The sequence below is a fragment of the Hyalella azteca genome, unplaced genomic scaffold (genome assembly GCF_000764305.2).
Source record: "Hyalella azteca isolate HAZT.00-mixed unplaced genomic scaffold, Hazt_2.0.2 contig12323, whole genome shotgun sequence".
NCBI classification, from domain to species: Eukaryota; Metazoa; Arthropoda; class Malacostraca; order Amphipoda; family Hyalellidae; genus Hyalella; species Hyalella azteca.
The window spans coordinates 17610-79053 of record NW_025942283.1 but is presented as its reverse complement, the minus strand read 5'-3'; the positions used below and the strand labels follow the sequence as shown (position 1 = coordinate 79053).

Sequence of the window (61444 nt, the reverse complement as noted above, 5' to 3'; positions counted from 1 at the left end):
AAACCGATTTCTCCCCACATCATGTACCACAATTGGTGCACAGTTTCTGTGTCCACATATGGCGCATTACGTACAGAATGATGACAGTCAATCTTTTCCACATCAGTCCCGCCGTTTTTACTGAATAAGTTTGATCTTACCTAAATGAAACGACACACAACATCTATTAGTTGGGTAACTGCTAACTTGCCACAGGTTTGAAAAATGTGCAGGCGGGGTAAACGGGCTAATCTCAGAGATGCTGTCAAAGTGTTAAAAACATTAAAAGCCACAAGTCAGACGCGTACATTATAGCTTATGACATTCACAGCCCGTTGTTGGATCAGTTTTTATTTGACAGGAATATGTCAATGATGTATATTTTTCGCACGTATTACGTTCAGCTATGTTTGAAGCCTCGTTCATACTGTATAATGCATTCCTCTCTGATTATCCTCGAGTTTCATCTTCCCCTGCTGCATAGGATATGGCGCCTAATACTTGTATTAGGGTCGAAAAACCTGAACGACGTAAGCACCCGGAATCATTGCAAAAATCGTGTCGCTCCTCGTTTATCATACAAAATGTGACCATTAACTCTGGATAGTAACAAAATAAGTTGATCAATGTTCTCACATGATCATTCGTACGTAACAACGCTTAAAATCTGCACAAGTGTTAAAAATAAATTTAACTGAATAGGGCCTTGTTCAGTAGTAACATCTACTGAGAAAAACGAGTTATCTACCACCTGATGTGTCGCTCGTCATGATCATCGCATTATATGAGCTTCTGAATTGTTTGATCTAAACAAATTTTTAAATAACACTCGAGCGTGACGAAGGCGTCGTTAAACCAAATAAAATTCAGCATTCGGTAATGAAATATTAGGTTCACGACTTACTAGAGCCTTAAGACGATAAATTCTGGAAACACATTTAAAAACGATGTGTAATTAGTTGAATCCTCCTCCAAATCGAAAAATGATACCAATGTGGTGCTGCAAAGTTTAATTCAACTGATACACAGCATAACATTTTCGTACAGGAGCTATGTTTTTCAAAATTACTCCATCCAATCGGAACCAGAACTCTATGAGATTCTACGGCAATTCTGCTTCTCAATTAATTCTTCGCTGATAAGAATATAAGACCATATTTTAAAGGAGGAAAAAAATCGATTGAATCAGAATTGTTTCAAAATGACTCAAAGATAACATTGCACACGCTAAATACTGCCGGGAATACCACTGGTTAAGATGGAACTCTGGGTCCAGGATAGAATTATCGTATTGTTTTACAATGTGAAATCATTTACTATATAATGAACATAATAAAACAAGGTTATTAGTAGCATAACTAAGTTCGAAGAATAATCTAACTAAAATCAAGAACTTAAAAATAGAACGCATGGATAATCAAGTTATTTTCACACTGACGCTTCAGTCAGCATGAGAATTTCCTCGATCTTCCCTTACCTTTCATAAGAAAAAAATTATACCGAAAATTCCCCAGGATAGTGTCTATCATATATCAAGTTTAGAATTCATTATAGTAAATAAAATTGTGTTTGGACACGGCAACAGTTCTTTCTTGTTTCAATTAAAATTGATCCTGCTTTTCATTTGGAATGATGAAACACCATTAAAATTTGCTTTCCACAAAGTTCTAGAAAAAGCATTGTGGAAGACTTCAAGGTCGTCTCTGGTTAAATAGTAGGTACAAGATTATGACCAGATAAAAAAAATAAATTCCTACTGACAAAATTATCGAAGATCTTCACCGATCGAACGCAGTGACAAGCTACAAAACAAGTCGACCAAAAGAAACTACAGTCATTAAGTTCCGTTTGGTCCACACGAGAGCAGATTGACCTGCCCTGATCTCATGTATGGCATCTATTCACTCCTTTAGACAATCCGATTTCACTTTCTTTGACGAGAGAAGAAGTTCATGATGGCATTCTTGCAGTCTTCTGACTGCCAGCGCTCGCAGAGACGTTCACACTCCGCACGATTTGTCTAGGAAAAGAACAATACAACAAGATTTAGACATAATAATAGGTAATTTTTAAGGAAATAGTGACAAACATAACGAATTAATGTCATGTGTCAGTCAGTACACTCGTCACTTTGAGCCTAGTCGTTCAAATAAAAGATTGAAGAATTTTCCTCATCCACTTATATGGAGAAGCACAACGTGTTTTGTAACCAACGAACTACTCGGACTACTTGGTGACTCGGACTACTCTAATCATGAGTTTAAATCAATCACTTAGCATGACATGACATTCACCGTAAAGAAGAATAAGAATATAACTCACTTTTTTGAGGATTTCCTTATCAGCAGCGCGAGTGAGCTCCTTGCTGTAGATGAGGCAGCGCGCGGGCAACTTCGCTAAGGCCTGGAGACGCGGCCACACCTCCTGCTGCAGTCGGTCGTGAGGGAAGACTTCTGTCACCAACCTGTAGCGCTGTGCCTCATGTGCTGACAGCTGTAACGATCACCTCATGCTTCATGTTGTGCTGTACATAATATAATAATAAATATATTAATAACTAAATAATATACCGCAAACTCTTGCCCGACTTCTTTTACTTTTGTAAGATGTACCGATTAGTCTTCAACAGTCAAGAATGCTAATGTTTTTGGTTAAACGTCCTTCCTCGATCATCACGCAGAAGAGAACCGAGAGCAAACGTCAGTCCATCTCCAGCTAGCGGCTCAGCAACGACTTACACAAATAGGAATTTAAACCTACGAAGAATCACGCCACATTTCGTAGACCTACCGCCTACGAAGAAAGCCATATTTGTTCGATAAGGAAGTGACTCCTCCTCATTCCGATTTGGCTTCGTAAGTTAAGGAGGTTTTGTTCTTTGCTGATGTCAAAGATCGTGACGTCTGCTCAAACACACGATCATAGATCGCATCGAAATTTCTGAACGCGATTGCAGCTACTTTTATCCGGATGATCACAAACACTTTGTCATGTTTTGATAAGCCGATCCCACCAGAACAAACTAATATACAAATATGATACAGCATCATCTACTTAGACTTCAGTGATTATCAATTTCCCAAGTTATAGTTACTTTAAATATGTTGTGGATTAACTTTAAATGTACAGAGGAGTGCGTTTAGCAATCAAAGTGCTTAACTGAAGTCCAAGTTCACCAAGTTTATAAGATAGAAAAAATGTATTTAGATCGAAATAAAAGTTTCCAGTACAAAAATGTTTCTTTAGAATGAACCACAAGTTTACAGTTATGTCGATAGTCGAATGAAATCATTTATAATTTGAATGTAAGTAAGCAAAAAGCAAAAGCAATAAAAAAAATAAAAAAAAAAAAAACAATAATTCCAGGTGCACTCCACTAAACAACAGACAAAATTTTGTACGTCTTCTTGATGCAAAGTTTATTCGTCGTGTAGGGAAATCCCACACGCAGAGTTGATTTATAAGCGCAAATGCTGAGTTGCGAATTGTGCCTAAGATAAACAGTACTACACAGACCTTCTTGTTGAACATAAGCATCTCTGATGCGATGCCTGGGCCCATCAAGCGAGGGAACACGTAAGATGAACATCCTTCAGCGGTTTGGCCGAGCTGTGAAAAGGGCGTCTGGAACCAAGCCTGCACACAAATTGCTTGTATTTCAGGGCAATCAAGGCTGCAGCAGCAGGTGCTCGAGATTGCTTTAGAGGAGCATGATTTGCATTTCATACGAGTTTGACAAACAAACGATAATGCCATTAGAGTTCGAAGTGAGGGGAACAACCATAGTTATTATCACCAATAAAATGTCAGAGCCGTGACACGCTATAGACGTCCTTGTGTTAGTTACATTTCTAGTTGAGCGGAATTCATTTGTTTCACGGACACCTCAATTTTAATTCAGAATTCATGGCACAGAAACAATATTGATACAGGATATCCCGCCTATAGCTTTTAGTGACCACACGAAAGAGAGATGAACATTTGAGATTCAAATTTAAAATCGTGACTCAGGGAAAAAATTAAGCTGGTTCTAGATAGATTCTCTTATTCCAGTGAGGAAAATATTTTTCTAATTTCATCGACTGGAAATAAGCAAATGAGTAAATACAAGCAGACATACCTGATCAGAAGAATACACGGCGTCATAGAGGCCTAGGGTGGTCACCGACACCCCGACTGCGGGACCATTCACCACGCCAATCAAAGGTTTAGGGAACTCAATGAAGGCATCAATGAACCTGCACGAGAAACAGTTGCATTTCTTTTGAACACATTTCACCAGTCTGAGGATTCATTCAGCTGCTAAAAAATAAATGCCTACCTATGGTCCATTCTTTATTACAGTATGAACTTTAGCATTTTGTTGACAACGTCCTGAACTCACTGGTAAAGAAACTCTTTAGTGCGGTTGGCGAGCTCAGCTTCACCACCCGGAGGTATGTTCATGAAATTCCCGAGGTCGTTGCCAGAGCAGAAGAAGTCACCCGCGCCCGTGATGGCAGTCAAAACAGTCTTGTCGTCCTTTGCTGCCTCGTGCATCAATTCAGTCCAACGGAAATACATCTAGAAAAACAAAATGTCAGCCAAGATTGCAAAAAAATAGTTATTATTTACGAAAAACGCCCAGATTGCTTCTGATTCAGACATCAAAAACATTCTTTATACTTGGAATTTGCAAGCAAAATTGGTCAATTTCCACGTCGTCTTCTCTGAAGATAAAACCTGATTTGTGAATGTCGATTAAGGTGATTTTCCAGACTGCACCGAGTCTCTCTGAATGAAAATTTGATTGACAATAAGAAATAATAAACCTAGAAACATTCACTGGAACATTTAACTAGCCAATTCTGGCATCCAATTGGAAGCCTTTCTAACACATTGAAAGTTTAATTTACTTTCATTCTGAAATTTAGGAGCATAACTTTTTACAGAACTGACACTTTACTTATATTTTAATTAGTGATGGACATATAATTTGGAATTTGACATCCCTATGAGGCTTTGACAATGGGTATCCAATCTGAAACTTGCGCGGAAACACACCTCAGGGTTGAGTGCATTCTTCTTCTTTGGTCTGTTAAGTTTGATGATCCTAAGACCATCTTCCACTGTCACTAGGATACTTGGTTCTTCGGTTGAAGTTGCTCCCTAATTGGAGAAGTGAAATGTGACTACAGAAAACATGAATAACAAGTAATAAGTAATTAATTAAATATTCATAATAATATAAAATATCTCGGTAATCAATAAATCAGCAAGCATAATGTCTACCCAGTTGGAATCAAGTTCATGACTGTTCATCAAATCAAAAAACAATAATGATAAACCTTCAAAATTTTTAATCGAAATTAAAGGGACTGAAATGATTTGTGATCATATGATTAGCATTACAAGTCATCAGTTTTGAAAGTTTTTATCAAATTCATACTAATAGATTAATCCATTAAATAGCATTGGTTCTAACCTGAGCAGCAGAAAGCTCATCAACTATAGCAAGATATGCCTTAAGAGCTTCCTCCTTAGACATGTCGGCAAGACTGTTCCATGCATCCCACTTGGCTCGAGCAACGAAGTCCATAACACCTGGTCTCTTGCCGGTTGCTTTCCCTTCCATGCCTTGCTTGTACAGTGCATACATCTTCAATTTGACTTCATTACCTGCACAGAAAATGAGATATCGTCCATGAACAAGAAAAATTACAAAAGAATATCGAAATTGCAATGCATTCGTTAGCAGCAGGAAAATATATAAATTAAGGGTTTTCTTTATACAGGAACATTAATGATGTGACCAAGAGAGATGGTAAATGATAATTTAGGTGATGGTTACGTTAATATGTTAATTGGTTAATTAATAGGGGATGGTTAATTTAATATGATGATTTATGACTGAGTTTTGAAAATTTTATAACTCGCATCATATTTTGTTCTGTATTTATTCGACGCTTACCAGACATAAGCAAGAACCCTAATTTTGTTAGTTGCATTGACTGTTGTGGATTGAAGAGCTTTCAAGTGTGCTGTATAAGTAACCAAAAAATTATCACTATACAACGCAGTACTGCATCCCTAGAAGTAAATTGGTGTATTCCTAAGAACCCAACAGTACACACGCTTCATCAATACCGAAGTGTTTTCTTAATGAAAGTTAATGAATAACTAAATTTTGTTAAGTTATTGTGTCATAATCGTCAGTACACTTCAAGTGGGAAACCGAGATTATAGGTATACTCATATTTTCCAATAATAATAAATCACCAACTAGAACTTTAGGAATCAGGTTATGGCAAGAACACTTAGCACTGTCTCCTTGTGTAATGCATTAAAATTTTAGGTTACACACAACAAATTGAGCAAACCTCAGCTTATGTACACTGTCATTTAATAATTCAATCAAAAAGGTTCTAGGTGTATATAAATGCTAAATAAAAATTTCCAGGGGTTCATTGGTATTGGAGAAAATATCAGCAGTCCTTTGCAGAAGATAATAAAATCTATTCGGAGATGGTCATAGAATAAACAATTTCAGCTGTCCAACACAAACCAGGGTCTTCCTTTAGGGATGCCAGTCGATGTTTCACTTCTTCAAACTGCTGTGCAATAGAAGATGACATGTATCTTGGTGCGCCTCCAATGAAAGATGGACCCAAATTCCTGCATGCTTGAACATTGACAACATGATTGGCAGTTGAGTTGAAGAAGCACCGCCTGCAAGATCATTCATCAAAAGTTGAACAGACCAAAAACATTTTACGTCAATATTGTCACGTTGGCAAAAATATTATTTATTGTCTGTTGAGTATAAAAGATGTTTCTACAAGACAGGATTTACAATGTTAAAGGTATTCCTGTGATCAACACACAAGTGGCCATCTTCCTCAAGTTGCAATCTCTCTCTCTCAAAAAAAAAAAAAAAAAATTTCAAATTACAATTAATTAACAACATTTTTGTACAGATTTCAAAAGCTTGTGAGCATGAAGATTTTTCTGGCATTCAAAATTGTTTTGCTAATCAGTAATTACATTTTTGTTATTTAATTTATAAATTAGATGCAGTAGCAACTTGATGGTCATTGACAGTAGGAGTTTATAACAGAACTGAATAAATAGTTGTATACAACATCAATTCATAGCCAATAATACAGTAACATTGGATTGTTACCTTCCATATTAACCTTGATTTTTTGGTCATTGATTACATCATTATAATACAATCAAAAATCACAGCAGCTAATATGATTATGTATACCTACTTCTTAATTATCCGCTGCAAAAATTTAAAACTTTTAATTAATAGCCTTCAAATGGTTCATCTGAAGCAGAAAAATCTGAAGAACATCTTTGACTGAACCTCTGTGAATAATTGGTTCAGGGAACTAATTAATATAAATGTTAACTCACCTAAATGGTATTGATGCTGCAAGGAAAGATTTGGCAACCATTTTAGATACTAGAATAGCAATCGAACTGAAATGACCCTTCAACAAATAGTTTTCATTAACCTTCTAACTTCTTTTGTTAGTTTTTTAAGGTTTTGGTTGTATCAACCAAGCACCTTACAGCTTCACAGGGTTCATCGGGCAGCTAATAAATCTGAGAAATAAATATAAAGCATTAATACACATATTACAAGACAATTCAATGAATTTAAAATGTAAGAACTTTGTATGAGGGGTTAATACAAGTAACATGTATCTCTTATTCAGCTCAAGCAAGGTCAGCCGTCAGTTCGAACCAAGAACTGAAGCCATAATTGATGCAGCCTGGAGCATTCAAAGTTCCATGAGCATGAAAGCCTTGAAAATTTTATGAAAGCACACCATAAATGCCCCGTTAAGGCACAGTCACTTATACAGAGATTGTATTAGTTGCAAGTTTTCACACTTCAAATATTGTGTTGATTTATTCCTCAAATGCAATTGCGTCTGAAGCAGTACAGGTTGTTGTGTTAATATGCCATGAAATGACAACAGTTTGGCTACAGCAGTCGTAATGAAGGCTTCTAGGGCAAGTGCTTCTAATGTTATGAACTATATCTTGTCCCAACGATGATGGTTCTAATAACGTTAATAGGCGTTCAGATGATATTGAACTGTTCTTATAGATATTCCATGAGTACGATCTACTGTGGAATGTACGTCACGATGAATTTTCAAAAAAAAAAAATTGAGAAAGTATAGTGTTTTGAAACTTAAACAAGAGCTTATTAGGTCTCTCACCGACACTCAACAACGATTTAAAAAAGTTTTTCAACTCGGAAAAAGTTTTCCAACTCGGAAAAAGTTTTCATCCTTGACAAAGTATTTCACCTCGTTTTTCACACCTGACCAAGTTCCCATTTCTAGAGTTGTACCAAAACCACCAACTGCTTTATCAAAAGCGTCCTCAAATTTGACATTACATGCACGTTCTATATCCCGCCGTCGCACCGTGACCTCACTCGATGGTTTCTAACGACGCTCTGGCACATGCAGATGTGAAAATACCATTAAACAAATACCTTCCTTGTGAATAAACTTTCAGCCGGCAAACCCAACAGCGTGAAATACTTCCAGCGAAAACTCTCGCCGCTGCTATCCTCGTGTTTACAGGGGTTAGACAAAATAAGGGAAACGCCAAAGAAATCCACAAAAATATTTTAGTATGGTGTACGTCTACTTTTTGCCGCAATTACAGCCTCAATTCTCCGAGGTATTGATTCATAAAAATTGTGAATTGTTACTAAAGAAATTTTAACAAATTATTCAGTTAAAACTCCCTCAGGCTCTTTTAAAGACGGTGGCTGCGGGAATCGACTTCTGACTTGCATCTCTAAAAACCACCATAATATTCGATAACATTCAGGCCTGGTGATTGTTGTGGCCAAATAAGATGCTCATCTTCATGAGAAAGTGCCATTTTTTGACAATTCCAGCTGTATGGATCGAGGCATTATCATCTAGAAAAGTGGGGTTCACCTCCGGAAACGGTGCTTGAACCATTGAATGAACTTGGTCCTCCAAAATTCCTAAATAGTCATGGCTGTGAATTCTTAAATGAAGAGAAATCATTGGTCCGCCGGATTTAAGAGAAATCATTGGTCAGTCGGACTTAAAAAGAAATAGCACCTCAGGTCATCAGAGATCCCCCGCCATGTTTTACGGGTGGCAGTGCAGTCGGGATTAAACGACTCTTAGTTGTCTCCTAACGTAAACTCGGCCAGAGGTTGGAAATAAGGTAAACGACGATTCTTCATTGAAAATCACATTTTGACACTGCTCGAGGGACCAATTCTGGAGGTTTTACACCAAAAACGTTTAGAAAACGCTCAAAACGATTTGATGTATTTGTATTTGAAGTCAGGTTTTCAAATTGCAGCTCTTTCATAGAATCGACATCTGTGCAGCTCTCGGCAGACAGACTTCATGGCCACTGCGTTCTGCAGGTATCCATTGAGGTCTGCAGTAATTTGAACAGCCGTGATCTTTCGATTGTCCCTCACAATTCGATTTAGGTACCGACAGTCTCTCGCAGAAAACTTCGACTTTTGGCTAGACCTGTGCTTTGCTGAGGACGTTTTTCCATCTCTTTCAAAAGCAGTCATTACATTTGAGACGGTACCTCTAGAAACGTCAATCACTCGGGAAGTTTCTGTCGCACTAGCACCTGCCATACGAGCACCAACAATTTTGCCTCTATAAAAGTCAAAGATACTTGCAATCTATTGCTTATAGGTTAATTTATAGACACAAAAATCAACTAAATGTATCTGCGCAATGATAAAATATCAATTAGCATCAACAATAAGCAATAAAACATAAAAATATGTAACTTTATATTGGTTATAACATGTACGAAAATTACGATATCAAAATGTCAGGTATTTCCCTTATCGTCTAACCCCTTAAGCACCTTTAGCTACCCTACCTCTACATGGTCCAGGAATTGAGGTAAATGATAAAATTCTTGATAAACAACTTGCATTAAGATCAGGGAGACCACCCACAACTGCTCTCCCTAGCCAGTGATTTCCCCTCACATGACCGTATAGGACATCTGCAGGAGATAGGAGGTTAGTAAGTAGCAAGAAAATACACATGGGAAATTTGGAAGAGCTGCCAAGTTACTAGTCAGTGCTATGCCCTTTCGCGCATTATATTCGAAGCATTCAAATTACATCCTAGGACATGTGAATAATCTACTCCAGCTCTATACATTTAAATGGTGCAAGTTTTGTTAGACCATAAATTAATGCTGATGGTAACAAGAGGGTAGAATTCGAGGGATAGTGGTGCATATATCCAACATGTAGCCATGCTTGATAATTTTTCTCAATTCCCACATATACTGTGCTTTTGTTGTTTTTGCACAATATGATATGGGTAACCGCTTGTATAAATACATGTTATTCCCCCGAATTCCTCCTGAATTCTACCTATTACTAATTTAAGTTGGTGGAACCGAGTATTGTGAATCATAGGGAAGGGCAAGTATTCAATGAATAGTTACAGCATCTGGGCATAGGGTCGGAAATTTTGACGGTTTGACTCAAAGACTACAGGAGGATTAAGGAAACCAAACCATGGCCATGCTGAGTGAAAACCCATCTATTTATAGCGACCAAGTGTAACCCACAAGCAGCAACAAGAAATGAACTGAACTTCCCAAGGCTCAAACCTATGGCTGCCTTCTCTCATTTCATCTCAGTGTCGCTTTAATTAACTGCGCTACAGTGACAAATGCCAGGCACAAATTGCAGCGTACAAAATTTTATAGAAAGAGGCGCATGATTTTATTTGTGTCTGTGTCTAGAAATCCACTAGGGAGCCAAAGGGGGCGCCAGCTTGAAAAAGTTTGGGAACCACTGGTTTACCAAGACAGGACAGCAGCGTGATGGGGCAATAAGAAGTTGATAAGCTTGGATCTTACCCAAGTTTCAGGATAGGCAATATAATACTTTCCTTCCAGGAAGTTGGAAGGATGCCTAGCTGAAAGCTTTGATTGTATAAAGTCAAAAGTGAGTTGCAGTGTTCATCGGAGAGGGCTTTTACAAAACTATTATGTCTTTCATCCTTGCCTGATGTACTTAGTCAGCCGCATGTGCCTCATAGCTTGGGACAGCTAATCCCCACTGAAACAACAGTTATAGTCCCCAGTTCCAGCCCAGCTTCCAATAATAACCCTACCTATGTAGAGCTGCAGGGGCTTACAAGTCACCACTTCCTCCAACAGCCTGAAAGTTTTGGCAGAATAAATTTGCCTTGGCAGGGTATTGCTCAGCAGTTGCCCATTGTCAACCATAGGGTAGATAGGCACTGCAGAACGTGATTGCAGCAGTCAAATTTTTTGCCATGCAACATCAATAGGCATTGTGCAAGTTATTGATGACAAAAAATTCCTTTTATATTTAACTTTACTTCGGAATATACAATTCCTGGCAAAGGCCTGGCAGCGCTTATTTTCAATGAGCTGGCCCAAATGGGATGCCTCTCCAGCGCTTGACGAGCACGATGCCTGCTCGTGCACGATGCCTGCCTCGCCAGAAGCTACCTTGCACCAGGGAAAATTTCGCCAATTTAGATGCTTGCCACTTGTCCGTGGAATACAAACAGATGCAGTATCAATAATACCTGAGGTCATCTCCGCAATCACTTCCTCAACTGATGCTGGTTGTACAAAGCTATGGAGGGTTAGGTGCCCAGGCATTTTATGCAGAGTTCCAGAGGTGGGATTCCATTTTAGTACAAGCAAGGATGCCAAGACATGAAGAGGAATACTTGAAGAGGCTAGAATGGGATAGTGATCACTTCCCACATCTCTTAGCCTTTCCAGATGTAAGCATGGTAAGACATCTGATGTAACTAAAATCAGGTCCTATCTGATACATCTGCCCGTTCTGCGATCAATATAGGTATAGAAATCAGTTGCATTGAGTAAATTTAGCAAGGTGGACAGAAGGACTGCCCAGGTGCTCAAGGGACTGCCCAGGTGAATCTGCATGAGAGCAGGCAGTAGAGAGAAGAGGAGAATGCGCATGGAAGTCCCCAGTTAACATAAAAAGTAAACTGGGTCAAGTTGTTCAGTGTAGTGAAGAAGCTCTGGAAAAGTTACTGCAGTATTGGGGTTGTAGAGATTAAGAAGAGAGAAGAAGCTATGAGAACCCAAGTGCACAGTGGTGATCTGCACCACCAAGACGCCCCCCTGTAATGCATTCAGCTTGATCTCTTTGAAGCACCAGGATTTTGATCCAGGATTGGATCAAAATGCAAACACCAACTCCACCATGCGTTACTCTATTATACCACAAGCAGTGATATCCATAAAATGTTGGCAAATGAGCATCCTTCACCCAAGTCTCAGAAAGGCACTTGAGAATTGGCTTCAAGCTATAGAATAGTAACTTGACTTCAGTTAACTGGGCATAAAGACTGTTGCAATTCAAGGAAACCAGAGAAAGGGACATCAAATCACATCAGCTCCTGGATAAGCTATTTCTTTCTGAAATTGCGTGACTTAGATTGACCAGTTTTCCAAGTTGTAGATCCTGCACTGGAACATACCTTATCATTGACCCTATGACCATACTGACCAGTGCCCAAAACTGGACTGGGTTTAGTGGAGGTTGGGGCCTGACCACTATGCCATCCAGGGATAACAGAAACCCGCTCTTTACTAGATGCAACATCTTCACCTGACATATCCAAATGTGAGACCAGTCAAAATTTTTTCAACATCGAAGCCAGACCCAACTTCATCATCAGCTGAATAGACATCCTCTGGAGTTGAAGAGTTTACAGAACTTGCATTGCCAGCACAATCAGCAGAAGCCACAGCAGCAAGGTCAGCAGAAGCAGCAACAGCACAATATGCAGGAGAAACAACAGCACAATTTACAGAAGAAACAACATATCCAAAAAGGATAATCAGCGGAAGCAACAACAGCACAATCAGCAAAAGCAACAACATCTGGAGATTCTGCCAAGTTTGACACAGCCAAAGTGAGCCCAAAATGTTTTTGAATAGTAGCACAGCACAAATCAACAAGCAGGATTTCAGAGGAGATTCTTTATGCAATGAAATAGAAAACAAATCAACAAGACAGTCAAGTGAACCATAAAATTAGCCGGTAGAGCTGTAACACCAGACATTAACAACAATGGAGCAGGAGCATTCACTGACATCATCAACCCTCAATCTATCAGAAACAACCTGACTATATGACAGTGAACCAATCCTGCTAATACCACCCTGACTGTTCAACCTGTGATGTACTTTGGCAAGCTGGCAGACATCTGCATGCCATGCCTGACCTGAGATGGGTGGTACCCCAGCAAACCTCTCCCAGTCCCATGGACACCAGCAGCTCTTACTTTGGGCTTAGAGGGGTCACGACTAACTGGTACAGCACACTTTGGAGTGCACTCACAAGCAGGTGAGTTGGCTTTGCGGGCCCACTGCCATTGGTACACCCCAGGCTCTGATTGAGAACCATGAGCCTTTGAACAGACTCTTCTCTTCCCAATAAATTTCTTTACAAACTAGGCTGGAGTTTATGTAAATTTTCCCATGCTTACCCAGGTATTTATTTACAAATGGCCCTGGGTCAACAGTTGCAAAAAATATGCAAACCTTGTATTAAAGGAGTTATGATGAAGGCAATTCTAAGAAACTTGGAATAATAATGTTTACCAAGTCTGCAAATTTTACACTTTTTTGAGATGTTAATGGGTTATAATTTTTATTGTCCACTGAATGGTATACTCGGCATTTCTTGATCGGCCTATTTTTTTTAGATATTACCAACCAAAAACTAGTTATGAACAAGCATGCTCATACATGAAGTGACTAGGCATTGTGGAATGTTTGAAGTGAAACAGACATCATAAATCTTGCCTGTCAGACTCAGTTGATGACTGGTGGTACAGAGAAGGGGAACTCAATGAGAGCCTGAGAGGTGAGGAATAATACATGGCCAGTGGTTGGCTGAGCCGCTGAGGCCAATTAATTCTAGCTAAACCGCTGGCCATTACTTGGCCACCTGAAAGCTGCCCATTGCCGCAGAAATGGTGCAGTCTCAGATTATTTAGACAGATATCATATTAAGAACAGTACAAGCTCACGAGTAGAAACTGGCAAAGCCAAGAGCAGAAAAAAATTGCACACTGCTGTTGTGTCACAAATACCTCACTCTCAGACTTTGCCAAGCAGCCAGTCTGACTACCAGCCTCAAGAACATTGCTTTTGCACTGGCTGAAGGCTGAAGCAAGACCAGACATCTTATCTTGCTTGCGCAAGATAAGAGCAGACCTGAGACCAGAAATCTTATCTTGCTTGTGCATCCATTAGCAGAGTGTCCAAATTGCAGGCATTGATAGGTAATTTAAAAACTTGAATTGAGTAAGAGATGTAGCCAAAAGCGTGTAGCCAATTTTCATTCTTGTAATCTTGTTACTAGGTTATGGCTCTCAAAGACTACTTGCCTACTGGCTACTTCAGCTTCAGCACAGTCAGACTGAGAATACCTACTTTCTTCAGTCATTTGTCTCTTATGAGAGTTATGACTTATCATCCAATTCCAGGGCTGCAGGGCACCACTTTGTTATGTCTCTCCTAGTCTTAGACTCTTAGTCCTAGACTCTCCAATCTCCATCTTCACAAATTTGCGTGTTCCACCTTCCACAGGTGTTGAATCTTCGTTCAAGGGCACTAATGAGTAATGACTAAGCCACTAACAACAGATTGTAGCTTGTAGGTACGTTTACCTATGTCAGTTATTCAATAAGGTAGGGGGCATGGGCAATAACTCTATAACTTATAAGCATATTTCCCCCAAAGGCCCCAATCCCAAATCCAACTAGGTTATGTGCACCTGCTGGTTGCAGCCTTGCAGGTGAGACGTGGGTGGTGACTGCCGACTGGCCATGATGTGGCCAAAGAGCCTAAAGAGCCAAGAGGTACGGTACCTAAGAAGTTCACTGAGAGGTGAATCAGGAGATGGATCATGTCTTATCTTGACCACAGTTCACGCAAGACCCTCAGTCTCAAGTAGGTAATACTAGACACAACTCGCACAAGAACACTCTGAACAAGAGTTGCGGATTTTTCTCCCATTCAAATCGCGAATTGAATACGTAGAGTATTGCACATGGCAACGTAATTATGAAAGAGTAATTCAAAATGCATTACTTTGTAGTTTTGAAGGATTTCAAACAAGGATAAGGCAGCAATTTCTAGTAAAATTATCGAATGCCAAAAGATCTTTTCAGGGTGTTCGCGTTGGGTGCCGGCACTGCCGGGTGGACTGAATTCACGAAAGCCACATTAAAGCCAAAAGATGACCTCTGAATGATCAATTCAGGTAGGCTCAGCCTTATCACAAGACCGGTACGATAGACCTGTACGTACCTCACGGGTACGGCGGATACAATAGAATGCTGAATTCTTCAAATGGAGAGATTTCAGCGCAGACTGATAAATGTTTAACATATGAAACTTTTATATTCATTTCATGAAAGATTCACGTAACAAACGCTAAATTATACTCCAACACCTGATGGCTATAATCGTACATTTATACATTATAGGTCTCATTTTTTGGCAAGCAGAATTTCATCGTTATTGCCAAGTCCTAAGTAACATCGCCCAATTCCAAATCGCATTTTCTTCTGCGTTATACAGTTGCACGGTTAAGTTTACTCAAGCTCCAACGCCTATCATATGCAATTCTACAGGGAATTCGCTCACATTATATACACAATGTCTTATCAACAAAGGCGAGTGGTCAAGACTATAATCAAACTGCTCTTATAAGCTCCTCTCGATTTATACAATTACACGGCCCTGTTTTCCTATTGAACATGTCATCTCAATATTGTCATGTTAAACGTTCGGTTGCGGTTAGCGGTTTGCGATAACTCGACTCTCCAGTGAATAACAATCGCCCTAAATCGCTCCTCGATCTCGAATCACACTCGAACTATAGAGCCATAATTCATCATGAGTAAAAACCCTGAAAAGCAAAATACGCACTCGTGCGAGGTCACACCCAGTTAAAATTTCTAAATTTAACCACGTTGATTAATGTAAGTTGGTGCGCAGTAAGTAAACGGGATGCGCACTCTAACTAGTCCTACATTTTATGATCGTAAGCTCTAAATTATGAAAACAAAGAAAGATTTACAAATAAATAATTTATTTTCAAATGTTAGGTTGTTTGACTGTTTGAGGTCAGATTCTGGAAATTTAGCAAATATATGGGACCAATTCAAACGAGTTCCACAATTCATGCCTATTCAGAAGGGATATTTTACCTGGGTATATAAGTATAAATGTATAAATTATAATCAAGTTATTGTGGTGGAATTGTGAGACATTGCAAAACGGGTAGGTTTGATTTAGATTAAAAATGAGGTATTTGAAATTTCCTTTGCGTAATATGAAAAATACAATTGTTAATGTACTAAAACGTCAAAGGGAGTCCTATGTTGAATGAATATATATATGAACAGTTTTTTTCTCATTCTCCAACTAATGCATGAGTATTTATTACCTGCCATTGCCATGGTTGGAAACTATCAGCGAGAGTCAAGATAACGAGCTTTCCAAAGTCCAGGAGTTATCAATCGCAATCAACGTCGAGATAACTTGTGAGGTCAAGGTGCTTGCACACGGAAAGTTTTAGCCGGTAGTATTGGCGGCAAATAATTCACCCTTCTAGTTTTACTGGTCTTAAATTAAGCTTATTCACGAGAAAATAACTAGCTAAACAGCATTTCTCATCCGCTAGCGACCCTGCGTCGTTGGAAACATTTGAGTTAAGTTTGTGCTCGGGTAAAAAATATGTAACGTGACAGTAATTGCGAGTTTGAGGAAGCTACTGCTGAAGCTTTTGATGAAATTTTAGCAGCTTTAGCTGAAGAGACGAAAAACCTTATCGATCGACGTAGGGTGTGGGTGCCAGTTTGGGTGGGTCGAAGAGATAAATTGAAACATCATCGACTTTACTTCGTGAACTCAAGGAGCAGCACAAACAGGCTCACCACGGCTGCTTTATCCCAACTAGTGTCCGATGCCGATGGCGATAAAAGCGTCGTATGGTCGTATGAGTAAGAATTTATGAAAAATTACTAATTGTATTTGGATGGCAGTGCAGCGATGTTAAACTTCGGTGCGCAGGTAAGACGACGGGATGGTTTGAGTTGGTGAATCTGAAAAAGGACACATTTTGGTCGTGAGAGTTTACATTTGCGCACCCGTGAGTGTCTACTTGTCAGGAATATTTTTGGTGGAACCACAATACAAAATCTTATTGTTATTCGTGCTATCAAGAGTCGGCAAAATCCAAAGAGCAGCTGCCAGATTAGATATTGCTCTTAGAGAATAGAAATTATAGCGAATTTTTCGTGCGATGACAGATATTTTAATGCGTCGTTGACTCGGTTCTGTACCAGCAATGGTAATGCGTCATAGATGTGCGATAACGTTTTGTGAGATAGCTTTGGTGAATGTTTCGATGTATCATCCATGCAAGGGCTCATGTTCAGAGTAACCGTGGATGTTGAAATGGACAGTTACTGAACATTCAGATCAATTGCCATGAGTAATTGATGTATGACCAGTTGTTGGGGTGCGTTATAAATGTACGGTAGTTTCACTTCAACATAAATGTGTACGCTGATGTTGTAATGCGTCTTACTTGTACAAACAGCGGCTTTCATGAGTCATAGATGTGAAGAAACGTTTTGTAATGTACCATCGATGTTGAAACAGATGTTGTAATGTCTCATTGATGTCCGAGCAGATGTAATGTGTTATTAATGTGCGAGCGACCATTTGTTCTAATGAGTGATTGATGTGAGAGCAGATTTAAAAGCATAAATATATAGCGGTTTCAGCGTTTATTAGGCCGTAGGCCTGTCGCCGATTCTTAACATCGCAGAACATTCACAGCATTTTGCGGTCTCGAACTCGCAACTCACTGCTCCAATTCTACTGTGCTTAACCGCCCGGCCTCCTCGCCGATTCTGACCAGAAACTGGCGCACAGAGCTGGGATCGAACCCGCGCCTTTCTGCTCCAATCCTGGGACTCTGAACTTTAACCACTGGGCCACCCTAATATAATGTAGTACAAATATTTTAATGCCCTAATAACGAGCAGACAAATATATAATTCGACATTTATGAGTGAGCATGAGGCGTGATGCATTATCAACATAAAAAACACGTTCATGTAAATGTTTAATTTCTTTTGGCACAATCCTTTACACCTGTCCTGAATGAGAGCGATACTCATGATTCAAGTGTCTTTGTATAAACATACTGCGAATCATACCCGCGGCATGTAACTAAAAGCGCAAAAGCTTCACTCACAGAAGATTGGGTTGGTGCCACCGACGTCAGTGAAGGTGCGTGTGATGGTTCGTGTTCTGGTCCTCGTGCGTGTGCGTGTGTCATCCTCGCACTCGATGACCTGAGTTCTGGTCACGAACACAACTTGCGATGACCCGCAGGAAGTCACCGTCGATACCAGTGTCTGTCAAACGCAACATTATTAGTCAACAATTATTATTATTATAACGTTAATGTAAGAAAACGTGAAAACGTGCGAGAAGTAACAATCGAAAAGTTTTTTTTTTTTTGTCTTAAAGATGTTATAGTAGTAAATATTGTCATATATATTTACGAAATCAGGGGGAATATATGTTTTTCTGATAAAAGAATGACGTAGTTAGAATCTTACATTATAATAATATAAATTATAATATTGAATGAAATGTTGCTAGTTCGCTATCATAATTCAGAAAAATAATTAACCCTGCAACTTATCATAAATTATGAACCTTAATGTATAACGTATGACCAACCTGAAACTGAAACCTTGTTGTCGTGACTGTAAGGTATTGCGATACCACCACCGTATTGCCTGATGTCACCGTGCTGAGTATGTACGACGTTCGTGTACTGAAGACAGTTTGAATTTGACCTTGGTACACTGTACTTGCAGGAATATACACCGTACTTGCAGGCAGATACGAGTACACAGTAGATCCTCCCCCCCACACGGTACTGGTACGTACTATGTACAAAGGGACTTGTACTGTTCTTGTAACAGTTGTTCCAAAATTCACAGATGCAGTGATGCCAGGCAGCGGCCATCCGAATATCCTCTGCAAAATACAAATATTTTTAGTTTGATTCGTTGTTTGAACCACTATTGATTCCAATCCGAAGCCCCTACCTCACTTATCCATCTCTGACCAATCTGGAAAGTTTTCATTCGAAAATAGCATAAAATTTTTTAATGATTTCCGCACTACTTACGTTTGCTGGATCTCCTTCTTGCTGTGGTGGTTGCTCACTGCTGCTGAGTGTGTCTTGCGCGCTCACTGTCGACAGAACCAAAACAGTGACGAGGAACGCTGTTGACGTAACCCTAGAAAACGAAACATGTTCCAATTAACATTAAAATTGTATGTTTACTTTCCACCGAATATGATTTTTAGCACGTATAGCTCTCAATTAATATCAATTTAGATTACTTCACTCGTGTTATATGAGAATCAATCTGGTTACCCACAAGAGAAATTTTAACTGAATCCACGAAATAGAGTAACTCTTTTTAACAACGTACCTCAACATTCTTGCTTGTCTTAATCCAGACATGATTATTAGTCGGTTCAAGCCAATGTTATTTCAGACTCGTGTTTTCTAAGTTAGCTTTTTATCTGCGTCAATCCAGACCGACTCGTCACAAGCTAGAACGAAAATGCTCGTGGCAGCGGAAGTACAACAAATGCTGGAAAGCTCCGATGGCTGCTGCGTATTTATACCTTGGCAAATATGATCGGGAATTCTGCAATTTAGATGGGCTGTAACGCCATCAGACCCATATTTAAGCGCGGGGCTTCACGCGGCTTGGATTTTCTGAACTGTGATAACAATTAGTATAGGAGGGGAATATTATTAATTGTGAATCTCCTGGGCAAAGTAATTCTGTTCGTCCACTGCTTGAACAATGAATGACTATTCTGTGATATATGAGAGACCCGACTGAAAGGTAAGAAAAAATTGTGTCTGTTTTCTTGATATTTCATTTAACTTTATAACACTCCAGAATTCAACTTTATGACAATTTTTTGCACATTATTCATTTGTTTTTGCTTGAAAATGGAGGCATCTAAATTACCTCTGGAAAATAGAATAAAATTTCGCTGTAAAAAATTTACAGGACCCAGTAAGTGATCAAAATGACTTTGAACTATGTTTGTATTATGCACTGATGCGGCTGCTAAACGATTTTTGCGTTCTAGACTGTAAATGATATTTGTCAGTCGTTTGGACCGAATGGCAAAGACGGTAATATGTCCCTAAATGAATGGTTAATGATGTAATTTACGTGTCGAATTCTAAAACATTATTCTAAAACATTATTCTGCTGATAATTTGTCAAACAAAAAATGGCTAAATTTCAATCTTTTGGTATGATTCCGCGGACAAACGTATGAAAATATTTCGTAGTTACTTACCTTCAATCAATCAACAGCAGCACTGGAGTTTACGCGTGGTCGGAAAACCCGGTTGCGGCTCGGTCGTAAGTCACGCGATGCACTTCCGGAAATTCAAGTTGCACGAATCGGTGCAACGTTGTATATTTTACTAAACTTTGCAAAACGATTATAGCAACTGCAATTACGGATGAGTAGAATTCAATGCGTTCAAAACAAACCCGAAGAAGGCGCTGAGCAGGATTGTGGCGAATATATTCTTGACCTCTACACGATATTGGAAATACAAGACAATGTATTTTCAAATTCACCCTTCGATCACGGTTCTCTCGACTGGGAATTCCGTTCGACATCGTCCACCAGCAGCTGCCACTGCTGCAGTCACATACCATGTAATATTGTAATGAGCATGTAAGGCGCTTTACAATTTCCGACTTCAGGCGATGTCATGGTTTGAATCAGCCGGAGATTAAGTAAAGAAAAACCGATGGTAGAAAATAGAAAATCGCTTCGTATGGTGCCATGAACGCTTATTCTGTAAAAATTAATACTACTAATTCGATCATTCAATAAATTTCATTTGGCATTAAAACATGGAATATTTACTTTGAACCTTGCTGAATTAACGCTATCTCCTTCTGACATTTGTGTACGAAATTCATAGCGAAAATAGGCGTGGTTATCCGCACAGTAAATAACTCACGTGGGAGAAGGAAGTAATTTTTAATGAATGGCTTTTGAAATTCAAGACTCACAATGACTTTCATCTCATTCAATACTTTCAATACGCTAATAAGTTAAATAAATATTTCACTCGTTTTTTTTTTTTTTTTGTTCGACAGACGTCCAATTTTGCAGGTTAAATTCGGTGAGCAATTTTTTACGATGAACGTTGTTAGAAATTTCATTATTTCTCATGTAGTAAAATTTTGGAGTTCTTTTTATCCATACTTATTGATAGGCATGGAGAAAAATATTATGTTTTGTTTATTTAAGTTTAAATTCACGTTCGCTCACACTTTACTTAGGAGGAAGGCACCGACTTAATTCTGGGCATTGCCCTTTACTGTGGTATAACCGCCATGTCCGCAGGCTCATGAACTTCAATTGAATTCCCCAATATATATTCCTACCTTTATAAGAAGAACCGAGTTCTTCTTCCAGCTATATTTATTATTGCTTTGGAGTCTGCCTTTACTTCCACTTTCATAATTTCCCTATATATGTGGCCTCTTATTTGCCTCTCAAAATTATTTACCGCTTATAGTCGCGAAAGATTTTAAGGTGGGTTTGAGAGGTTGCTATAACTTCAGTATAGGCTTTTGTGAAACAGTGCGATATAGATTAAAAATTGATCAATATCTTTGTTGGTTGATTGTTTACATGAATTTGAAACTAACGTATTTGTTTCCATAGAATAAGTTGAATAATTATTACTAGCGGCAACACCTTGACTATAATTTCGCTACTTACCTGTTTTTGAGATGTGTGGTTTATGGCTTCATTATTTGTTAATGTTGTCTATTATTGAAATATATGGCAGCCATATTAATCAACTTTCAACAGCTGGAAGCTAAAGGCTTTGTTTGTTTATTTTACAGTTTGTTAATTCGTGTATTCTTCTGTTACGACGAACATGTACAGATAGTCGACTAAGCTGTTTGACCTTATTTCCGGACCGATTGTCAACTTGCTTGACTTGATTCTCGAACAAACTGGATCCGAGAAGTAGTTCGCTAAATAAAAGTTTCTTCTAGGAAAACCTTTGCTTTTAAGCCTAAAAACGTCTGAAAAAATTTACTTGTTCCGAGGAAACATTTGTCCACTAGAGCCCGAGGAAAAAAAAATTAGACTGCGAGACGAGCAGAGGTTAGAGGATTACTTTCCGTGAATGAAATTAGGCTGTTCGATACGTGTTACTTTAACAGTCGTTAGTTCGTAACAACGGCAGCGGTATACAATCCAACTCAACATGTTTTACGTCATCATCAACAGGGCCATGAAGTCCTTTAAACTAAATCACTTTAATTAATAGATTTCTGATACACATAACGCAATCGAGTGTGAGGTGATCATTAAAAACTAGAAATTTTTCATGCTTAGTAGAAGATTGAAACTAATCTAAAGAAGGATTAAAAGTCAACAAGTAACAAACATTTGTATTAATAATTCGTAACAAGCACATCCGTCAGATCAGTCGCAGATTTACCTTTTATAATAAATTATAAAGTATGTACTTTATATACAAATATTACAGTCCGCATAGCGTAATAAATATTGGTTGGCCATGAATAAAATACGCTCGAAATTACTCGATCTCAAGCGACGATGAAAGACTATTTACGTTAGGAAGCCCGGGCGAGCGCTCGCTTCATCGGGGCTCGTCTTTTTTATCGGGCGGTCGAGTGGATATGAGGGGTGGAGGCATCCCCGGGGCCATGTGATGATGGCCTAGATGAAGGGTGACTGAGGGATGCAAGCCACTCAACCCTGGGTGTGGGTGCAGACTAGGATGGCCTGGATGGCCGGGGTGACCCAAAGATGTTTTGAATTGTGAACCCAGCAAATGTTGTGAAGGATGAGGAGGGAGTAATGAAGAAGACGATGGAGGATAGAACCCAGCAGCAGCGTATTGTCTTTCTCTCTCGAACATCTCACGAGCCTGGTGTTCTCGGTAACGTTCTGAGAGGATTAAGGATCCCAAAGGATTAGAGCGGAGAAGATGTTCTTCTCTGGCCCGATCAAGACTATCTCTAAGCGGGTCTCTCATATGTTCCCTGCTGAGCAGCTCATAGCGAGCAGCAGCTAGAGCATCAGAATTAGCTTGTGCAGCAGCAGCTGCCGCTCTGTAAGGGTCCACACTTCTGAAGGGATCGTTCCACATTGAAGGGCCAGGATGGTAGCCATTCCCCATTAATCGCGCTCTATCCAGAGGGCTGACAGAGGACATGGTGTGGGGAGGTAATAACTGACCGCTAGGATGATGCATTGGTAATGGCGCCAGAGAGTGCGACGACATACTGACCGGAGGAGGTAGTCGAGGAGGAGCTTCTTTGCTACCTACTATCATAATATCATCCCTTGAGTCCGTCCTAGAACGATGACTATCAGCTGGCCGAGAACTCGGCCTGGAATTAGGACGACTATTAGGACCAGAGCTCGGCCGTGACGCAGGCCTCGAGTCTGGTCGGTGATCTGATTTCGAATGATGAGAAGACTGAGAGACAGTCGGAGAAGGTTTAATGGAAGAAGAAAACGTGGTGGTGACAGCCGTAGAGCACGGTGAGGTAGTCACAACGTTCTGGCATGTACTGCTGTTACTGCTAACACTGTTCATACTGCTATTGCTGTTGTTACTAGACACGATAGAGGACGACGTACCGCTAACTGGAGTTCCCGAGGCAAGTGAAGAAACTGTGGGCACAGAAGGGATAGTGGAAGTTGAAACAGAAGATGAGGGAGGTCCAGGTCCAGGTTGGGGGGCAACGACAGCTGGGCTGGGAGTTGTAGTATGAGCTGTCGTGCTACAACAGGAAGTAGAAGTGGCAAGGGCCGACACAGGTGGTGATACAGAATCAGACGGAGCAGCTGAAGAAGAAGGAGTTGTTGAAGGAAGTGTCGTAGCCACTGTCGATTTATTGTTTTCCAGAGGCTGCTCTGGGGCTCGTAGAGGCGATCGAGATGCTTCTCGCCGAGGTGGCATGAAAGCTGGGGCAGCAGCTACGACAGTCGCAGCCTCAGTGGCACGAGCGGCTTTTTCTCGTTCGTGTTCCGCTCTTCTCTCACGCTCCCGATCCAATTCTCTTTCTCTTCTTTCGCGCTCCATTTCTCTTTCTTTTCGTTCACGTTCTTCTCTGTCCTTTTCCCGTGCTTTCCTTTCTCTTTCTTCGGCTCTTTCCCTCTCTTTCCTGTCGTGCTCTTCTCGATGCTTCTTTTCGCGATCCCTGCGCTCTCTCTCTTCGCGCTCTTCGGCCTCACGTCGCTCGTAGAGACTCCAAGGAGTGCCGCCACCGTAAGAAACGGGCACTCGTAATCTGTCGAAAATTAATTAGTTGTTATTGTTTGCCAGCGAACAATAGGAAGCTCTGATACGTGCGCGACACAGAAATATGACGACATTTCCTCGGATCGTATAATGTTAATTAATTTGATCCACATTGCACAAGCATCAAGAAAATATTAAAAGATCACAACAGCTCAAGATCTGGTAAAGAAAGTGGTAAAATAATGAGAAATTTTTATTTTTATCTGAATTAAAGGATAACAAAAATTCGCAAATGTATTAAACCAGAAATTGGAAACTAAATGATCTGCAGTCTAACCTCCAATCGGTAGCCGGTGAAGGAGTGGGGTAACTCAATCCTTCTCTGGAGAACATGGAGCCTGGAGGAGGGCCGGAGATGGCCGGCGACATGCCGGGATGGTGGAAGGAAGCCGTGAGATGCGAGGCTCCAGGGGCGTGGGGCTGACCAGCGGTTGGATATCTCAAGCCTCCCAAGCCAGGGATCGATGGTGTCAGATGAGACGCGTGACTCAGCATAGATGTGGGTTCAAATCGCTGTGAAGGTCCTCCTATTATGGAATGGGGCGGAGGCGGAGGAAGATTCGGAGGTCTCAAGGCAGTGAACATTGAAGGTGAGGATGCGTGAGGTAGGCCACGAGGTGGATGCAGTAGCTCGGTGGGATTGGGAGCAAGTTTGCTTCCTGCTCCAGCCTTCTCCGCAGCTTGCTTTTGCTGGTGGTAATATATTTCCCAGGCCACCCGTACGTGCATGGCGTTCCACCGACCAGTCTTCTGTAAGAAAAAGTTTAAAATTTGGTTGGTGAATGCTGAATAGGTAAGTAACATATGATATTTTGGTGTCAAACAAAAGATTTCACCGGTATTTGTCTTAACATCGGCAGCAGCATCAATATTGTTGGATTTGCTTAAAGGTGAATAATATCCAGTTAATGACGTGAAAATGAGAAGATGAAAATGGGAAGATGGGTACAAAAAACGAATCAATTACAACGGTAAATGCATCGATAAAGAAAATATATAATACTTTCACGAGATTCAACTCAAAAATTTGATCGATGGAAATATTTATGTGCTGACGGAGGAGTGTATTTGAAGCGTTGTCTGATATCAAGGATTTGAAGATTATTTTTCTATAAGAGTTTGAGGATCGGCTAGATAAATTCAGTAAATAATTGAAAAACCACCCAAGTGGGTCATTCATAACTTGAACCAAATCTGAAAACAGTTTGCCATTAAAACGCAACAAACAACAAATACCGACTTCAAAGAGAAAATACTCCAAATTATTACTTAAACGGTGATTTGACCAGAAAAAAATCCTATAATGTTCTAAATTAGAAACTTAATCTTTAGTTCAGACAGCTTGAACCGAGCCATTCATTTAACGAGGCAAGCAGGTAAATTACTGTCACACGATCACACGTACCACAGCTTTACGCTGAGTTCTCTCTCCAATCTGTGAACAAAAAACATCGACGCGAGCAAAATTCTTTCTGTAACTCGTAAACGGCACCAAATACCGTACGAGTGTATCACAAAGCAATGCTATGAAAGTGAGGAAAGCGTACGATTCTGGTGAGTGCAGCGACATGTGAGCACGGTATGAGTTAACTCGTTTGAAGAGGGGACTTCTTCCGTTGGTATAAGATAGATAAATTTGTGCCAAAAACACTAATATGACGTTCATAAGACGGACAAAATGATAAATACATTCTGAAAATAAGCCTGGGACTGTAATATTGCGAAGCAGTACACAGCATGAAACCGAAAGCGGAAAGTGAATCAGACTCGTATATATGTAAAAAATATACCGTATTCCCTGCAATAACAGTAAAAGAAATAAAACTAATGAATCACAATGGAGAGAATGCCAAACGATATGACCACTCACCTTTGGAGCCAAAGGTGCGGGATGAGACGGGGGAGCGAAAGGCGTCGAGGCGCTCGCTACGATGTGAGACGACAGCGCGGGGGGGTAAGTGGCGCCCAGGCTGGACGCGCTGCGGTAGAGGCTGTTCTCCAGACCCAGCCCCACCTTGCTCACTTCCTTGAACTGAGCAACACGCAAGTTGACGGAAAAAGAGGAAATTGTGCCACAACACAACGTTATCATCAGATTTTCTAAAGATCCGGGATGGTTAAGTCGCAAAGTAGATTGAAGAAGTTTAGACATTGAAGACAATTTTTTTGTGAGTTGTAATAAGCCATTAATTGTTGAAAATTTCGAATTTTTTATGCAATCAGATAAGTTTCTAATGAGTGATGCGATGTGATGTAAATTGCTAAGAATTGAGAATAAGAGAAGAGAAAATTAAACGATCGGAAATGTCAAGATCAATCACTGTCCTTTCATTTAAAATGTTCTAAAACGTGCAAGCTTTGTTAAAATTTTCTTTGCATTCACAATCTTGGTTAATTTGTGATACAAGGAATTAAATTCTCTTGCACCGCAAGAGAATTGATGACAATAAACTCTCACCAGAGATGGAGTAGGCGGAGCAGCTGGAGACGAGAAGAGACCAGCTGGAGCAGCAGCGGCCGCGGCAGCTGCTGCGGCGGCTGCTGCAGCTGCCGCAGCAGCAGCAGGTGTTGGCAGCGGCGGTAGTGGAGCCGTTGGAGGAACTAAAGCGCTGGGAGGAGGTGGATGAGGGCCCATGTGTGGCAGCAGGTGTTGATGCACATGCGTGTGTTGGTGCTGGTGATGGTGCACGTCGGTGCGCAGGAGCGCGGGCAGCCCGCCGACGCTGCTCAGGGCGCCCGCCCCCAGGCCGCTCAGTGAACGGTCCTGCGTCGCCAGGAAGCGCGAATCTAGCTCACGCCGCAGCAGATCTGATTGAACTGCAAACCATATTTAATTAGAAATATTATTAATTATTATTATGCTTTATTTTTTTCATTTATTGATATTTAGTTCATGATGCCACTGTATTAACGCACGCATCAAAATTTGAAGAGATAATAATTATGTTATGAACAAGAGACTTACCAAGAGGATCTGACGCAGCAGCGAGATGTGAGGGCAAGAGCGAACTGGTGGTGAGGGAAGAGGGAGCGAACATCCCCGAAGGGGGGAGCGGCGCAGAGACCGGAGGAGGGGCGAGGGGGAAGGATGGGGGAGGCAGGCCCAAGGGGGGAGCCGGTCCTCGGCTCAGACTGGACAGTCGCGCCGCACTGCTGCTCGCCAGGCTCGACACGGGGCTGCAAGTTACATCACTCGTTACTATGGTGACTGATCTGGGTACTAGCTTTTTGAAAGGATTACAAGGAATGTGGGTACGTTTCTTTACATAATTGTTATAGTGAGTGTGAACCAGAGGATTATTGAAGCAGTTATGGTGAGTGTAAACAAGAGGCTTATTGAAACAGTTACGGTGAGTTTTTAAAGCATGTATCTGTAATTTTATTCTAAAATCCGCTCCAGGGCAAATCTGTCAAATTCAACATCGATATCAGTTGCGCGTTTAAACCAATCACTGTTTTATACTAAATCATGGCAGAAAACTACAATCCAGAATTGATTAAAAAGAGGCCTTACAGAAAAGGATACGGACCTGGCCCATGGTTTGCTGAGAGACGTGATAGGGGATTGTACAGACGTAGGGTGAAATCTGCACATGAGGTAAAGAAGTTGATAATCAATCAGGTAATCAGTAGGTATGAAATAAAAAGCGACAGGAACTCACACAGTTAATCTCAAATGAATGATCAAATCCACCAATATACAAGTTTGACAACTAATTTCACAATTATGATCAGTGCCTGATGTTCGCACAATAAATCACTAATTTCACAATTATGATCAGTGCCTGATGTTCGCACAATAAATCAAACAGAATTCGAAGGTCAAGATATAAGTTCATTTATTCTTAGATATAAGTTGAGAACAACGAGATTACAAATATTGAGGAACGCACCCATAATGCGAGGACGGAGCAGTTGGCGGCTGCTGCTGCTCGAGGTGTCGGGGCGAATGACGCGATGGGACCGAGTGATGCTGGGGATGTTGGATGCTTCCACTTGGATGTGGAGGAAAATGAGGATGAGATGAGGAGGAGGCAGTCGAGGATGGGTGTGAAGTGGGAGTATTGGAGCGACCACGCGGAGTTGTGGGGGGAGTCCCTCTAGGTGGAGGCAAATGAGATGCGCTTGACTGTCCAGGTTCTGTTTTGATTTTTGTAGTGCTGTGTTGGGACGAGTGCTTGTGATGCGAGTGAGGTGGTACAGAGGGAGAAGATGAGTGGGGATGATGGTGATGTTGAGGAGAGATATGAGACAGCGATGAGGGAGGATACCCAGCAGATGATGGATGATGAAGCTTTGAGGAAGAAGATGACTTTTGAGGTTCGCCGGGCTCTGTTTTTATGGAGTCTGGTGAAGGGTAATGAGGCACGGGTTGGCCAGGGTTAGAGGGTGGCTGGAGGTGAGGATAGTAAGGATGACCGGCGTTGTACGCAGGAGAGTATGGGGATGAGTGAGGCGAGGACCGAGTGGTGGCGGGATGCGTAGGATACCCAGGAGGGTAGTGAGGCGGATAAAGATGGTGAGGCTGCGATATGTTGGACGTTTGGGAAGGAGGTGGGTAAGGAGCAGATGAGTGATGAGGTGAATGTAAACGTGGTGAAGGATGAGGAGACCTTCCTTGCGATGAATGTGAAGAATGGTGACTCGAGTGATTATTTTTGACGACGCCCGTTGATGGAGTTACTGAAGGAGCGCTACTCACTGGGGTACTTGTACTGCTGCTGCCACCACTGGAGCCATTAGACACCAGGGACACGACACTGTACTTGCTGAGGCTGCCGGTGGTCGTGGTGGCACAAGGCCCGTTGCTGTACCTGGCACTCGAAGATGATGTTAAGGCCCCAGCAGTACACGACACCAGAGCACCGGGGGAGCTGCTCTGGGCAATACCAGTGGGGCTGTAGGTGCCACTGGTGTGTGGGGGGTAGTATGGATATGATGGGGGTGGTGCACCAGCCCCTGGGTGTTGGGGAGGAGGAAGAGAAGGTGGAGCAGGTGCTGGATGAGATGAGGTAGAGAGCGGAGGATACGCAGGATGATGTAATGGAGGCACCGATTGATAAGCAGAGTGTGGAGCAGGAGTGAGGTGAGGTGCGGGCGCTGTAGGATGAGACGCGAGGGTTGGCTTAGCCTGCGCTGGTATCACAGGATAAGACGCAGGTTTCAGGTCAGCTAAATTAGGCTTAATATCTTGTTGCAAGGCTGGCTTAAGGTCCGGCTTGATATCGAGGGGAGGTTTCACGTCCACTGGAGGCTTGATGTCCAGCGGAGGTTTGACGTCCACGGGAGACGTTGCGTGGCTCGGGGCAGCCGTCGGTGGGAAGGAAGGTCGGCTTCCATAGGCAGGAGCATTTCTGTAAACGATGATCATGGATGAACTACAGCAATAGAAAAATCTGTAATTGATACGAATATCATGTCCATTAGCTTGAGATAAATTACAGGCAGAATAATAATAGACAATGAAGAATTATTCTAGTAAATTGAATTGGAGATACATTTAGTAGCAATTTTCATGCGCAAGCACAGCAGCAACGTAAGCTTAGTCTCACAAGTAATGATGGGGAGGCGCCAACGCCGCAGTAGGCGCAGCAGATGCTGAATGTGGAGCGGTCGGTACACCCGCAGCTACAACAAGAGGAGGAACTGCAGCGGTAGGAACAGATGTGCCTTGAGGCGACAGTCCGTTACTGGCAGGAGCGGCGGTGACAGCGTCAAGAGGCGCTACAGCAGCAGCAGCTACAGGCACGAGAGGCAGTGGAGGAGACACTGGTGTTGGTTGTTGTGCCCTGGCAAGACCTAAGCCAAGAGCTGCAGGAGGTACGAGGCTTACACCCCCGCCTGTACCAGCGCCCACAGATGCGCTCGACGCAGTTGTGCTATTGCTGCTCTCGTCAGCTCCACTCGCACCGACGCTGCCACCTGAGCACATAATTACCCTCATGTAATTAATGCACAGGTGGTCTCATCTAATATGTTTCTGATAACATGAACGAAATTACTCGTTTTAACTTCTACCTTGTGGCAAGAGTAACTATAAGCATGTAAAGACCAACTAAAAGAACGTTAAAAACAGCAATTTAGTAAGATCGCACATGTGAATGGAGTAGCAATTTGAATCGCGCATTTTTGGATACATAGCAAATATCTACGTCTTGTGTATGATAGAGACATAAACAATAATTAGAGACGTTTTGTACATGTTCTTCGAAGCCAAATACAAACTAGACGATTACATAAAAATTTTTAAATTATAAAGGGAATTTTTAAGGCTACATGAAACTAAAAAGTCCTCAAAAACGACGTTGCAAGGAAAAGATTGTATTTTTCAAGGCAACGTATAACATGTTGAATCTTATTGGGATAGCGTTATTTTACGTAGTAATCAAGAAAAACACTGGTATTACAATATACATTAAAGGCCGCATTTGAAAAGCTAATATCTTTTTAGCGGAAGAATCCTAACAAGAGTTATCAGAGCAGTGAGATGCTGGCAGATCACTGTAAGCTTAGCCGAAGTTTTTAGTAAGTACGTACAAAAAAAGACAAATTTAAAAATAATAGCAATTATATGTGATTATTTGCTTGAAAACATCGTCACGGACCCTAATAGAAAAAGTGCTAATGTGAATTGTATATTTGGATTAAGAATTGTAAAAGTGTGGGAAGAGTATATATTCATCCTAGCCCGAAAAATGTACTTGCATATAATAACCAAATAATTAGATATGTACAACAAATTAATTAAAAGAATAATCGGTGTCGCTCCTGCGCTGACAGTTAAATATCACGGTAACGAACGTAGAAACTAAAAATATTTAATTGGGACGTAGACCCTGCGCGATTTTCTAAGGAACATTGCTCTCCTGAAATTGTTAAAAATTTCATTCATATTCTATCGTGATAAAAATGACCCGAATGAACTCGCGCTCTAGCTCATTCATTGATGAAAATAAAGTCTTAAAATGTAGGCTCACCTTTACTCGTTGCGCGGAAGAGATCAGATTCAGCATCGGACACCTGGGAAGAGCGATATCCATCAGAAAATTCTCTAGCATTATTCATTACTGAAGAACGCAATATTTTCACTCGTACGCATTATTTTACTGATGGCAATATAAACTTAATCATATAAAACATAATTAAATAATATTCCAATTTTTTTCTCCGATGTATGCGATATTGAGATTGCTAACATGAACCACGCACAGAAGTGTTAATCAACAGTAAATATGTTGTAAATATTTTCATTAAATGGGTATATTATAAAAATAACACTCACAATATATTAACTAAATGAATATACTATTTACCGGTGAAATGAACACATAATATCACTCAAGTTAGTTTGCATAATTTAATGGCACGTATAGTTATAACGACAGCAAATAATTCACTATAGTACTCACCTTGCCGCCCTCACTCTCGCTGTCACACTGCAAGGTAAAAAACATAAAACATTAATCATAGGCTGCAAATTTTCCATAATTAATAATGAATTTACACTATTTTTAATGGCGAAACGATAACGCATAATAAAACCAATGGTAACACTAGAATTCCCATCCTAGAAATATTAAGAAAATCAATGATTGATGACCTGAGTGAAAGAAACCACATGATTTTTTAAACTTCTTCACACTGTCTCATGAAAAACATTCCGATATACAATACTAAATAACTCCAATGATCGGCGAAGAAACAAAAGTGTAATAAGTCTGCAGTGTGCACGGCTATCACAGGACAGACGGAGCAGCATAGCGTTGCGTGTGCGCCAAGATCAAATTAGAGAGCAGGGTGGCGCTATCAAGGCTCGCTGTGACAGATCATGACACGCTTCGTGGTGGCAAGCTCACGCGAGAACGATCGCCGCACACACATATACACACGCGCACAAATCAAGACCTTTGCGCTAATTACACGATTACATATTCTTGGTGACAGCTGTAGGCCAGTCACAGACCTAATCATTTGGTGATGGCTATACACCAGACGCCGAATGGTCGTGCAGAGACCGGAGCAAAGATGATAATAACGCATGTTATTATCACGAGAGACTGTTGAAAACTTGAAGCGTTAGTTAACAGTTAATGTTCCTTCTCGATGTACAATAAGTGAACAGCAGGAATTACAAGATGAAGCATACGGTAAATGGTTGTAATAAGACTGTCTAACACAACTTTTTTGCGGTAATGCGGACAGAAAATGTGGTTTCCAATGACAGCTTTCATTAATCTACCCTGTTTCATTTTGAAAATAGCAAATAAAAGGTGTATAAGCTATAATATAAATGAACCCTGTCTCAAACATTCACGCATTATTATAGAATACATAGCGAGGCTCACAAGCGGCAATTTCCCAAGTCCATTCGCCGCCATTAAAATTTATTTACGAGAAGAGACACAACGTTCAGGACCATGCACAACGGCTAGAGCACACGGCCTCTCACCCCACAATGTTGGTTTAAAGCAGCTGCTGTCAATGGTAGCCCATGCTATTACCATAAGACGTTGGTTCTCAACTGCCCTCAGTTCCATTCAAAGCTCACGTAAGCTTTAAGAACATGGTACCTAGCCAGCCGCTGCTGCTCCGATTATCATCGTTTATTGTTTTATTTATAAACTTCACCTTCATGTATCATGGAGACGCTTAATTAATCTTTTTTATATATTTAGAGATAAAATTACGCTCATTCAAAAAACTAATCCCGCATACATTTAATTTCATAGTTTCCTCGCATAAATTCCCAGAAGAACATTTACAGCACACCACCAACCCAACATAAGCATTTGTTTCTATGAGGCGGCAGATATAGGCTATTATTTAAGCGAGCAAGCTTTGGGCTCAGAGAGGCGGCAGACCAACAAATGGAACAGAGGGTTGAGTGTGAGGGGCGCAGCTCTAATCAAATCTGTAACTAAGCGAATCATCCGCTCTAATGCGACGAGGGTCGCAATGGGAGGCGGGTTCCTAACGACAGGGACCACACTTCGTTTACGTCTCGCGCCGCGTGAGCATACATGCAGCTGCTCTCAATGTATTTGTCGGCAAGCAACTTATTCTGTATTCACGAGCCAAGATTTCGTGGGTTACGGAACAAGATGGCCCATTGTGTATAGTGACAATGATGCAACGATTTATGAAGATGTCTTCCTGTTGGATAGTACCATGCAGTTCAAGTTCGTGATAATTCAAGACATCATCATATTCAAGCTAGCAGGCATCAACGCTACGAGAGCAAAACTGCAAAAGAGGAATGACCACAATTCTCTAAGGCGAAAAAAAACGTGTAGTATAATAGTCTCTTATTGTAGCGCTTAGCGTTTAATGAACGAGGTACAGATATTTGAGTAGTTGAAGCACAATAGAATGAACCAACAGTCCAGCAGGACCATTACCGCACTCGAGCCCCAACAAGTGAGCTTCAAACGACTGAATGAGAGGGTGGAGGTCGCTTCAGGACCCATGTCTACATCCCACGAGCGCGTGTTGTGCAAAATGAAGACAAGGGAAGCAAGACTATAAATTGGCGCAAAAATGGAGTCCAAGGTGTCATGTTGGACAGCATGGGTGGCGATTATCAGGCTACAACTATTCGGCAGTAGAACGCGGAACATTCAAAACGCGTCTCCGACAAGTTCTCGCGCTGAACTATGGGCGTCCATGCATGCAATGGATGATTCACAGAAAAGCATCAATCTTAATAGCCATCAGTTCAGTTTATTCGAAAGAATTATGACATTTTGCGTGTAAAACAATTTGATGTGAGAGTATAAATATAATATTAAAGGTTATACGTGTAATAAAGAACACATTTATTATGTAGAAGTGCGAAAGACTAACTGAAGAGAGCAAATAGGACATGGCAAAGTAACTAAGTATAATCGAGATTTAACTTGGAAAAGCTAACTAACTTACAAATTATTAACTAGTTAATATTATGCTGAATCCGTTTTAATTACAAATCTGCATCTCGTACAAAAAGACCGCGGATTAAATCCTCGAGGTTATCAAGGCATTAAATCCAAATTAATATATTTATCTGAACTATCACAGCTGAACCATAAGAAAAAATACAAGCCTTTCTGCGTATTCGTCAAAAAAGATTTTAGATAAAAGAAGTAAAGGATGCGCAGCTTTTGACCTGACAGAACATAAATGGTTAGCTTTAGGACGAGAAAAAGCGAAGTGTGGTTGCTAAGGAAGGAAACGTGATGGTCGAGGCGGCATTTAGCGGCCCTTGTGGTTGTAAGGCTCGAAGCGGAGCGTGTATAGTTAAGGTAATGACAGACCGTAGTTTAACTGACACCACTCTTTAGCAAGCTTAATAGTAACCGGCTTCATGACAAGAAGTGGTCGTAAAACGAACCAATTTAAAGTTTCGCCGTTGTGGCTAGCACACAAACTTGCCTACTTCACGAGGCTGCTGAGAGCGTTCGCATTATGAGCATAGTCAACAAACATCATTCTTGAGAGTCAAGATTTCACTCTAGCTTATTCTTTAATTTTGAGGCTAAGTGAACATGAGGTAATATTAGCGTGTATCAGTAAAGATAAACGACGACACTAGCGCCAGCTAAACAGCCGCCTTCTATAATCTCGAGTCAAGTAATGGCCCATAAGGCGGTCATTACGATGAAAGCTAACAGGTCGTTACGAGCGTTGAGAGAACATCATGCAATCAGGATGCGCAGCCTCTGGTCAAAGCGCTAACCTCAACACAAGATCCACTAACTCGTTTGCTCAGCTAAAAGCCTGGTTCGTTTTCATTGACGAGGTGTTTCCTGCACGCTAAAACACTGCATAAATTGCTTGCGACTGCAGGCAACCGAACATGCCGTGCACGACAGGCCAAGATGTCCACGACATCGTCGAGCGTCTAATCATTCAACATGCATGGGAGCAATCGCCACGGTCTATTTGAAATTAACTAAATCAATGACCATTGCACATAGCATTAGCTATGACACTCGGTGTTTAATGTAACTGTGCCAGGGAAGAGAAAACCGATAGGAGAAAACTCGAAACTACGATGACATTTGGATTCATCATGAAAATAACTGCGCAATACAGACATCTGAGTTTATTGATTCTTGCAGAGAAGCATACTCTATGAACACGGAATAAATAAGATAAATGTGTCAATGTCATAGTATTATTATAATAATATACTTACAATGTAGCCTTGTTCCGAACTGGAGTGACTCCCACCACCCTGAAACAAACAACAACCGTTGAAATTTGAGGATTTTTAACGAATTATACAAAGAACAAATAAATAATACTCTTGTGGTAATATTGAAAATTCACAAAAAGACTAAGGGATCGGGTATTGATAATGCTTGACTATTCTTACTAGCTTAAAATTATAATTTAAAGCTTTTCAAAGTCGAATATCAAGAAAACGCAGATTAAAATGAGGGTAACCATCTAAATGTATTACACTTGAATATTATTTTACACTGAATCCCTAAGATTTAACGCGCAAATTCGAGTGTTTGTGACAGCCAGATAAGAGGACGTGTCATGCAAGCAAATGATTACGTCATTACATTGGCTCAGTAGTAGCCAGACAGCGTGAGCACAGGAATAGGCTGCGTGGCTTTTACGAGATCACCTTGTGCAGTTTATGGCTTCCTGTCAGCTGTAGCGGTGCTGTCGCCAAGTTTTACTGCCTTTTTTAAGAGTCATCAGCAGAGCAAAGCCAGCAGATGACCTATAAGCGGCAGCGTGCGATCATTGACCAACGAATGACACTCATAGAAAGTTTCATTAGTGCTTGCGCAGGCTACTTATACCGGCCGGTCAAGCCCATCACGCTATATATGACCTCGTATATGACATGATAGCGAGCATAGCTATGGTCATCACAATGGTCATCACAACAGATGTTCACATGTTTAACATAAGTGCAACAACGACATTAAACATCAATGACAAACCAATACCAAAGTGAAAATTATTGGGTAAAACAATTGGTCGCGGAGAGAAACGAACTAAAAAATACCCGTCATTGAAAACTTCAATCCTCCTCAAAGCTGATCTTAGCATTAGAATTGAAGTAAAATCGTGATAGAACTCAATTATCGACGTGAAACAGATTAGGAATAAGAAGCCTGATATATTATTGGCTCGCGTGAGTGTGTGTAGTGTTCAGAACACTCCCAATTCTCAGGCTATCGAGCACTTTATTGGCCATCAAAAGAGTGGCGAGAAGTCCTGTTATGGACCACTCAAACGCACGCGGCCGTATCCCTCTCGGAGACACTCCCCCCACACTCGACGTCCACTCTCTCGAACCCTCGTAAAAGGGGATCATCCTCAGGCACACACGTCAGGGTCTGCTGAAAATTTCGTTGCCTTCAAACAACAAGCTAACTGATATACATGGCAGCAATGGAGGTGTGAAATGAAGAGCTACACTTGTGATGAAGAGCTGCACAGACAATGAAGAGCTACACTTGTGATGAAGAGCTGCACAGACAATGAAGAGCTGCACAGACAATGGAGAGCTGCACAGACAATGAAGAGCTGCACAAGCTATAAGGAGCTGCACATGTACGTAATGACAGCAAATGCCATCATCAAAAGTGCCTTTCGAGTAAATTTTAATATTTTTAGAACATAATTTTTGCCCAGAAAGTACATTAGTAGTGCTGAAAATGCAGAGAAAAGAACGCTCTTTTTGGTTTAATTGACTACTTATTTTTAAGCATGATTTTAATATTTTTAACACGCAAATTTAGCAAAAACGCACATTGGTATAGCTGCAAAATCAAAGAAGAGAATATATTTGTTTCTCTGATTTATTATATTCTTAGCACGAGGGTACTGAGTGTGCATCAGTTTACCACTGATGGCAAGAGGTCTTAGAGTCGCGTTGTCAAATAAGGCGAATTGTCAACATGTATGCGACACTAGCGTGAAGTGCTTAAAAATAGTACCGGTAAAGTAAATAATGTTTCATGAGTCGTGATAAAATCGAAGTTTCGAAGTGATCCAAAGACAGACAGGGTGTTGTGCATTGACAGGGTAAGGACGTTACATTCCGAGAAATGAATTTTGTTTAAATAGCGATGCGCTTTTTGCACCCTGTGTGGGTCAACCTGTTCCAGTTTTGCCCAGAAAAAGGACACATCAGTGAAGTGAATATATAACAATTAGGACAACACGACCCAATAAATTTTCTGAGTGTATCAAGCTGGAGAGTTTTAGAGCTGTACTAAAGCTCACATAAAGAGGGAGTAAAGTGAGGGTTGAGACGAGCTAAGTGTCATCATCATAAGAGAGATAATGACACTCATAAACGGCGACACAGCTCACTAAGTCACGCGATATCCTTACCCTAATTGGAATTGCGCTCAAATCCCTGAAATTGGCAGTAAACTCAGTAGCCTGCGCAGGTCATGCAGCAGGGAATTCCTTAGCCAAGTTCCTAGAGAATCTCAAGTTCCTTGGCAGCATACGATTTATTGCCAACCATAATGAGATATGCCAAGTAATATTAAGATATTTACTAGCCTAGGGGCAAGAAGCTGGATCAACGAGGACTGCATAAGATTGCAGCAGTCAAATTGGTCGCAGGTATTATTTCAAATAAATCGAGTGTCGAGACAAGTTGACATTGCACACCCATACAATTACTATGTATTGGTGTGCAATGAAAGAGTAGAAACCTTCTTAAACTTAATAAATGTAAGTTTGTTCGCAACTTCTTATTTACCGCGTACATGTGGAAGGTCCAAGAATTATAAGATGTTTCTTACAATACACTTGATTTATGTGAGACCTATAAATAATTCAGAGGCAGTACAATACAATTTAAATTTCACAGCAGATGAACTGACAGCACTTTTGAATAACAAGCAAAACGTTAGTATAGTGGGATGTGCTAACGTTGACAAAATGTGCAACATTGGAGAGCGCAACAACCCGTTCGTGCAATAAATTAGTTTAGTGAATAAATTAGTTTCTGACTAAAATCTCATATTACCATCAGCAGTTACCTTCATTGATTGCACAACTCAAAGCCGCAAAAGGTTGTTTTTGCAGCTTGAGTACTAATACTACAACATACATACTAATTGCTCAGTGAGAACTCGTAATCTTGAATGAAGAGCAAATTTAAAGACAAACAGGAAATGTAACACGAATGAGATACATATAACGTTACAAAAAACGCACCTTTAAGGACTAAATTGCACAGACGAATTAGATTGTAAATCGTAATGTTTTTTCCGAAAAAAATCCGAGGCATAGGCGCTTCAGGCACACGGTAAGCGTCGAATGTCGAGGTCATAGAAGAATAGACGCGGGAGAGCGTCACACATCTGCACTGGATGAGCTCACAAGAGACACTGAGAAGCGACCTTTCAGCGGGCTCTATATAAGCTTTTCGACGCATCAACACCACATGTCAAGATGCCGTCAAACTCGTCAAGGGACAACAGAACAATTGTTTATTGTTCAGTGCGACAAGTGACAGTGCCGAATGGATTTCGAGATATTCAATGAGGAGAGTGCAACGTCCGCACCGTGAGTGCCAAGAGCGAGACCAGAATACCTCAAATACGGATGATAGAATTAAGAATAAGCGTTTCGGAATGAACCGAACATAGGGTGAAAAGAACGATGAAACAGACGAGCTTACCCTGCTCTTGTTTTTCCTATTAACCGCGATTACATAGCGCTCGACGCTGTAATGACACAGATGGTTGATATGATCGATCCTCCGCGCACAGTGAACTAGAATACAATCACAATTAACGCTATAAAAAGGCGCCAGTGTTAGCTTATTTGTGCTCAGATTTGAAATTTACTTACGCTGAGTAGAAGGCCAACCATGAGCCATATTCATCGTAGAATAAATAAAAACGATTTTTATCAACAGGTCAATAATATTTTATTAAACCAAGCCGACATCATTAGCCAGAAGTCGTCATACATCGCGGGATGAATGACATCACTCGCAGAAAGAAAGTATTTAATAGAAATTCGACGGTAATCCCACTTGTCTTTCTGTGAGAAACTATTGCAAAAAGACGACGTTCATGTGTGCTTCCTTAAAATGTTTGATTGGCGTTCACGGAGCTGCACATAATAAATTTGCGCGATGTACCTATAATCTTATATAATCCGTGTAATTGAATAATTCTAGGAAAAAATATCTTAGTTGTTTATATTTATATGCCTCACTAATTAACATCATCTAGAACGTAGACTTTTCTAACGAGAACAAGTTCGAGCTCAACTGATTAAAAAGTCACAATATAAGCGCTTATACTATATTTACGACATTAGCAGCAGTTGCGCAAGTTTTTCGTAGCAGAAAGTAGTGCGATTAGATTCTGGGTCGAGCCGGCTATTTTTATGTCATAGCAGGCTATTTTATGTCATTATTATGTTGTTTGGTTAAACATAATAGACCGGGACGATATTTTAAGATTGATTCACAAGGGGCTAGTGTTAAGGATGCCTCATATGGGCATAGATTTCAATGAAAGAATAATGCGGATGCAAACGTACCGAAATAAGCTCAAACGTAAAGCAATATTTAAATAACAATCGACGATGTTATATAGAGGTGAATTGGGCAGAAATCTGAGAATAAAAATAATAAATTGCAGAAGATGAATGGTTATGCAGCTTCGGAGGATTTAAACGTCGAAAATCATGAAACGAGCGTATCATATATACCATACGACTCTGTGACATCCTTTTCACATCACAAAGCTAAACTGAAAATTCTTCACATACCTGAATTAGGAACTTTATCTATGCTACAGATACGCTTTACACACTGGTACAAATTCAGCCTTGCTTTCAAGAGAGAGGACTTAGAGTTATATGGCACGATATTCCCATAGTATATCAACTTGCATTTTCTGAAGATACAATCCCATCCTCGTTACGTATGAAATTGATTGAGTACCATGAGCTGCATATACAATGAAAATATCCATTTTGTATGGCATTGACGCCGGCATGGTTGCTGCGACGAGAGCTGCTCTTGGATGAACGCTCGGGTACAGGGTCCAGGATACGGCTGCCGGCCTTTTCTGCAGCACGCACGCACCGCTGCAACAAGGATAAATATCATATTAGGATGCTTAAATAGAATATTACATGTACAATGAGCTGAGAAGAAGCCGTAAGACAAAATCTGAATTATTCCGTAAAAAATTCTGAATGTTACCTTTACCGCGTAAAAACATTGACATAAAAAACCATTTATTACGTAAGATATCGAAGAGCAGTTTAAATTGAAATAAGAACAAAACAGCAAATAGACCAATGTGCATGGAAGAGTCCCGCAGATAAGAGCACTTATGTGTAGCTGATCTGGAGGGTCGTGTATCTTATCAGGCACTCAATTGAGAGACACCTGAAGAGACTCTTAAGAACCTCCCACACACACTCCAGATAACGCTTGTCATATTCTCACATGGATCTGTACTGTCTTGTTTGCCGCGCAAACCTGCACTTGAGTCCAAGATTTAAATGCGGGACATGGAGAGCGTTCTGCGTTGCATGAACAGAAACTTTGTTCTGAATCTCCCGAGTATTGATGAATAGATAGCGTTCTCAAAATATCACTATCAACAGGTAATAAACAACATAGTAATCTCATGCGAGGTATGACAATTTTCATGGGAAAAAGGAAGCGATTCATGTAACACATTCTGGCAAGAGCAAACAAAGTCAGGAAATCGACCGAGGTTATTTGGCACAAGAGATGACCTATATAGGTGAATGGCAGCGCATCAAAGAGCTAATAAGGCAGGAGACTGCGGGGGGTTGAAGAGCCCTCTGCGCATTCATGCAGGGCCTTCATTAGGAAGATTTGCACAATTGTAGCCACGAGGAATAGCGATAGCAGCACTCGAGTGCCGGCTGGACGATGGTCCTACAGACGAGTGGCCGATTAGGACCTAGAGAGAGACGCCTCTGAGAGCGCTTCTAACTGAGTCAATGCTCAGTGGCACCAGCACCATCATAAACACTCAATATTGCTCTCCACACAATTGCCGCCACAAGAGCCTTCTCAACGTTTATGCCTTATTAACGGGCCGTGCGTCAGAGCTTAACCGGAAACACTGAGCAGCTATTGAATAGATTCTTTGAGTTTATTTTAAATGAAAACAAATTTAGTACGAGTTCGCGCTTGAGGTATCATAGGTTTATTAAAAATGTTGCAAAATTTCACGCAAACAAACGATTGAATCCTTTATACTCGGATAATCATCGTTTCCTCAAACAATGAGTCATACAAGTATTTCATTAAGATAAAAATTCATAGATAAATTCAAATGAAAAAAAGCAAAAGCATAGCAAATTGGTGAAGCATAACGGCGCTCGCATCAACAAATCCATCAATGATTTTTAGCAGCGCATATGCAGCGACTGTTAATAAGTTAGGAGGCAGCAAGCCAGCACAGGGAGCGAGCCTGGACATTGTGAACAAGCAGCTTTACTGATCCATGAGGCAGAAGAACAAAGCCGGTACACAGGCGCCCGCTCTAATGAAGAGCAGTTCGGCGTCCGGATTATGTAGCAATTAGAGACGATTTACGGCTCGCCCATCAGGATTGCACACCAACTCAAATGCATTACACAAGCTCAATTACGGCAATTGAGTACTTTTATTGTTCGTTTATTAACATGGACGCCACAGGAGCAGTCACCGGCCACATAAAAGATGAAAATTAACACATGGATGGAGGAAGAACAATTGAATTCATTCGGCACGAGCTTAATTCATTGCGTGATAATGTGTTAGCTATTGCCAGGGTGAATTGACGCATGTCGGGTGAAATTCAACCGCGCACGCGCTTCAAGTGCTAAAATGATCATTTTGTGGAATTATTCTCTTGTGAAGGAAAGATAAAAAGGCCAGGAAACAGACGCAGTGTAACACAAGGATACCACATGAATTAGACACGAAACAGGACACTATTAGAGAAAGAAGCGTAACAGAATAACGCCATAAGAGGAAGAAGGCCGCTCGCTCTTCAGTCTTCACTTTAACACCATAAGAGGAAGAAGCGTAACAGAATAACACCATAAGAAGAAGAAGCATAACAGAATAACACCGTAAGAGGAAGAAGCGTAACAGAATAACACCATAAGAGGAAGAAGCGTAACAGAATAACGCCATAAGAGGAAGAAGGCCGCTCGCTCTTCAGTCTTCACTGGATGGCCCTGGACACTGAGGAGAATTAGCTTGAGAGGCTGACTGGACGCAGGAAGACTAGTGTCCTCTTCAGCAACTTGGCTGCGCTTCTTTGCTTCATGTCATGTTACGCACGGTCAAGGTACAACGCACATCAAAAGAGCATGAGGAAAGAAATTCTGACGATAAATTAGTCATAAAATGGTATGAATAGCAACGAAAAGTATAGGGTAGACAGTGTTTTAAAGCGTGTTTATAGTGATAGTGTTTTACAGACCATCAATAATATAATGTGGCATTACATGTCACATTATCGGAAAACATGTTATTCCGGAAACTTGTGAAACGATCTCGTGAATCTGGATTACCTGAATGAATATTGAATTCCGGAAAACAGTCTTGTGGTATCGTGTGAAAACGATAGGCAGACCCCAAAAATTAACAATCGACGATGAAAACAACAGTAAAGTAAGGACGTTAAAAAAACTTCAGTAAACACCATACACGTTAGACTAGAATAAATCACAGCAAGTCTAGGAACAACCTAGCAATCGGACACGTAGGAGACACGGAAAATATGTGAATACAAAATAACGTCGTTGGAATATGAGCGAGGCATAATTCGACTTAATTGGAAAATGTATTAATAATTAAGATACTGGATGATTTGTTGAGAAAACTAATTGAAAATGAATTCAAGTCGATGAAACCTAAAGACTAGAGCATTTTCGTGTAAAATATGTTCATAAGAAAAGCGAATAGCGAGCGGACTAAGTAAAATCCGTAAACAAAAACAACGCGTATATCTACGCGTTTATTGAAACGAAAAAAATCCTCGCGCGTCTCTTAGAACGAAAAACGTAAACAAAAACGCGTAAACGAATGCCAAGAGGTGTCCACAACACGGACGAGAAGCAGGCACTCTCCTGACGAGAGCGTGTGAGATGCGCAGCTGAATGCCATTCTCTCATGTTACAAATAGCCTCGTACGCACTCACCTCAAGTGCTGTCTCTATCAATATATCCTAACAACTGCTTGCCTGCTCGCCCTACTATGGGAAGCTGCACGCTAGGGCTGTGCATTACATTAATTCTCAAAGTAATCCCTAAGAGGCTCATGTCGGGTGTAATATTGCTTTAAAATATCGCGGTTACATTAGAGAAATCTCATAAATTATTCATATAAAAAATGATTTATTACAGTTTTCTAAACCATCTATCATGAAATCGGACCAGGACACTATGGCCAGGTTATAATTTGTCAATAAGCAGGAGCAGCGCGTGCAGGCACGGGAGTGCTCGATCAATAGACTGCACGTTTCAACAAAGCGACGACAGAAGAGGCAACAAGTGAGACGGTAAAGATCGAAGCTCGGGGAGCGATTGGCGCTGCGGCAACGCTCAATTCCTCTCACGTTTGCAAGCAGCGTATCGATTACACTCCGCTTCACTGACGGATGTGTCTTCAGTGACGTATTGATTACACTCCGCCTCACTGACAGATGTGTCTTCAGTGAAGTATTGGTCACACTCCGCCTCACTGACGGACATGTCTTCAGTGAAGTATTGTTTACACTCCGCCTCACTGACTGATGTGTCTTCAGTGAAGTATTGGTCACACTCCGCCTCACTGANGGACAAAACACAGATAAGGAAGGGACTGAGTGAGGACAAAACACAGATAAGGAAGGGACTGAGTGAGGACAAAACACAGATAAGGAAGGGACTGAGTGAGGACAAAACACAGATAAGGAAGGGACTGAGTGAGGACAAAACACAGATAAGGAAGGGACTAAGTGAGGAAGAATCACAGACAATGTATCCTAAGCTCCCACCTATTTTCTATAAAATTTATTGTATTGTACGGAGGTTTTTCTCACTTATCTTTCATAAGCTTTTGCCATTGAATCGAGTGCTACGTTTATCGAAGAGTGAGGACAAAGCCCCGTATAGTGAAGGGAGAGGACAAGCGCTGCACGGCAGCTGCGCAGGAATGTTCGCTGGTCAAGAAACAGGTTTACGGCGCCCGGTGTCCGGCCACCGCTCCCAACTGCCCGCACCAACACAGCTGAGCCTATACCCGTTATATGCTAGTATATTACCTCACAATATCTCCTATTGCTGTCCTATCTAGCTCGTATTTAGAACCGCATTTATATAAGTAAAATAACTAGATGATAACACTCATAATTGTTACTTGACAACGCCTGTGCTACAGCAAAAATTCTGAATTTGTCCGTTGACGCTTCTGTCAATGGTAGAATTAATAAACTGTAGCCAAAATATACGATAGTTAATTTGAGAACTCTTTAATTGTTGTTCAATGAAGCTTGTGATTACTGTACGATATCTGAAGTGGACAAGTGGTATAAGTATAATAAATCTCACATTTTTCACCAAAAAACTCTGGATTAGCATGCAAAAAGTTCTATTATAATTACTGAGCAATAAATTTGTCAATTGTTGAGCGAAAAACTCCTAAATTATCCGCTTGCCCAAAATTCATAAATACAGTATTTTTTAACATCGCATATTGATTAAAATCAACCTAAATACTACTTGAATAAATCTTCATGAATATTTTAAATTCAATAAAATCCCCATTTTCAATTGCAAGCAGGCGGAACTTCATTTATAAAAGGGCTCAAATTATTCTAGTAGAGAATCTCAAAAATTACCTTTTTCTAACCAAAATCATTTTTCTTCGCTAGCACCAAAAATGGATTAAATCCTCCCAACTGTTTTTAATGAAAATCCTTCAAACTACCTTATCCTTTACGACCATCGCGAATTGATTCAAGTCCAAAAAAAATTGAAGTTGCCAATAAAGTACAATTGCGGTGTCCAATGACAAGAATGATTGAATATTTAGGACGAAAAAATTACTTAGTTAGATTTACCTTGCGCTAAAACCAAAAGAAAATCGACTGATGTGCGAGGCGTTGTCATGAGAAGAATTTGGCGTTGCCTTTCGACGTTAATTTGAAAGATATAGTTGATACAGAGCTAGCTCGATAGTGTTTGAATTACGAATCTAAAATAATGCGCAAATAATAGGAGAAGTCGTTTGAATTGCAAAGCTTCTGGAAAACCTTCCGAGAATAAATGATTTTGATGTAAAATCGGCCACAAGAAGTAGGAATAATTGGGAGGCACGATTCAAAAGCATGGCACTCAATTCCGTAGACTTTCGAATAGTTGGACGCGAGTGTCGGCGCTACAACCAATATGCAAAGTTACCGGGAAATTTTCACAGATATGCAGCTAAACTCAGATCAAATATTGAAAAGGCACGATGGTGCGCATCGAATTCTTTGCCACTATTTCTTAACTTCTAAAATTATTCCTCATCAACTCTCTATTATGCAGAGTTCCACAACAGTCGACTTCTGAAGTTCCAACGTAGAAGAAGAAAGCACCAGTAGAAGGAGAGGCAGGACGGCGGCAATAAGCTCATTAAAGTTACCACACCGATCAGGCTACAAGCTCCAAAAAAACACCTTGGCTAAATTGCGTCTCAAACTGCTCTTGAAGATGGCCACAGTCTTTCCCAAGGGTCTCGGATGGGAGGAGGGCAGATGGGCGCTATGTTGGAGGGGAGGTCAACCTCACCCAAAGTGTAAGTGCCGCTGACTCGAAAAAAGACGAAGTTTATGAGACAATAGAAAGGCCTTCGCCTGCAGAGACTCCAAGAAAATGCTAACACCATTACTGTGACTATGTCTCACTCTTTTCTGAATAGACTACGTGTTGCGATGTTTTATAAAGGTAGCCTCATAGTTCCGCAATAATTATACTTTAAACCGATAAATTAAGATGATTTATTTCAACGACATCATTATGGTTCAAATCACAAGTTATTTCAGGAATTAAAATAACAATACGAATAAAAGAACCTAAATTCTTCCAATGAATCAAAATAACAGCTGATACGCTATTGTTCTCGTAAGCAAGCGCACGCCACAAGCGGCTTAACGTACAGGTTCTCCCTGCCTCATTGTCATGCAAAACTTCTTAATAGCTGGAATCGCTTATTAGTCAAGAAGTTCCTCGGCGCCAGATCCGGCGTACACTCGCAGTTAAAATGATTTAAATTCAAGTCATGAATTCCGCTCAAAAGTGGCGTTAGCGGTGGCATAAATTTACATGTCAAGCGACGAGAAATGACTAAGCGGGACTGATACAAACTGCGCACGAAACCACCGCGCGCACGACACTTGTTTCGTGAGGTTTTATAACTTCAGTTTACTTATGAATCATGGCTTTAAAAACACTGCAATAAGACATTTGTGGAAGGCACAAACTTTATGAGGCTGCTTTCCAATTAAAATAACAATATTATTACCGTTTTTTATGTTTAAAGCTTGAGAGAATATGAATTCACATTATTGTGGGCCATGTGGATTCACCTCATGCAACTTATTTGGGTAACAATAGATAACAAAAACCAAAAATCGAAATAATAACATTATCGCTTGACTATCAATACACCATAACCACCAAAAACTATTCAAATCTTTGATTCTTTGTCTACTGACGGGAACACAGACGAAGATGAGTAGATCAATCACGATAGGTAAAATATCCGTAGATTTTTTTTAATATACTGTAACTCAGATGTTACACTAAGAGTGTTACATCTAGTATAAATCAACTACGCGTATTAGCTTGAGCCGAGATGGCACCCATTTGATACTAAGATACTTACTGCGTTGCCTTCGATGGTCCGATAAGCGCGATAACAAATATAAACGCGATACTAAACTATCACTTGGATGAAGCGAAAAACGTTGATAACAAATTAATTAAAAACGACGCTAAACAAATCCGTCGAGGTGTATTGAAATTTGAGTTGTCATCGTGAACAGCTTCAACCTATACCATCATCAATTTCACTGACTGATCAAGGCATACACAGAAGCGACGAAATCGTCAACACGAAGGACCCTGGCGGCTCCACGTAAAAACATCACGAGACGCTGCCTCATCACTCGGGCCTAAGGGGACGCGACATGTGGCATTACAGCCTCGTAAATTGCCACGGCCAGAAGGGGAAGTTCCAGGTTATGGGACCGTTCGGACAAGCTCCAACCAAAGGTCCTACATACAAGAACTTTATCCTACACTTCCGCGCAGGGCAAAACAAGCCTAAATATTTGCCACGATACTTGTTTTATAATTCTCCATCCGAATGATCTCCAGCAATACTGTACGGCGTGCATCATTCCCAGGGAATTCATTTTTATCGAAATCAAGTACTGAAAAACTTGGAATTACAATGAAACAAGTTGTTAAGCGTTTATTAATCATGTGGAATTTGACGCTCAATTTCCCTCGATAAATACGCGAAGAAAATGATTAAATATTAGATAAATAAACAGATCAGAAAAAAAAACACAGAAATATATACAAAAGAATAAAATAATACATTAATGAAGCTATTAAGTAACATGCGGAAAGTATAAAGTTAAACAAATTGAAGCCGTGGGATTTTAGAGAGATCAAGTAAACGATAACAAGGTTCAGGCCAGAACAACCTGGGCGCGCAGCACAAAAGATAACTTTGAGCAATTAGAGGCAGTGAGCGCAGGCTCGTGTGTTTTGGCGGCGCTTTGAAAGTCAAGAGTGAGTCTTTGTTGCGACAGCAAAGCGTGGGATCCGCGGCCAACAGTCAAGGCAACTGTCAGTAAGCAATTAATATCATCAATGAATGGCACTCGTATGCGCAGCTTTCTAAGAGTCAAGTCCGATGAAACCAGTCAAACAGACAAACTTTGAAACAAATGCATTTCAATGAAAGGTCAGAAACGTAAAATTCTTTCAACATAGAAATAATAAAATAAACACAACTGAAGTTAGAACAATTTAGTAACAAAATATTTAACCGTGAAATTTTCGGAGACGTCAGGCCTCAGTCAAGAAATAATGCAAGGAAAAAGACTAAAGTAACAATACTTCCTCTTCGTAAGAAGCAGACGACTGGGGTGAGAGGAAATGGCTCATAAAATCACTGTAGTAATCACGTGAGTCGAGATTTTGAGCTAAAAGGTATAAACGAGAGACGTAAGCGAGAGGGGGTGAAGGGCTAACATGGAAGGAAGCAGTCGTGACTGGTTGGGTCCTATTGCCCATGTCAATATTTGGCGTGGAGTCAAGCAAACGGCACTCTACACCGTCCCGCCGCCTCGTTCAGTCTACAATATTGACGGGACGGTCATCAGCAGGTTGAGTCTTGCACAGCAGAGCTCTCACTCCCACAGAGAAAGCCAGCCAACAAAACACCACTACATAAGCGGCCAAATATTCATGCTGCTAACACGTCTGACACATGCAACAACTGCATTCATTTTCTCCTTCGTTGAGGATGCTAAGAGAAACAAACGCTGTGCTTGATGAGACCGCTAGACCACGCTGGGATTTGCTGAGGCTTTCTTGTTCAGCATACACGAAATTTACGGTTTAAAAGGCTCAGGAGCAGGCTTTGAAGATTGGTCTTTGCAGAGCTGGACACCAGCAACAAGTGCGAGCAGGGATTAGCGCAGATGAGCACATGTTTCGCACAATGATTCGCGGAGATTACAGAGCGCAACATGAAAACTGCTCCCTGGCATTCCGAACACACCAGCACAGTTCTCTCGAGGTAATATTATGAACTGGAAAATTTAAAAGCTTGAGCACCCACAGGGATTTTCTAAAAAAGGTAGGAAATTGTAACGAAGAAACTACTCTGCTTTCAAGAGACAACATAAATTCCCCTCTAGCTTTTTCTTCATCTGTTATCACGAAACACAACATTTTTGCAATATACTATGCACAAATATTTCAATGTAATAGTAAGAAATCTGCATTCGTGAAAACAACACGAAAAAATTTGAATAAAAGACACTTCAGTATCGTTATTCGCTAGAGAGCATTTTAATTGCGTTCATACAGCAGGTATGGACTTGGATAAACAGAGCACCGCAACATGAGAGAACGGGTCGCGATGTTAGCACAAGTCTAGGGAGGTGAGCGTATGAACGACGAGCATCGCTCTGCCAAGAGTGCAAGTCATGAGCGACCCCGACACTGAAGCTCACAAGAGCACGCGAGCAAATAAACAGCAGCCGCTTTAGTGTCTCCATTACTCGGTGAAAGCATAAAAGACAGCGCTCGATGCTCGCAGACTCATCAACGCATAAACAAAGGTGATGCATTGCAGCCCCGATAGCTGCAGCAGTGGCCTCCGCTCTTCTCGCCGCTCTAAAGAAGCAATAACAAATCTCTCTCACTCTCCGGACTGCTCCTGCTGCAAGTTCAGCACAAAAGCTCCTTTCGTTTGACTTCTCTCGCTTCCTCAACACACACAGAGTCAGCGAGCCCAACGTTCTCCCTCACATCCAACTTCGTCCACTCCATGCCAATGGGAATGCTTTAAAACTGCGCACCCAGCAAACGCGCTAAAAAGAAATCAATTGGAATTGACAAGCGAGACAAGCCTGTAATATAGTAACACACAAAGCCCATTATGCCAAAAAAGTCATAAAAACAATCCTTCTATATCACAACTCAACAATGGCAGGGGAAAAATGAGCTAAGAAACGCCATAAAAACACGACCACAAACATGCGGTTTAAGAGGCGCAAACTGCGGATCACAGTCACTCGGCACAATAAGAGGCCTTATCTCAGTGTAACATAAGGGCGAATTTGGCAAGCACTCGAGCGGTAAAGTGTCCAAGTCACTTACAAAAGTACCGGCGATAAAAGACCTAGAGAGCAAACCATATTGGGCCTTAGGGCACCACACCACACGACCCGAAAGTAATCAAGTGAGGCGCCTGAGCAGAGTTTCAGGCTTTGCACGAGTACATGTTGAGAGATTTTAAGGAAGTTATTTTAAAGCGCATTGTGTGACGGCATGGATTCTCGAGAGTAAGACACGAAGAGACAATGCTTCATACGATTGATCTCCGCACTGAGCGCACGTAATGCTGAGCAAATACTGCCGAGATCTGCCGCGGCATTTCCATCTAATATGCAAGCCACTCGAACGAACACGCGAGAAGGAATATAAGACCGCGGGACAAGAGGCTATTGTTACGGTCGTAATTACCCGGAGTAAAACACTGGTGAGGCAGCTGATAGCAATGAGCAGTTAGCTGCTGGCCAGCGAGTCTCTTCATTCTAACGAGTAGCGCTGTTCTACTGAACACTAGTAGGCTTGTAAATCCACTAGCGCGTCTCAGCGATTCACTGATGACCAATTAATTAAACATGTACTGACACTCAAGAAGCCTCTACACAAACCCAATACAGGGTTACTTATTATCATTCTAACAGGTAGGCACGGCAAAGAATCTTTAATAGGGTAATAATTTTGCTTTTATACGACTAGGTTTTGTAACAATAATTAAATGTTTCGCACTGCAAGAAATTTATCCTTTAGAAGTGTCTGTTTTGAACGATTAATTTAAGGTCTGGGAGAAGCTTTGACAAACAATACTAAACAACAACAATGAGAGAAGGAACGTGTAGTCTCACTAGTTCAGAAATTAAATAAGCTATGCCACAAGCGAATGTTTAGAACGCCTGCAAGCAGGTACACATTTAAAAATTCGTTATCACACTTCCCTTTACATAGAGAGACGTGAAGTAAACAAATAAAATGTCAACAGTTTCTTGTAAAAAACGAAGAATCTCTCATTTATTGAGTTAAGCCGCGAATTAAAAAAAAGTTGTGTATGTCAATTGAAAACTTACAAAATTTAAATTTTTACAATTTTTCTCGAATAAAAGAATTCGATTCTTCCCAAATAAAAAATATCATGAACACGGTCACAAGCAGACACTATAGTTGCCGACTTTAGTCAGGCAGGCGTTCGAAAGAACTCCCCGCATTAGCGCGATCAGTCTCGGGACATCACAGGAAGTTTCGAAGGCAAGAAAACTCATTCAAAAAAGTGCACGCGAGAAGCAATTAATCTGTCAAGGAAGAAGCTCAACTCGAAGAATTCTCACCGACACCGAACAAAAATCACCAGGCTGAGCGAGTGCAGTGGCACTCAAGCCAATATCGTCGATGGACTTGGAGCAACCGACCGATGATCTAATTGCGCTTCTTGGGCCGATAATCCTGCTCTCATCAAGCGCCAATTATAGGAAGCTTCGCTGCACTGTCAACCTCAGCAGGTATATCACGAGCTCTAGATTCAGCTAAACTGCTAAAGGGCCTCCTAACAAATCGGAAGAATTGCGATGCCAAAACATGAGCCGAGGAAAAAAGCAGCGATGAGGGCAAATACATGCAAGGAAAGAGGAAATGCGTACAGAAGGCAAAAAGAACTATGAATTTTAAAGTATAAATAGGGAGAAAGTGGAAGGGATGCCAAAACAAACATGGGGGAACAGATGAACTGGGCCAAATGCATTCCCATCGTCTTGGTAGGAATGTTATTAGTCACTTGAACGAGTAAAACTACACTAAGAAATAACATTGAGGTAAGCAACAGCACTAAGGTAAATGACGAGTAGTGGTAATTTAGAAAGGACAAGAGTTATATTCACAAGCTCGGTATCGTTCAAACATATACGGTTACCATATCATCTACCTAATAAAGTAGCTAGGACTTTTGATATGGTCTCAAGATAATTATCACAAATTTTTGAAATCTTTCAGATGCGCAAATAATAAACATAGGCTAATTCAGCAATTTCGCAAATCCCAGCATCCTCAGATGAACTCGGGCCGCCATTTTTTAGACGACTAGCTATTGTAGTAAGAATTGAAAGAGAATTTTTTTTACCCAAGGTTATCCCCATAGACGCATTGAAACCTAACAATATATTTCACTCATAACGAACACCAAAGAATATATATAATATATTTGCAAAGGATAGTTAGGCAAGAACAAACAATTATAATCGCAACCCTTAAAGAATATAACGGATTTTATAATGAATAAAACAGTCCTTGGCAAAAAACAGTTACGGGAATAGAATTGTCAGCACCTAGCAGGCTCCATGGGAACACGTGGAGCGTCAAGCTTCAAGAGTCTCAAGTGCGGCGATCAGTGAGATGGTTGGAAATAATGCGTCACTTTGACAGCCATTAAGATGCAGGAGCTGCAGGTAAACAAATGAACAGTCGCTGCCACTTCATAAATCAATGGTTCGCTCTAAACGAGCTTTGGCCTCCAGTTAACAAAAGCATAAATTACCGCGCTCCAAGAACCGGTTTCTCGCGAGCTTGGCAGTCGAGTAGCCAAAGCTAGTGCTGCTGCTGTCTTCAACATAAACTAACATTGAACATAACTGTGACGTGGATACAGTACCTACTGAATGAAAATATTTACTGAAGCGTGAAGCTGTTCTAAAATATTTTATTCTGGTGTTGCGAGTGACGGTTTGTAATTCTTTTAATTCTGCCTACTGAGAAAGTAAATTCCTTCACTGCTCGCGGTCATCGATGTAGTAAGAATTAACATCTCACACATCGAACATAAAAATCAAATTTATCCTTGTGCGGCCATTGAATCGAAACGCGTTTTCATGGTATCCATAGAGCGCAAGTAAAGAGATCGTAACACTAATTCACGACTTAAATAAAAGTAGATTTCGATACATTTATGCCTTGCACAACGATCCAGAATATTTTTATTTTAACTGCAGTTTGGAATGTTTGTGACTTTTGCGAGAGAATCAGCAGATGTGATAGCATTACTTGATAAGAGTTGAAGCAGGCGAGAGCGCTGGAAGGGAGACAGGGAGGAGGGCCATGTAAAGCTCGTCATTTCATTGGAGCGGCACACAATGGAGGCAGCCAGACAGCGCTCTCTAACTTCCAACAATTTGCACAAGTTTGGCTTCACACAATCTCGCCGCCGCCGCTCACAGCGTCCCAACACGCAGCGAATTATCGCCCTAGTTGTTATGCTACAAGCCAATGTTGCACCACTACTTATCGTACAGTCGTTACATTAGAGAAATGAGATTAACTACTGCATCTCTACTAATACGAAGCTTTTTAGGGGCTTGCGGAATTACAGAAATGGAGGTAAAAATGTATTCATTCACCTTAAAACTCTTGCAAAGAAGTATAGGAGTCATCTCAGTAAAAAAGGTCAAAAACAAGGTTTAAGGTTAGAGTTCATCATTACGAAATGTCTTTAGAAATTACGCTGAAACTGCACATCATTATCGACTGAAGCAATTGCTAAAACATTTGAGTATGAAAAAATTCACTGGACTAAATGAGATATACACCACAGGTACAACGGCGCAGCAGAGCGCAACAATAGATTAATATTATGGCAACTGAGCGCGCTTATCAAGCAATTCATTAGTGAGTGGATCAATGAAAGGCAAGCGCGGCTGGCAGGCCGTGAAGCTAATTAGGCAGGTAGGACGACCACGCGAGATACAAGCGAGAGCAAGCGTCCAGTAATTCGAGTTAAGCGGATTACATAGCGTGTGTGTGCGGGGCGTATATATGTAGAGCAGCTGGCGCCGCATCACAGCGTCGAGTCTCGGACAACACGTAGATAGTGGCGATAAGCGCTGCTATGAGCACGGCCACTCAACGCTGGTGGCAAGGAATGAGCTATACAATGCCACAGTCCAGTCAAGTTTTTCAGACACAATTATTAAGCTAGCGAAGATATTTAATTTGTAAAATTTTGTTGAAGTCATTGGCACAAAAAAGTAGGCAGTGACTTACAGATTTTTTCTAAATTATTATGAGATAGTTAATATGATAAATAATAATAAAATGACAGATAAAATAATAGATATGCGCAGTTGTGCGCGTTGTTTGCATCTTTGCTTGTTGAAATGCTAGGACTATGTAGCGCGTACATCGGAATACTGCTAGCACTGAAACCAACGAGCAATACTGAGCAACTAGTTAATTAAAACTGCTCCACCTAGCTGTACTTAGAATTTCACCCTGATAATACCTAATGCTGAATTAGTTAAATAAATTATACTATTCATAAAACCAAACAACTCATACAGGCGATAATTGTTAATTAATTGATTACAAAATTTCCTCCATATATAAGCAGACGCGATGACGGTTTCGTGCGATTTGCAACACTTGTCCCATGAATAAAAGAAGACCGAAAAGAACATTCATCCGAAACCAGGACAGGACCTCGAATATTCTCCTGGAGTATCTTAAAAACAATTCGCCGCAGTTTCTAATCTTGAGTAGGTAACGCGAGCGCATGAATGGGCCTTAGGCTTGGGTCTAGAATTTTTTCCGGTGTTATAGCAGGGAGGATCCAAATGAGGGTCTTGGTAAGGTTATGACCTCGCGTGTCGGATCATGAGTGTCGTAGAGACAATCCGAAGGGGTCATAAGGCCCGTAAATAATGTGCGGCGAGTCCGAGGTGCCGAGAATAGTGAGCAAGCAAGTGTAGGGCGGTGCAGCGATGCCTCAGCTAATTCACACAGCTCTGTTTATTTGTTTTGGCGCTGAGAGAAGCTCAACACACAGACACATGATGGAGCGAAGTACAGAGCCCGACGATTAGCACCGGCGTCAGTTGCTCCTCAACACAGCTACACTTGACGCTTCTCTAAACACCGAGAGGCTCGCGAGACGCAGCTCATGTGCCAAGCTCCGTTGGCTAATTTACGGACCTGAGACTTTAAGCGCTCACGTGAAATCATCGGTGCCACATTTTTGCTCGAGTGAGTGCTAGATGAAGAAAAAATGCTCAGCGAGTCGCGGTAACTTGTGAAGTCGAGCCATCACGAGTAAATCTTCCTGCCAGCGAGGGAGAGACCCAACGTTTCAGGTCACGTACAGCCATAAGCCACACAAAAAACTCAAGATAAAATACAGTCGGCGGACACAGATACCGACCACAGATACCGCTCTACAACAACAAATCTAGACTAAAAAGTAGCATAATTTCACAGCCAAACTTCCTAATGATCGCTATAATTCATCTGTGTAGATTAATCGCCCTCGGCCACAGCTGTACAAGTATCGCTGAACACTTGCATCGTTGCAAACTGCACTGCTCTCTTATCACACGCAATGCGACATCCAAATGGACGTTAAGTCACGCATACTTGTATCGCCATCCATGTCGTTGAATTGCAAACAAAAGCGTTCCCTAAACTTTGTATATACAAGTATAAAAAATGATTAGTTACAATCTACAAGGAACATTTGCCGGTGTGATAAGTTGAGACAATTCTCCGGTCAGGGCAAATAGAATCAACACAGCAGCTGTGACAACATTTATATGCAAACTGCAGCATGTATAAACAAACTGCACAAATACCAAACGATGCTTCGAGTAAGAGGCCTTGATAACGTCATCATATCGAAGCTAGGCACTTAAAAATAGTTGTGCCACATTCTAATGAATTTGGTGCCGGAAGCGAAAAAAAAAATATTTAGCCCGATGTAGAAAGACCTATTATATCCAAGCACGACGTACGGGAAACAATTTTCAAGACTTCAGACAATTCATTGAAATTCACGAATAAACTTAATTTCTTAGGCGTGCAAATAAATTGGAATTTTAAAATCATTTGTTCGATTTTTCGATTTAAGCGTAGCAAGAGGACAAGCTATAAGTAACAATATTTGGTTGGGAACGCAATATGTATAGAGAGGAGCTTTTTCACGGGAGACAGCTAAACCCCAAGGGGTAAATAAGTGGACAAAAAACGCTCCGAGAATCTTCAATCAACACAGGTAGAAGGTAACTGCCTAAGAGAATACAAACCTGCATCGAAAATTAGCTCGGGACCAAGGAAATTCTTTTCTAAAAATGATATCAATTTAAGTTCTTTAAATAGTAGTCACGTGTAAATGAGTGCCCGAAAAAATCAACATTTTCTCAGAAAAAAGTGGATGTCAAAAGACTTTCAACTACGAGAGAGGAAAAGTTAGCAAGTCTTTCTATTTTACCCACGGGAATATGTGGGTAGTTGCATGCTCACACAAGTCCTAGCAAGTCCAAAAGCTTGCGCGTCTCAAACTGCGAGGAGCGCAGCCCAGGATCGACAAGTCTTGTCGCGCTCGCATTTTGACGCTCCCTGAAGGGCCATCGAGTGTCGAGGGTCTCCCCTCAGCGCCAGATATATTAGCTTCTCTCGGCCTGTCTTGCCCTCACGCTAACTAAAAGCCTTCTTTGCACATCACGCTCACTTCCCAGCCTGTCTTGCCCTCACGCTAACTAAAAGCCTCCTTTGCACATCACGCTCACTTCCCAGCCTGTCTTGCCCTCACGCTAACTAAAAGCCTCCTTTGCACATCACGCTCACTCCCTCGCACTTTCGTCGCATTGCCATTTTCCTAATATAATCTCATTTATAATGAGGGAAATGAGAATGTCTAGTAAAGATACGAACATTTCTAATGAAAAATTCATCTTAAAATAAAAGAGTAGAACGTAGTAATAAACGAAACTGAGACACCCTTTGATTAATCAATAACCATAAATTTTAATGAATACAGATTAATTAAACTACGCTACTCAGGGCCATCAACAATTTTTTTTTCGAGTGTGAATAAAATATAACACCGACGCTCAAGAAATACTGATGCCCAGGCAACATCATGAATCGGATTTCTATAATAAATGAAAATTACCCAGCCATATTGCATGGATTTATTGCAACAGCCGCCACCCATGTTTGCTTGATTGAAAAATCAGAAGCGCTCGATAATTGCGACGTAAGCCCTGCAGGACTGGGACACGCAAGGCAGGCTCCCCTATAGAGGGGAGAGTTCGTGTCGTTTTTAGCTGCAGTAAAGAGACGACACGTGCAATAAATATATAATAAAAAGACGACACGCGCACCGTGTGCACGGAGAACAACAGCGTGGTGACAAGATAAGCAAGGAGCTAGCACGGCGGACTCTCATACATGTCGCGCATGTCATGACATTAGCCCTTAAGAAACTCAAGTGCCATGATTAACACAGATAAGAGCAGTAAAACAACCTGTTGATGGCGCTCGATAGAATAATAGCTGAAAGTCTGGCGCTTCACGCGGATGTCAACGAAGAATTAGACGAGACCTCATTCACTACAACAAGCAATATAGCTTAAGCCCTGCAACAACTTTCGGTTTACCGTGAATGACCGTTAATAATGTCCACATAAATGCTGGGTAAACAACTAGATAACAAACAGCACCAAGAATTCCCCCGGGCATTCAACACACTCATTAGATGGTTCATTAGCACCTGCGCCTGATCGAACAGATCTGGGCTAAACAATTAAGACCACTTGCCACACGATTACAGAGGCCAATTAAGCTCGTCCCAATGAGGAGTCGTGGACACATATATTTTTTACTTAACTTATTTAGCTCAACATCATTCATGAGAACTTTAGTACGATAACGCATATTTAGGCTCAAATATTTATATTTTAGGAACGAAGAAAAGATAAAATTAAAACTTGACGAATTTTTTTGCTGAGTTGAAATACTCACCTGCATCACTAAGCGACAATTTATATCCAAAATATATAGGACTAATCTCCACTGAGGAACGAATTTGCTTAAATTGAAGCGGTAACCAAACAGAAAATTGTAACTAACATCAACCCAATTTTAAGTGAATCTAAGTGGCCGCTACATGGCTGCACCAGCTATTTTCAACAGAGCTTTAGCCCCCCAGGGTCGCAGCCCCGCGGATATACAGGGATCAGCTCTGGGGGGTTGCTTGAAGATAAAAACAACACTGGCTTTAAACTATGCACAACCCTAGTTTGATTCATTGCGGTCCACATTCCTTCATCTCGTTTATTACTTAAATTTGAAACGAAACAGAATGGCGTACGATGTACCTCTTGAAATAAAATGCTTTAAAAAGTCTCAACTACGACCATGAACCGTAAAAATGTGAAAATGACGTAAAAATTATTTAAATTATTGATTTATTGTTTCAAGCCTATTTCATTTCACTCGGCCCACTTCTGTTACGTATGCTACTATACATAACTCATGCCTTCTCCCCTAACCGCCTGAGGTCTCATGAACAAGAGTTAACAAGGCAAGCTCCTTGTTATAGAAGTAGCCACCAAACATGGAGGCACGAGTGTTGACGGCCGCATCAGTCAAGCATGAAGAACAAATAAAGAGTCAAGCAAGAAGCACAGAAAAAGAAGTTCACAATGCCACAGCAGGCACATCTCAAGCTCAAGAAGAGAGCAATTAACAGACGTAGCTGAGAAAAAAATACTCAAACTTTTTTGCCTCATGCAAAGCGCAAGAGCATCTAACAAATAACTAAAAACAAAGAAAAATGGAAGCGTAAAAATTGCCAATTGAAAACAAAGCACTGCCACCAAGTTCTCGCCGACTTCTCCACCATTATTCTCGAAAGCTCATTTAAAAATAAATCATTGGGACACTTCATTGTTTTTTGTATTGACCGAAACAGTTATTAAGTCAAACCGAGTGAATATAGCAGCGAGGTCATTAGTTCTTTGTCGTTACTCTTCAAACGCAAGAATAACAATTGAAAAGCAGGATAACAATGCGCGCTCATGACGGGGCATTGAATGCGAAGTAATATCGGGATTTTATGTTAAGTTATTTATCCTCGCTTCAATACAGTGCAACAATATACATATAAATAGCAGCTTACAATGCCGACACTTCACGGAATAAAATACACATATTTGCTTGCAGTATAACAACGCCAATGTTGAAAAAGCTCCTATCAAATGAACAAGGTCTCATGGTTAAAAAAGTACAGCCCACCTGCACCTGTTACAACGAAAGTCGGTACATCTTATACAGATCGTACATAGTACAGAGTGATTTGGAGAGAGTTCCCAGAATACTAGACAGTGAATTGATGATTTGAATAGTACAGCGTTCAGTGTGTTCAGTATACAACCATGTGTAGCGCCACATTGTGTGCAGCGTAAACAGTGTGTGCAGCGTACACAGTGTGTGTGCAGCATACACAGTGTGTGTGCAGCATACACAGTGTGTGAGCAGCATACACAGTGTGTGTGCAGCGTACACAGTGTGTGAGCAACGTACACAGTGTGCGTGCAGCGTACACAGTGCATGCAGCATACACAGTGTGTGAGCAGCATACACAGTGTGTTTGCATCGTACACAGTGTGCGTGTAACGCTCACATTGTGTGTGCATCGGACACAGTGTGCGTGTAACGCTCACCGTGTGTGCACAGCGTACACAGTGTGCGTATAACGCTCACATTGTGTGCACAGCGTACACAGTGTGTGCAGCTGCTATACTCCATGCAGTCAGTGGCGCACGTATGACAACGTCGGCCGAGACTCGCACAAGTGCGTTGCAGCCACAGGTGTACTCATGTCATGCCATTATTGTGTATATTGTTATGACCTTCATAATATATAATCGAATATAATGCATGGAAACTTAATATAGTAATATTACCTCAAGTTCATCAGCTAAGTATTAGATTAATTCAAGTTATATATTACTTAGTATTCTATTAAGGTGTCTCTATACCTCTTCAGTAGTATACCTAAGAATAATAATTTAATATAATACTTAAAAACTCGAATAAAACACTCAATTCAATTGCAATTGACTTTCAAGAGACGCAATAACAGTGAATTCTCAAGCCTCTGTGCAACTTTAAAACAATTTATGAAAAGACAATATATGAAAATGACTTGTCCAGCAACAGGTGTTCCATCATTGAAAACAAGTGTGGGTCTGACAGCCGTGAAAATAATTGCAGCCCAAACACGTTAAATCAATGCATGCAGAATAAGCAGCAACAACCTCCAATTTTTATTCTAAACACACGAAATAATGTTTTAAAGCGCTTGGAATTGAAGGAAAGGTAACAATTCTTAAGTTACTATTCTATACTTAATTTCACCGAAATTCAGGTAAGGAAAGCATCAGGTTTCCTTCCAAAGTTTAATTACATAACTTGAAAATGTTCCAATTTGAGAATGTTTCATAACTTGACCGTCTTCAGCCCCATATAAGGCTGAAAATAGAAAACATAATTAATTCATTTCGACAGGCTGAAATAAAATCACGAATACTTCGAAATAAATCCAAAAATACATAAATAGATCGAATAAATCACGTTAAATTTATGCGCTCGTGAATTTAAAAGCATTTATATGTACCGATGTATGGGTACACCATCAACATGTTCAGCCGCAGTAAATCGTGTAAAAAAGTATAGACGAGCTTGATTGAACCAATAATTGAACGGGAGCCGTGCGTTATAATCGTAACCATTCGATTTAGAAACCGATCGAAAACCGACAAATGAAATAATCCAGCTAGCTCAAAACTAAGAAGAATGAAGCAGTCTCGAGAGCTGCCAGATAAGAAGGCAAGCTCGGCGATTTGATAGACAACTGAAGCGGAAGCAAAGAGAGGAAACATTGGCCTCCCCCTATCAGTGGAGTCGGAGGCAGGGGCTCTTCAAAGGCCGGTCCCAAGACGCCTGCGTCGAATCCAAATGGAAACATTAGCGTAGGCGGCAGTGACGTACGACTACAAGTCTTACAGCCTCTGACTACAAGGCATCAGCATATACAACTCACGTCGAGCTGTAATCTTATCGATGATTTTTGATTGCAGAGATTCGGAATATTTGCTATATATATATACTGAAAGTCACGCCCATCATCAACATAAATTAATATATAAAACACACCAATCATCAATCATCATAAAAACACACCAATCATCAACATTTATTGGGAAGCTTTATTGAGCAGTCGCGAACAGCAGCACAGTGAAGTTCATACTTGAGAGGGTTGGTCATGAGATCTG

The 61444-nt window shown here is 40.8% G+C and overlaps 3 protein-coding genes across 3 annotated transcripts; all 3 read right to left on the bottom strand.

Moving 5' to 3' along the window:
* Positions 1-974: 974 nt before the first annotated feature.
* On the bottom strand, positions 975-7599 carry LOC108680924 (enoyl-CoA delta isomerase 2). The gene is made up of 9 exons (XM_018169853.2): positions 7381-7599; positions 6524-6687; positions 5444-5637; positions 5023-5127; positions 4364-4542; positions 4100-4217; positions 3496-3615; positions 2302-2472; positions 975-1999 (listed from the first exon to the last, which is right to left on the bottom strand). Exons 1-9 carry the CDS (start codon positions 7419-7421, stop codon positions 1904-1906), a joined length of 1188 nt encoding a protein of 395 aa, XP_018025342.1. The 5' UTR covers positions 7422-7599; the 3' UTR covers positions 975-1903.
* An 8290-nt stretch (positions 7600-15889) lies between these two features.
* LOC108680920 lies at positions 15890-19741 on the bottom strand. The gene is made up of 5 exons (XM_018169851.2): positions 19590-19741; positions 19280-19391; positions 18823-19125; positions 18329-18491; positions 15890-17165 (listed from the first exon to the last, which is right to left on the bottom strand). Exons 1-5 carry the CDS (start codon positions 19619-19621, stop codon positions 17116-17118), a joined length of 660 nt encoding a protein of 219 aa, XP_018025340.1. The 5' UTR covers positions 19622-19741; the 3' UTR covers positions 15890-17115.
* Positions 19742-22608: 2867 nt separating this feature from the next.
* LOC108680916 (proline-rich protein 36) lies at positions 22609-44310 on the bottom strand (the record flags this gene model as incomplete). Its single annotated transcript, XM_018169847.2, has 13 exons — positions 22609-24497; positions 24786-25258; positions 26379-26540; positions 26967-27325; positions 27474-27685; positions 28039-28095; positions 28402-29862; positions 30061-30430; positions 31486-31528; positions 31918-31944; positions 35685-35723; positions 40487-40585; positions 44136-44310. Coding segments are annotated over 13 exons (5140 nt in total), but the record flags the coding sequence as incomplete, so codon positions are not given.
* Between the last annotated feature and the right edge of the window lie 17134 nt (positions 44311-61444).

Coding starts and splice junctions, on each gene's coding strand:
- LOC108680924 (XM_018169853.2), bottom strand. CDS start 7,421: ATGGTTGCCAAATCTTTCCTTGCAGCATCAATACCATTTAG. Junction 6,688..7,380: donor GCAGCATCAATACCATTTAG/GTGAGTTAACAT, acceptor ATGATCTTGCAG/GCGGTGCTTCTTCAACTCAA. Junction 2,000..2,301: donor ATAAGGAAATCCTCAAAAAA/GTGAGTTATATT, acceptor TTCTTTTCCTAG/ACAAATCGTGCGGAGTGTGA.
- LOC108680920 (XM_018169851.2), bottom strand. CDS start 19,621: ATGTCTGGATTAAGACAAGCAAGAATGTTGAG. Junction 19,126..19,279: donor AAGAAGGAGATCCAGCAAAC/GTAAGTAGTGCG, acceptor TGTATTTTGCAG/AGGATATTCGGATGGCCGCT. Junction 17,166..18,328: donor TGGCACCAACCCAATCTTCT/GTGAGTGAAGCT, acceptor GTCCTTTTTCAG/ATTCACCAACTCAAACCATC.